Genomic DNA, 72,089 nt, shown 5'->3' with positions numbered 1-72,089 from the left:
TACCTAGTTGCCCTTGGTTTTGTGTGGTTAAAAAGTCACCACATCTCCTTCCTTCCCATGTCATGCTTGTGTCATCCTCATGATGTCATCCTCCCTTCCTTGTCCTCTTTCTATTGGTTGGATGACATTATTCCCACTAATCCCTTTGATTAACTTCCTAATCGTTTGCCTAGTGACCGCTGATCTGTTATACGGTTCGCTTAACTTTCATTTTCGTTTATCGTTTGAGGGATCATACCCGGGATCTTATTACTTGGGTTCCCTTAACCTTTCTCAATATATTATATTCCTTTTATGATCCTCTCCTATAATCCTTTAATTTAAATCCCTTTTTATCCTGTTACCTTTTTCTCAAATCTTTCCGTATCTAGTGTATTTCCGGGAAAAATCAAAGTGTTCGGATTTGGATTCTGACGATCTTTACATACACTTATATCCTATATAAAGTACTAATAAAATCTCAGAATATCCATATCAGAACCCCTACATAGTGTGGCATGAAAAGTTTTCTCATTCAGCAAAAACACTATTTATAAGGGTTTCAAAAATTTCCCAAAAATTGGGGTTATTACAGTCTCCCCTCCTTAAAAGGATTCCGTCCCGGAATCAGATAGAAAAAAAATGGGGATACTTTCTTAGCATTACACTTTCTAACTCTCGAGTCAATTTTCCCACATTGTGGTTCTACCACCAAACTCTGCCTAGTTTGATAATCCTTCTCCTAAGCACTTGTTCCTTTTCACTCTATAACCCTTCCTGGTTGCTCCATATAGGTTACGTCGGGTTGCATATCTATGCGCTCATATGCCTCTATTTATCTGGCATCTGAATTATACTTCCTTAACATTGATACGTGAAACACGTTACGACCTGCTACATGTTCGGGGTTAGGGCTAGCTCATATGCTAACTTCCCAAACGTCTTAATATATCCAAGGGTCCAACAAATTGTAGACTTAGCTTTCCTTTCTTTCCGAACCTCATCAATCCTTTCCAAGGGATACCTATAACATTACTAGGTCCCCTATTTCATACTCTTTATCCTTTCGTGTCAAATCAACATACTTATCATGTCCATCTTGGGCTACTACCAGCCGTCCTCTGATTCGATCTATCATATCCTTGGTCCTTTGGACTACTGCGGGTCCGAGCATCTTGCGCTCTACAACTTCATCCTAACATAAGGGAGATCGACATTGTCTTCCCTCAAGGATCTCATAAGGCGACATCTCGATAATGACATATGATCTATTGTCGTAAGATAACTCAATCTGAATTAAGTGATCATTCCAATTTCTTTCAAGTCTATTGCACAGACTCTCGTTATTGCTTTTAGCATTAGAGCTTCTGCTTCTCAATACCCATTCTTTTCCAGTTCGTAATCGCTACTACCTTCCGTTCCTAATATTATACTGGTTATACTTTTGCTCGTTAGCGTTCTATAACCTTTTAATAACCACGTCAACCTTAGTATCACGAATGTGTTCCCATTCCGCATACTACCACCACTTTATTACTCCTTTTTCAGTTGTTTCTATTTTCCAAAATTTGATCAATCAAATAGAAGTAAAGGAATTTGTTGAGAGATCACTATGATCATGAACACTTGTTATATTGCATAGTTAGTACAGAAGGTGGCCAGCCTTTAGTACTTGACAAGCAATTAAACAATAGCTGGTATCCTACTAGGCTTCTATCACACAGATAGATAGTCATTCGGCAATACCTCCCCTTTCTGGAAGGGTTGTTCTTCTCAGCTTACATGAAATGAAAAGAAGAGAAAAGAACGAATTGAAGAGAATTGTATATTCATAAAAAAAATATACTGCCACAAAATATCTGGCTTGGAACCTACCTCTGAACTATAGAGGTTTGTCATAGGAGAACAAAACATATATGTATTTATATCAACATCAAGTATTATAGCATCGCATTTCACGTGCCTAAATATTTTCGCTATCCCGTCCATCATTCTATGGACCCATGCTCTCCCTCGAGCTTATACACAATCAACTTTGAAACTCCCTCGACATCGAAAATCGAATCTGGGATCTCATTCTATACATCATCGTTACTAGAATTCTATGCTCGCACCGCAACCTTCCTCGTATAATAATACGACTCTCTTATTGATAAGAAAGAATAATAATTCACTAGGTAGATACTCTACTTAATTAGTCTATCAATGATAACTTATACACTACCACGACCCGATTAGTGGTACTCAATCTCAACACCCATTCCAATACAACTCTCACGGTTGTAATCAGCTCATTACTCGCAGAATCATTGCTGCCTTACTATGGTCCACCACTGACCTACTGTAGTCATTCACTTTCCATGAAGTCTTAATAGCTAACCATACGGAGTCCATACATCTCGTATCTAATTCTCCTAAGGAGTTAACATAACCACCAATCACAATTCATGAAGAACACTCCAAACTCTGACGTACTTTCATGACATGAAGTAGATAAAATTGCAGAAGAGTTTCAATCAAAGCAACGATAGTAGGTTAATACCATTCTTAATCATATGCCTTAAATAGAAGACTTAACTCAAAGGTTCGTCTAGTCCTTTTTGAAACATGGTCCTGGCTTATCTCAAGATAGGACCTTCTAAGATAAATAGCCCGTTCATGGCGATTACACGAATTAAACCTTTACCAACTACTATTACGGTTGGGTATTGCACAGTCATCAGAAGGAATGTCAATCTTCCAAACCATAATTCAACCTTCACATTTTTAACCATCATCACTGTATTCTTTTGGCACACGCGCCTATAATTATCCACTTACCTTTAAAGTGTCGGCCACCTCTTTGGCCTTTCCTGATAGTAAAATTTCCTTACAGTCAATGTCATTTTAACCACCTCCAAATAAATTTTCTACCTTATTTCAATCACAGCTTATGTGAAGATGTTTTCCTTAAAATCTGATGAGTAAAAAAAAATCACCATTTTTCCATAAGTTATTGCCTTAGTCTTTAGAGGTTAATCACTGTCATGACTGACTCTCAATTATACTTAGAGCATCTTCTACCTTAAGTCCTAATTGCCCTGAACAATTTCGACCATTACTGGTTCGATCCATACCTTCTCGTGGTTTAACACGTGCCTCACTTGGCATCAATATAATTACGTCATATTTCCTTTATCAACATTTCTATTCTTGAAAATTTTGAATATTACCTTTCTCCTTGTAAAACCTCTAGGGTTATTCTTCAATCGTTCCTCCTGTATTCCCTATATACAGGGCATATCAAAATACCATTTACTAATACTAGAACCATTGTCTATATACTTCTGAAAAATTTCTCCACTGATCCTTAAAGGTTGTTATTACCTTAATCCTTTCCGATTCATCCTGTCAAAACTCATACTGTCCCTATTAAGGGTGAAATGCCAACCTTTATGCATTCCCCTAGGATTCATTTTAAGTTACCGATGTTCTATTCTTAATTCCACCTTTAAAAAGGTACATGCATCCTTCCATGGATAAATCAAGTCATATATCCTTGATAGATTATCTTATTCATCATTCCCACCTCGATAGTCTATACCTAACTTCATAATAGCATCCTTATTCAAATTGAGGTCAATCCATATGGCCTCCAAAAGATAACAACGGTTATCCGCTTGTCTTGCCTAATTTGGTAATGATAACATGGATGTTCTGGAAGATATTGGTCATGTTCAACGTGAACTTCTTCTTAATAATTCCTTATTTACTTTTGTTGTTTATCTCAACAGTCATCTCAATGTTGGGATACCTCTCATACCCGGCGTCTCCCTTTCTGAGTATCGAGCCACCGGTCTTACATTTCACATTATTGAAGGTCACTTCCTCCATCCAATTTTCCTACTTTCTTACTTTCTTGTCTCCTTAGTCTATCCGCGTCTTATTATTTATCCTTCGAACTATCTAAAGGTTTCCTTGAATCCTCCCAACTTAAAGGGGGTACAATATATGTATCTCTTATGCCTTCAACCATAAATTTTAACTCATGGTGGATCATCATCATCTTGACGATTACATACTTTCCTATTTCTATTTCTACGAGTCTTTAGGGTTTCCTCATACCCAACTCCCTTATCATTCCTCAAACTCTATTGCCGTTATATTCCTTTCCTCTTCAATTTCTTTTTTTTTTCTTCTTTTTTTTTCCTTTCTCTTATCATTATTTCATGAACCAACACCACATAAGCATTGATTTCAAACATCCCGTCATTCTGGATTCGTGTCCTCAGAACGAATCTTGACAACTTTTACAACTTAGATTCATAATTTATCATACTCGTCTGCCTTTGTTCTGACTCTAAAGCTTTTACACTATCTCCATAATCTTGGGAATTACTTTCCCGAAAACAATTGACTGAACTTAAATCAGTTTATTCTAACCTCTGGCTCCGTGCCTTTCTTGGTCTTTCACCAGCAGGTGGCCTCACTTTTAGGAGGGTAAGTGATAAAAACAGTCTTTTGTGATTCGTCAATCATTTAGAATCTCAAATGATTCCTATATTTCCTTTAGCCAGGCTCTTGCCTCGACTGGGTCAGCTTGTTCCTTGTAACTCTGAGAGCTTAGCGACTTAGAGGTCCTGAAAGAATTTCACACCACATTGTTTCCTCAAGGTGGTGGTTGGGGATAATAGTCTAAGTTCTCATCCTTAAGCTCTTGAACTTTTGGAACCCAAATTCTATAGGAATACCTCATTATTCCCTTATCATCTTTCTCGGTATTAATCTTTTATCTAATTGTTGGCTTTCTGCCTTCATTCATAACTTTTTCTGGCACAATATGTTCTTTTCCGATAATTCGGTCTGTATTGCAATCTCAAACAGCTTTTCGGTACCGGCACCGGTTACCTTCACTACTATTTCCATTTTCTTAAAATCTCTTATAAACTCTCTCAAAGGCATTCTCATCTTGAGTCTCTCCTTTTTACTACGGGCATAAGCCACCACATTAGCTTTCCCCGAATGATAAAGAATCTCTCAATCATAATTCTTGATTAGCTCTAACCGCCTCCTCTGGCGTATGTTGAGCTCTTTCTGCGTGAAAATGTACTAGAGCACTTATGGCTTAGGTAAATCTCGCACTTCTCTCCATACAAGTAGTGCCTCCAATATTTAGAGCAAAACTATTGCCACGAGCCCAAGCTCATGGGTGGGGATATCGAATTTCATATTACCTTAATTGTCTTGACGTGTACGCGATTACCTTACCGTGCTGCATAAGCACGCACCCTAAGCCCTTGTGCGAAGCGTTACTACACTTCACAAAATCTCTTTTTCCATCCGGCAATGCCAACATAGGGGCCATCACCAACCTTTGCTTCAGTTCTTGAAAGTTGTTCTCGCATTTCTCTGTCCATTCAAACTTCTTAGTCTTACGAGTAAACCGCTTCAAAGGGGCTACTATCTTTACAAACTTGAACGAACCTCCGGTAGTGACCGGCCAATCCTACCTCTGGTAGTCGACCTAACCATGGTCATCAATTCATCAGTGGTCCTTTTATTCATTCTTGTCAGGATCCTCCATGGGATCCTCCTCAGCAACTATCCCTTCTAGGACAACATCCTCAACCGCTACATCCTCAATATCAACATCATCCGGTCCTGCATTAGGACACTCTATCGGATCCACAATCCGATCTCTAATTAGTAATAAAATATCATCGCGATGTTGCTCCTCAACCTCAGGGTTCGGAGTCCCGCTACCATATACGATAATGAACTACGCTCCTATCACGATATTTATAAGGGTTCCCATAAGGGTTTTAACTGTCAGTGCTACGTTAGGTAGCCCGACTATGAACTTGGCAAGAGTTCTTACTATCTTAGTTAACTTATTATCTTAACGTCCCATCATCTCTGAGGTTTATAACGCTTGGCTCTGATACCATTTCTGTAACACCCCCAGATCCGGGGTCGGGGATCCGGGTTGTCACGGTCTTTCTTTCCACAATATCACTTCACTTAATTAATAATAAATAACCTCATGCTGTGACCCCATACTAACACACACCACAACCCGTTATAGTCTCAGAGATGAAATTGAAATAAGTACAAGTCTTTGAATCCACCATTTAAAAGTTATTACAACCCAAAATGATTACTTGATAAATTTACAGTTAATTGCCATTATCTGCCACAAGTTATAATTATACATAATTTGATTCTCAAAAGTAGATGGTCTGAACTACAATGGATCTACCTCTGCAGCTATAGCAGCTACAACATCATCGGGAAGACGCGGGACGCTTCCCACGCGCTTGCGCTGGGTCTGCTGGAGTCTGGCCATCTTTCCTAACTGTTGTTGTGTGATGAAGAAATAAAGCAAGGGTGAGCAGCAAGCCCACCAAAATAATATGTATAATGATTTACAATATATGAGCCTACTCATAATACTCATGAAAGTCTTGGTCAAAAGAAATGAACCAAGTTTGATATCTTAATGCGATAAAGTCGCAAAATATTCAGTATATATACATATATACTTTTCAAAATATTGGAAGTCCTCTTCCATGCATAATATACACAAAGTCCCAGTGTATAACTGTATAAAAAAATATCGTTGCAAGGTGATCTCATATATCTAACCTTGTCTCAACGTTTTTCTGAAAATCTTTGTCATGCATAAGATAATCATTTACTAGATATAAGTTTAAAAGATGAAGTTATAAGGTACTCCAATATACTTATATATTTCCCAAATACTACTTGAACTACCCCCGTTCAAGTTATAATCAGTTTCAAAGGTTCATCACATAGATGAGACTACAAGACAAGATTTGAATAGATTCAATCTTTGAATATCATTATAAATAATGAAGTTACGAGATACTTCATTAAGTCCCGATATATAAATATATTCATATATATCTCCCATACATTTCCTGAAAACCTCTGTCATGTAAAATATGAACAGAGTTGCAATATCCAATGAATTTGGAAGGAAAAGAATTTTGGCATAAACCAGATATCTTGCTGATCAGGCAAAGATACCCATTAGTAACCTTTTCTACTAGTAGACGGACGAATTCCCCACTGGTCATCACCCTGGCCGCATTAGGACCTATGCTGGACTGCCACTCAGCCACTTATGCATTTGATGGACTCCCACTGAGCCACTTACACTATCATGGACGCCCACTGAGCCCATGTTGCTTATGCCGACTCAATAGATGGACTTACTTCCCGAACGTTGGGTAAGTAATCAATTCATTTACCAAAACTGCAACCTTGTTGCGAATATAAAATACACCATAGAGCCGGATCCCTTAGATTTTTGAGCGAGTATTCAAGTCCCCTTAAAATGGAAGATCTTGAATTTGAAAACAAGTTTTGGGATCCGCTCTACCCTTTTTAAATTCATTTTGAAGACTCGAAAACATTTTTAAGAATGTTTGGAGTAATGCTGATTTATAAAATAAATCAGTCCCAATATGAAAGGAATATCTGAATATTATTATTTAAATAATATTCCCATGAAGAATAATCTTTATAAAAATAATTGAAGTAGAAGTATTAAAATTTATACTTGAAACGAGTATTAAATAACCAAAGATATACTTATATGAAAGTATTATCTTTATTTGAATAATCGAAAATAAGTTTGATTATTAACACCTTATTCTTTAATAAAATAAAGAATATATTTCAGCAAATAATCGGAGTCATAGATCCTCAAATGAATATTCAAATCATATTGAAATAATAAAATAAACTGAGTCATAACCCTCGAATGAATATTCAAATAATATTCAATAAATAATATAAAAGAGTCATAAGCCCTCGAATGAATATTCAAATAATATTCAGATAAATAAATAAAAGGAGTCATACGCCTTCGAATAATATTCAAAATAATATTCATTAATAAAGTAAAAGGAGTCATAAGTCCTCGAATGAATGTTCAAAATAATATTCAATAATAAAAATAAAAATAAAGTTAAAGTTATCGAATAAACCTTATTCGATTAATAGTTTTAAAAACTATATCCATATATATATATATATATATATATAAATAAATATATATATATATATAATATACTCGGGAACATCGACTCCCGGTTTAGAAATATGTTCACCTTTTATCCCCTATACTAAGGGTATACGCAACTACTTGCTTATTTCTAGCATAGGTATTATGCAACTATAAGCATTGAAATCAACAGATAGATAACCAGATTACGAAACAGACATGCATATATACCATATCAGCATGCTCCAATATATCGCAAAATTTGCTAATAACAATCATGCAATATCACAAGATAATGCATATACATATATTTACATCACAACAACAGTATAACGGGTAGAAAACTTGCCTGAGCGACTGGTGTTACGAATGGCTCGGGACGAGTCTGGTAACCTATAAACAACAAGTAAGTTGGAATTAAACCAAAGTCACTTGTAAATCTATACTTTAACTAACTTAGACTCTAACGCTTGTTTTGCGCTCACTGATTCGCTTAAGTCACTCGGGTACCCTCGGCTCCACCATTTTTAATAATTTAACCTTTACGAGTTTTAAAGCGATTCCTTCGCGAGTGTCTTACCAACTGCCTAACACACTTACCATAAATGTTTCATACATTAATTAACCCTTTTCGGTCTTTAACCTATGTTTCAAAGTAAGGCGAGGGGAAAAGTTTCGTTCGCGAAACGCCGTTACTTGGAACGGTCGTTTCTCCTAAACCGTGCATCGGAATCGAACGAACTACATATCAAAACGAAGCTCGTAACATGAGCTATCTAAACATGGCAGTGGTCATATTCTAGCAGGGGGTTCTCGGGTCCTAATGCTATGCACAAAAACAGTCCAAAGAAAATCGGACGTTACGACGGCTATGTTTACGCGATTTCCCAATTTTATACCATTCAATTCCATCACCAAACAACCCCAATCCCTTCATACAATCAAAGTCCATCCATATCACATCCTAACAGCCCCAAAACTCAATATTATGAACTTTATACTACCCTCAAACATGAACTAAAAGCTATACTTAAGTTCATTAACCAATAATCAAGATTTCCAACTTCAAACTCATTACAAATCCAACCACACTCTAAGTATACAAGGATCATGCTCCTCATGAATTATAACAATCAAAACCATTCCTAATACTCAAAAGTAAAGCTAGGGTTTGAAGTTTTATACCTTCTTGAAGCTTTTAATCAATGAAAGATCCTTGGAAAGCCCATGGAATCCTTGATCTATGCTTAAGCTACCTTGTCCTTACAAATAAAATCAAGAATCAAAAATTTGTTCTTGAAAGTTACTATTCACCCTAAACTTTTAGGAATTGATTAACTAGGTAAACCTTGGATTCTTGGATCCAAACTTATAGCATAACTAAGTTATGAATTATGGAAGCTAAAGAAACAAACCTTATAATTTTTGAAGGTGTGTAGCTTGAGTTTTTGAAAAACTCCTCCTTGTTTTTCTTCAAAAGGCCGAGAGCAAGATGAAGAAGAAAGAGAGATTTTTTGTGGTTTTGCTTTGATTTGATTTTTGGTTGGTTGTTTTTGTTGTTTGCTTTAGTGAATTACCTAGTTGCCCTTGGTTTTGTGTGGTTAAAAAGTCACCACATCTCCTTCCTTCCCATGTCATGCTTGTGTCATCCTCATGATGTCATCCTCCCTTCCTTGTCCTCTTTCTATTGGTTGGATGACATCATTCCCACTAATCCCTTTGATTAACTTCCTAATCGTTTGCCTAGTGACCGCTGATCTGTTATACGGTTCGCTTAACTTTCATTTTCGTTTATCGTTTGAGGGATCATACCCGGGATCTTATTACTTGGGTTCCCTTAACCTTTCTCAATATATTATATTCCTTTTATGATCCTCTCCTATAATCCTTTAATTTAAATCCCTTTTTATCCTGTTACCTTTTTCTCAAATCTTTCCGTATCTAGTGTATTTCCGGGAAAAATCAAAGTGTTCGGATTTGGATTCCGACGATCTTTACATACACTTATATCCCATATAAAGTACTAATAAAATCTCAGAATATCCATATCAGAACCCCTACATAGTGTGGCATGAAAAGTTTTCTCATTCAGCAAAAACACTATTCATAAGGGTTTCAAAAATTTCCCAAAAATTGGGGTTATTACAAAAGACACTCCTACCAGGATTCACTAAAGCAAAATAGACTCAACGTTTGAAGACTGCTACAAGTGGTTTTGAAGCAAGAGTAGTTACTGGAAAGGAAGCAAGAGATAAAACTGGATTGGGAAGTGCTGATGAAAGAAGAATACAGAACACTACCAATGATCCAACTTCCTTGAGTGAACCAGGTATTGGAGCAACTCCTGAGAGATTGAATCAACTAGAATCTGTACAAATGGTTTACCATACCTACTTGAAAGAACACATCTTGTTGTACTTCATGACAGATGGTAGGGTTTATCATATAAGGCAAAATGCCATTCCATTAAAGTATTTTGAAGAACTGGAGCATGTACTATTCTTACTTCAAGTGGATGACAGATTGACAGGAACTGCTGCAAACTATTTGAAGGATCAGATTCAGAGATAGAAAAGGCTTTATTCTGTTAAGTCTGACAGCACATATGTTCCAAAGTACAGAGATCACAAGGATGATATAGTTGAAATGAAGCCCAACACTGCTAAAATTATAACTACCTTTCTAGGTTACAGGGCTGTGGAATTCAATCTTGAGTCTGATAAAGCTTATTTGATCAGACTGGATCAGGATATAAGAAAAGCAAAGATTTATGATCTCAAGGTTGCAATCTTTCAAATTGGTGAAGATACTGCAGAGCTTAAAGATGCTTAAAGGAGGATGATTGATGAACTTAGATATGCTGAGAGATGTTTGTTGAAGAACTATCTCAGAACAACTCCTGACATCAGAGAGATCAGAAAATGAAGCCAAGTCGAAGATCTACAACTGCTTAAATTCTGAGATTTGTACAGACTGAAGTTGTTATCAGAAGTTAAATATTGGTAAAGCTTTAAGGACTGTAAGTTGTAGCTATCTAGTCTAATTCTCATGCATTTATACTTAATGTTTTTGACATCATCAAATATCTGTTAAACTTGTATATTATGCTAATTTACAAGTTGGGGGAGATTGTTAGATATATTTGATAATGTCATGGCTAATATGATTTATGTTTAGTTTTCATATCTTACTTAACAGGACAAATCAGTACTTAACTGGGAATCAGTACTTATACTGGAAGTCAGGACTTAAGGATATCACTACTTATATTATCAGGAGATAATCATCAGAAGTTGGATATCAGAACTTAAGTGCTGAAGGACAATCAGATAAGGATAGTAGCTTATTAAAGGAAAGAAGATCGAGATAAACATAAGAAGAGATATGCATGAAGAAGGAGTTCCGTGAAGAATGGAATACTTGGAAGAAAAGATATTTGATTGATATATTTTAGGAAGCAGAATTATATTCCATATCAACTAGCGATTATCTTGTAACTGTGTAATATATAAACACAGACATAGGGTTTACACTATAAGTGTTATCATATTCGAGAAGATTATTCATTGTAACCCTAGCAGCTCTCGTGATATTTGTTCATCACTGAGAGGTAACAGTTCCGTACTGTAACAGAGTTTATTGTTTCAATAAAGTTTGTTTTCTGTTACTTAAGATATTAAAGTTCGATTTGATTATATTTTACACTGTATTCACCCCCTCTACAGTGTGTGTGACCTAACAATGTGTATTATATATCAATACTCGAAAACACATATGATATGATGTTAATCTAATATGTGTTTATATAATGTATAGTTACATAATCAATCTAGAAGAAATATTAAAAGTGAATAAGGAATCCTAATAAATATCCAACTATTGATTGCTACAATAAGTAAAGTCCTACACCGACATATCTCTGCAAATATATCCTCCTGTGATATCTCCTGATTTTCATCTTGACAAATATCGACATGAACAAATACTGATGACAAGTACTAATCAGCAAATACTGACGATAAATGCTAATGATGTTATCCTTGTCAAACTCTGATATCAAGTGCTGATGAAAAACTCTGATAGTTAAATATTGATATCATCAATTTCTTATAAAAATCTCCCCCAACTTGTGCATTAATTAATTTATGTACAAGTTCATAATTGATAATGTCAAAACTCTCTAAATGCAGAAATATAAACATATGTACAATCTTAATATCAGTATATCAAATTTTATCTTCAGTCTTCAACTTTGGCAAACCCAGTAGCATTATCAAAAAAATTTCTTGAGTAGATTACATTTCCATCCTATTTTTTATATCCTTCAGCTCTTCTGTAGATTCATCATTTTGATAAATAGTTGCTCTAAAGTCATGAATGTAGGATCTGCCAAGTGACAAGTCATCCAGCTCTAAAACTCTAACTTTCTTATCATTTGGATTAAAAGTAAGAACTTTTATCCCAATGGATATTCACTTTTGCTCCTCCTTTAGGCATATCAACAGTGTGTCCATTTTCATCAATGTATTTAGATTTGATGAGCATTCCTTTCTGTTTCCTGGATATCAAGTCTTTCAAATAAGCAGACCACCTAGCAGTTGTAGAGTTGATTACCTTTAGTAAAATTATGATATATTCCAACTCCTGTCATGGTTTGTCTCTCATTCTTGTGAAATCTTCAACCTTTTCCCAGACTCAACAAAATACAGCATATTTTCTTTTGGCTTATTTGTGTCAAACAAATCAAGCACAATTTGGACTGAAAAAATATTCTATAGATCTTCAAGTTTCACATTCTCTCCTATCCCTGTCAAATTCCCTGGCTCCCTTAAAACTAAAGCATTTACTGTGAAATTATTAACATTTGGAAGACCCCAGCCACCTTTTCTACCATCCATTCTAGCTTGTGAATTACCATTGTAGATTTTGTTAATAGTCTTAGAAAAATCTCTCTTTGGTGATGGTGTCTTACTTCCCCATATTAGCTTTTTCTTCTCTTCAAAGGTCAATTCTGGTTTATCAGTTTTTGATCCTTCTTCATCATAGTTTGAGTCTCCTTCAGGAATAGTATAATCAGTTTTTATGCCTTGAGAAGTATTTCCAACAACATGAGTAGTCACAGAGGTTATGACTGGTTGAATTTTTTATTTCCTTAACTTGAGCAATGTCAGAGGTTAATCTTTACAACTTCATCATCTTTTACTGGAATGTTTCAACATGAGCTTTTATTTGGGTTGAGATGTCAGAATCAGAGTTTGAGTCTTCCAGTGCAAGTTTTGATGTTTCACCAACTTTCTCATTTCCCTTATACCTCCAGTCAGCATTTAAAGTAGCTTGGGACCTAGAACAGGTCTTTCAGCATTTGTAGTTTGGCTGACTTCTTTGATCACAAATCCTTTAGTTGGTATTTGTCTTCTAGGAATATTATCATATGGTAAGACAGTATAAGTATTTAATGGTCTCAATGATTTAAATTCTTCCTCCATCAACCTCAGTTGCTCAAGATCAACTCTAGGATTATTTTTTCAAAAATCCTTTTACTCACCTCAGAATCAAGAGCTATATTTTTAGGATCCTTGTAGAATAAATTTTTCTTTCTTCCTTTAACCTTCAGTGTTTGCATGAATTGACTTACTTCAATACCAGCTTCCACAATCCTTTCAGCCTGGTCATCATCAGCATTTGTGACTGTCAAAGTTTGTCTTTCAGTAGTTATCACAATAGTCAATTCCTTTTTTAAATTTGTAGTTTTCTTCCTTCCAGCTCCACCACTTCTTCCACTTTCACCTTTTCTTTGGATAGTGGACTTAGAAGTGCCACTAGAGCCAGCAATTTCTCCACCCTTTTACCTCCCAAGAGCTTTGCCCCCTTACTTCCACTATCTGGGGCATCATCCCTATCATCAGTTTTTGTCTTGAGCTATTTACATTTAGATTTAGAAATTATCTCCCCCTTTTTGGCATCATCACCAAGCAGGAGAGAGACAATAAGCTCCATAGATTGATGTACCTCATTCAATTGCCTAGACATTTTGGCTTGAGTAGTAATCATTATTATAATGAGATTGGGTAATAATTGTAGTTATTATTATAATCAAATTAGGTATGTCTTATTGGTTAAGTTTGTGATGGCTATATATACATAGTTATGTTATTGTTTTGATGTATGCTTAAGAGATGTAGTTGTCTTAGGTATCGTTTGGGAGATGCTTGAACATTAGTTGGCTCAAGTATCAATTTGGGACATCATTGAGGTGTTATGTATTGATGTATTATTGATAATTATTTTGATTAATAATACAAGTTGGGATGTGGGTTTTCCATGTCAAATATATTGTTACGTCCGTATTGGTAGAATTCTCGAATATGTGCGTGTATTTCCTCCTTACAAGTGGTATCAAGAGTCGAGGTTCGTGATGAATTGGGTTGGAGGAATATTCGAGATTCAATTGGTATGGTGGAGTACGATGATGGATTTGAAGCCTACTAACATGGGAAGAGGCAAAGTTACGTGCAGTATGGCGGTTGACTTGTACCGTGGATCAATTCGTTCGGACTAGAGGTGGAAGATGGACGGGATCATTGTAATAGTTTCAATGGTTTGCTGGTTGATTGACCAGGCAAAGAATTTGGATAATGCTCGTAATGTTCTTCAAAAGAGGCCGAAGGATTGTGAAAGCAAGGATCGGGTGACTCAATGGTAAAAGAAGGCACTTGTGGTTGATGCACGTGATTTTTGTGGATGGATATGTCATTCTAATGAAGAACGGTAGTTTGGAGGTCACTATATGGGTTTTAGTGATTATCAAAAGTTGGAAGAACGAGATGAATGACTTCTTGTTCGAGGGGAGGCATCGGCCCGTTGGGTGTTGATGTTTTAATGGTTACCATTCAATCTGATCTGGAGTATTGGGTTGTAGTGGTTGTGGCATGGATTATGAATTTTGAATTATTTATAGGGTTGGTGATACAAGATATAATTGGATTGGGTAACAATTGTATGTGTTGACAATTATAATCTAATGGGATTGGGTAATAATTGTATGGGTAGACAATTATTATTATAATCAAATTAGGTATGTCTTGTTTGTCAAGTTTGTGATGGCTATATATACATAGCTATGTTATTGTTCTGATGTATGCGTAAGAGATGTAGTCACCTTAGGTTTCGTTCGGGGGATGCTTGAGCATTGTTGGCTCAAGTATCAGTTTGAGACACTATTGAGGTGTTATTGACGTATTATTGATAATTTTTTTGATTAATAATATAAATTGGGACATGTGTTTTTCACGTCAAATATATAGTTGTGTGTGTACTCCGTATTGGGAGAATTGAATCTCGAATATTTGTGTTGTGTTTCCTTCTAACATTATTATTGTTTATGTGGTATGTGTATTGTGTTTTGAATAACAATAAGAATATGTATCGAAGGTATTTGTTTTGTATGTCATATTATATATATTATAGTATTTTGTTATATGTGTATGTGTAACTTGGCCTACTAGTTGGATCGATTGGTTTCTTGTTAGGATGTGCAGCTGATTACTTATAATTCCAGGTTTTGTTGAAGATTGGAGTTCGATAGCATTGGAGTTCGAGAGCATTGGAGTTCGAAGACTTAGAATTGGAGTAGAATGACTTTTGGAATTTCGTTAGCTGTGATTTTGTAATAGTAACCATTGTAATAGGATTTTTGAACAATAATTTGAATTTTTTCCTAGTTTCGATTTAGATTTAAAATTCCGAAAAGTCAGACTGTTACACTCCATCCCACTCATTTCTTTACGTTTTTGTCATGCTTGACACGTATTTTAAGACAATTATAAAATATAGTTATGTAATTTATTTTAAAATTTTTATATAAAAATTTGAACATTATATTTTAATTTAGAAGATTTTTTTCCAAAACAAATGTAGGAAACGATGTAATATCCGGGATATAACGTGTAATTATTTTGTCACTAAATGAATATTATGTGAATATTATAAGCATTTTGATGAATTATATGTTAAGTGGTATCTGTGTTTGGTGTTTATATGTGATAGAATTTGTGAATTTTAAATTTTATATATATATAAAATAAAGTATAGATAATTTTGATATTTTTCTATCAATTTATATATCATTATATGATTTTATAAATAATTTATAAATTTAATTAATTATTTTTCAAATCAATTATTAATTATTTTGAATAATCGGGAGCCGTCCAACTTCAACGATTTTTAGATTTTTACTACCAATAAGTTTCGGAAAAACTTATTACTAGCCTAATTTGATAATTTCAAGCATTTTCCGTGTTTTGACTTTTTCAATCCGGAGTACGGTTTTACCTGTACGATTTCCGGTACAAATTTTACTATACTATTTTCGTTTCGGTAAACCGATAAAACCCGTATTTTCAAGATACAGGATATTTTGATTAAACTATTATATTATCTTCTCGTAATTCGTGTAACCAAAGCGCTGAGCCCAAGATTGTATTTTAAAAAGCCCAGTTTTGATATTTATCCTAAAACCGATACCGAATTGGATTAGTTTTTCTAATACTTAGCGATTAAGTATTCTATTTTTATATCTGATATGATCCAATGGGTACCTATATTCCGTAAATATAAATAGCCAATACAGTATCTTATTATGTACAGATAAACACAAATAATCAGTAAAATCTTATAATTATCGAGAGAAATCAGTAAAATTCATAGTGTTCTTCATAATCAAACCAAGAATCGAATGTGTTAGCAAACTCGGATTTTGGCGTTTGATTATCCAAAACGAATATCTTGAAGTGTAGAATCAAGTTTCATAATCCATATCACTGCATAATCATCCTGTATTTTTCTATTATTTTTTTATTTTCGAATTAAATTGGATTAAATTATGACATTTGATTTTGATGTTGTTTGTGTGATTTGATACTTGCATGTTGTAGATAATTGAATCCTGATCATTTTGATATGTCATAATAGTGATTTGGAGTTCAATAACATGTTCAAAATTGAGTTTGATTATCTAAAATCGAAATTAGGGTTTGTATTCGGTTTGAATGTTTACAATTGAAATTGGGCGCTTTTGATCTAGGGGTTATTAGTGAAGTTAATTGATACCATTAGAAAGATCTTGTGAAAAGGAATCGATTGGTGTTGGTTTTATGAACAAACGATATCGGAATCGATCTGACCGGAGCAACGAAGAACTCGTCGTCCGATGAGTTTTTCCGGCCAACTCAGGGGTTATCTGTGAATTCTAATTGCATGGTTAGATTCCTGGTGATTAGTAGAGTGTTTCTGGAGTTTGTGGGCACCAAACAGTACCGGAATCGCCTTCTCCGGCGAGACATGGTGTTTTCTGGCGATGGGACTGTAAAATTACAGTTTGGCCCCTAAACTTTTGAAGAAAAAACAGTCAGGTCACTGAAGTTTCCAGAATTTGCAAAAATAGGATTCCTATTTTGAAAATTTTCAAAAAATCATATTATCTATTTATTTTAATTTCAGAAAATTATTTTTATTATTTAAAAATTCCAAAAAAAATCATTTTAATTCCAAAATTCATTTTTAATTCAAAAATAAATCTGAATTATTTTGTTAATTATTTTAGTTAATATTTAATTATTTAATTGGTCAATTAATTTAAATGTTAATTATTTGATTGATTTAATTAGTTATTAATTAATTTTAATTTATTATTTAATTAGATTTAATTATCTATTTCGATTTAAAAATTCTGAAAAATAGTTTCGAGTTTTTAAAAAATTTTCCTAAATTATGTTAAAGGCTCGATAATTATTATTAAATGATTTTAAATCCAGATTCGGGTATTCGAACCTTGTTATTTAATATGTGTTATCTGTTTAATGTGTGTTATGCCTGTGTGTTCATTGTTTGACGGTTTTAGTCATAACTTTCGACCCGTACGTCGGATTTGGGTGAAACGAAGGGTAGATAAAAGCTTATAACGTTTATGTGACGATTAGAATTAGATGAGAATGAGTATTCATAAATACTTATGATGTCTAGTAAAGGAAGCGAGGCATAGAAAGGGAAAACAAGTAATCAGTGAATAAAATCGATAGACGAGTGCAAGTGAAGTGAAAGTCAATCGAGATAAGGCAAGTATTTCCGACCTTTCTTGTGATATGTTGTAAGTATTTTGAGTAGTTCTTGTTTCATATTGCAAGTGTTTTGAATTGCGTAGCCCTAAACCCTGATCACATCATTTGTTATTTGAATCGTAAGCCTTAATCTTTATAAACCATTGATTTTTGGATTCTTAGATACTAAACCATATGCATACGATACTACTTCACAAATACATATACACCATATACCAGTCACTGAAACAGATTTGCTTAACGTATAAACACTCATACTTTCTGGAATACCCTGTAACATCAGAAAACCAATCCTTGTATAACCATTAATCATTTTTCTTTCATTACTTGATTCTTTTATAAGCTTGAAACCATTCTTTATACATACTTTGATATACTTTTGCGATATTCATGAATTACCTTATACTTTGAGATGAATATCTTATCAATGTTGTTTATGATTTAATTTTATTGAATTACATTGCTTAACATATTGAATTGTTATAGAATTGGATGATTTTCTAAAATGTGGACCAAATTCGTGGTTAGACCAGATTGGTGGTCATATTAGGCCAATGTGTGTCTTGGATCCAGTATATAGAGCAGAGCTGTGTGCCTTGCTCAGGGTTAGTGCGTGACTGATCAGCAGCCTAATCTTGGTTTTTTAAAATTAAAAGTGAATATCCAATTCTAATCATTGCTTAATAAGAAAATTGATCCCTTTAGGTCATTTCATTTGATCACTGTTTAATCTCAGTACTGTCATTGTGACTTGCTGAGCTAGTTAGCCCACTCTTGCGAATTTGTTTATGTTCTTTTCCAGTTAAGAAAGAAACCGTTGGTAGCAAAGATCCCCAGACCAGTGTGCGAGTTAGGATTCCATGTTGAGTTGGATCAAGCTAATAGAAGCGTTATGTTTTAGTTTTGAGTTTTGCAAGTTTGTAACAATATTTTATTATCAGTTATAAGTTAAACTAGTTGGGATTTGGTACGTTGTAATGTAATTAAGGTTGTGCCTTGTGTTCTTACTTTAACCTGTTGCGATCCGTGGTTGTGTAAGGTAAAATCATTGCATATATTATTTTATAAACAGGAATATATATATATATATATATATATATATATATATATATATATATATATTGTGTGTGTGTTGTGAACCCCAAACTTCTGACCCGTGTTTGGAGGGCGTCACAAACTATGTTTTATAAGTGTGTTAAAATACGTGTCGAACCATGTACAGAATTGGGTGGGACGGATGGAGTATCATTTTATGAATAATTGTTTACTCAATGTCGTGCATGCAACATTTTCCTCAAAACAGTACCCCTGTCCCATTCAATTCTATACAGTTTTCTTTTAGGGACGACAATCTTAACTTTATACATTATAAAAATAGTAAAGTTAATATAAAATTTAACCACATTCACTTATATCCACTATTTTCCTCCACTATTCTTGCTTTATGTATATAGTATTAACTGATCCCATCACATTACCCAATTTTTTTTTATTTGTTCTCACTAAATTATATTTTTTTAACCTCCGTGTCTCAAACCATACTGTGTATAATTCGATTGGACGGAAAGAGTAGTACTCCCTCCGTCCCACTATAATGTATACATTTCACTTCGCCACGGAGATTGAGAAAAAATGGAACGTTACGAGAAAAAAGTAAAAAAAGTGGGTAAAGTGATGAGACCAATTAATATTTAATGTATAAAGTTAGTGTAATTGAAGAAAGTAGTGGATATAAGTGAGTGTAGTTAATTTTTATATTTTAAACTTTTACAATTTTTGTTAAGTGTTGGAATGTATCGAATTGAATGGGATATCCTAAAAAGAAAGGTGTATAGAAATGAATGGGACAGAGAGAGTAGTAATTTGTATATGAGTAGTGTTAGGTTCCCCAAAAATCTTTCTCAAATACTTTTTAAATGACGTGGTTAACATGTGACGGGTTTTGATTTGTGGGCATTTGAGATCCCATAATATATTTAGGAAGTTTGCAATGTATTACGTGACACATCAGCATTTAGAAAAAAAATTGGGGAAAAGATCACACGTGTCAAAAAAGTTTGTTTTGATAGAAATAAGTTAATGATGAAATAGAAGGGCAAAAAGGTAAATAAATACGGAGAGTAACGGCACAGAGATGAAAAACGCAGAAAAAGCAAAGGGTGACCTACAGGGGCCGGCTTTTAACTAAATTTAGCTGGACAGACAAAAACCAACTTACTATCACATTCGTCTCTATCTCCTCTCTCCCCTCCCTCCCCACCTTTATTATTAGTTTTTTACTTTTTTCACTTTTATTTTTTTTTTGCTTTTCTTTTTCCAGAAAAATTAAAGTAATTTTAAGTTGTTCTTTCTAACAAAACCTTGCATGTGGTCGCAACTTTGAACTTTTGCTACGCAATTATAACCGAATAATAATATAGATTATTATTATCCCTGTTATCCGCCGAGAATAAGCTTTTATTTATCTCATAATCTCTAATTTCTGATAAATTTACTGTATTAAAGTAATGCAAATGATTTCTCCAAATATAGAAAAATTGATGAAATTCAAATAAAAAAGTAGCAAAAAGAGAATATTGTTATATTTATCCTAGAATAAAAATAAAAAAGTTGTATTTAATAAAATCCAGAGGGGGGGGGGGTGAGATTGACAGGCAGATCCCACCGAAATAAATTAAATAATTTTCACCATCCAGCTCCATCTTCATATAACTCCCCACAGAATTCACCATCCCCTCCCTTGATAAAACTTGATATATACTACTGCTCCAACTCATTTATACATACATACTCATTTATACATTTTTATATATTTTTTTATCCTTTTTCATTTTTTTCTCAGGCTCTAATATAATTCTACCTCTAGTTTCTTCACTTAATGATGTTGCAGCAGCAGCAGCAACAACAGGCTGGTACTGTTGTAGGTAGCTCCGGTGAAGACACTGTAGCTGCCCAAGAAGCACATGAAGGGGGTGGTGGTGGTAGTGGTGGCAGCGGTGGCGGAATAAACGAGGAAGAGAAAGGAAGAAGTGAAGATAGTGAGAGAAATTCCGGTGGAAGCCGGTGGCCTAGACAAGAAACTATTGCTCTCTTGAAAATAAGGTCTGATATGGATGTTGCGTTCAGAGATTCAAGTCTTAAAGGCCCATTATGGGATGAAGTCTCAAGGTATTAATTCTCGTACTACAACAAAACACGCCTAAATTCTCCAGCTTTTAAGCGGAGTTAGCTGAGATCTGTAGATTGCAGTTCAACTTTTTTGGATTAATTTACAAATAGACATAATTAGTATTTTAGTATGTTTGTGACTTTAATTTTCCAGCTGTGTTTAAAATAATAAGTTACATCAGTTTCATTGAATTCAGATATTCCATCTTTTCATCATTTACATTCATTCAGTACCTTAGCATATAATTTTGGGATGCTAATTTTTACTTTTCTCAAATCATTTTGGCACTCCCATCAAATCAAATTTTGTTTATCTTCATCTACATATCTTAGTTTTTTTTTTTTTGAAAAACTACATATCATTTCTCAATAATTTTAAATATGTTTTAATCCAATTTAAGGCTTTGAGATGTGCTAGCTAAGTGAATTGCTTGTCTTTATAGTTTGGCATTAACAACCAACATCAAGTTTTCTGTCCTGCAGGTTGTTTTTTGCAAGATTTCTCCTCTTGTCCTCATTACTACAGTTAATCAACTCTAATGCTTATTTTATGTTTAATTAATCTACAATTTGTTTTACTGATGAATTGTAGATGGGATCGAAACCAGTTAACTGATCATTTGTGTTTTGTTGCTTTCAGGAAATTATTGGAGCTTGGATATCATCGAAGTGCCAAGAAATGCAAAGAAAAATTCGAGAATGTTTACAAGTACCACAAGAGAACCAAAGATGGCCGGAATTCAAAAGCTGATGGCAAAACCTACCGGTTTTTCGAGCAATTAGAAGCCCTTGATACTAACCCTTCAGCCACCTTATCATCTGTTATGAAGCCACAAGGTGCAGCTCATCAAACAATATTCACATCGGCAACACTGGTGGGAAATAATAGTACTATAAATATTAGTAATTCTCCTACTGTTGTTACAAATGTGACTGTTTCATCCACACCTAGCCCTATATCTACTGTTTTTCCAAGCAATGCTATACATCCCATCAATCTTTTGAATATTCCATCACACCAGAATGTTACAAATCCAACCAATCCTACTCATAAATCGACTGGGAATCATTCGAATTTGCCTCCATCTTATAGTACTCATAATCCTAATATGGATTTTTTGTCGAATTCAACTTCTTCTACTTCATCAGATGAACAACCGGAGAGATATGGGAAGAGAAAAAGGAAGTGGGAGGATTTCTTTGGGAGGTTGATGAGTGAGGTGATGCAAAAACAAGATGAGTTGCAGCAGAAGTTTTTAGATACATTGGAGAAACGAGAGAGGGATCGAGTGGCTCGAGAAGAAGCATGGAGAGTTCAAGAAATGGCTAAAATGAATCGAGAACATGAGCTTTTACTTCAAGAAAGATCCATGGCTGCTGCTAAAGATGCAGCTGTTATTTCATTTTTGCAGAAGATCACTGAGCAACAACAGAAGAATTCTCCGAACAACCCCATCACCGTGCCACCGATACTAAATCAAGTACATTCTCATTTACAAACTCCTCCTCCACAGCCTCCGGTACAAGTACCACAACAACCAGCACCAGTACCAACCCCGGTTATAGTCACAGCTCCGGTTCCAGCTCCAGCTCTTGCTCCGGTTCCAGCTCCAGCTCTTGCTCCGGCTCCAGCTCCAGCCACGATGACAATAAAAAGAATAGATGATATGAATGCACAATCATCAAACTATAACGAAGGCAGTGAAAATGCAAATTTAATGTCTCCAAGTCCTTCAAGATGGCCGAAAACCGAGGTTCAAGCATTGATCAAACTCCGGAGCACTCTAGACACAAAGTACCATGAAAACGGGCCAAAAGGGCCATTATGGGAGGAGATATCATCAGCAATGAGGAAAATGGGGTACAATCGGAACGCCAAGAGATGCAAAGAGAAGTGGGAGAACATCAACAAGTACTACAAGAAAGTAAAAGAAAGCAACAAGAAGAGACCCGAAGATGCCAAGACATGCCCTTACTTCCATCAACTGGAGGCCTTATACAAAGAGAAAGCGAGAACCGATAATATCATCGGTAGTACTATAAACCATTCATTCAACTCAAGTCCAATCAATGCAGCACCACTAACTATAATGGCTCAACCGGAGCAACAATGGCCACAAGAAAAGCAGCACCCTCAAAACAAAGATGAAGATTTAGAGGATGCCAACATGAACGAGGATGATTACGAGGACGAGGACGACGAAGACGACGGGGCTGGGTACGAGATAGTGACAAACAAGCAGCATCAACAGCAGCAGGATCAAACAACAGTTGAGTGAGACGAGACATGAATGTATGGAGAGGGGAGAGGGGCCATGACATTGAAATCATTAGTGTTTATTAAAGACTGAAAAATTTGGTGGGGGCCATGCATGATCGGACGGACGGATGAACGGAAACGGGAAAGAATAATGGTTGTGGGGGCAGGCAGCTGATAACTCCGGCAGGGGAAAAGATAGGTGGGGGACGGTGGTGAAATTTTGAAATACTCGACTATTTCACATGTGGGGCTGTAAGGTGATATTACTAGTGGTAATGTTTTTCATGTTGTTACAAAATTTTCTGTTTAAAATTTTATTTATTATTTTTCAAAAGGTAATAAAATTGGGGTTGGTTGGGGGCATAAAGGCCTAAAAGGTGAGGATTGCCAAAGAACAATAATTTATTTTTTGAAACCTATAATTAGTTTATTTTAATAAACCCGATATTGATAATTGTAATTTTTTATTTATTCTTCTCATTTTGTTGTTGTAAATTTCATTTGATTACTATGCTTTTACAGGGTTTTTCTTATGAAAGGGAACATATGAATATTCTTAATTTTTATATTATATACATGAACATATTTTTCAATTCTCATTTTCTTTTTGGATGCATAATCAAAGGACATATTTGATATATATATGTTATAAAATATAATTAAATCATTAGTAACAGTGATTAGTAATAGATTTTTAGTTGATGCTTATAACTAAGAATAATCAAAAAGTGACATATAAATAACGTGAAATTAAGGATATTATTATTATATAGTGCATTAGTCTATCGTTTCATTTTGTTCTTTGGGTTAAAATTAGGTAATTAAGCATGCCATAAGATATCTATATTTGTAATTTCCTGTGCGCAGCCATTGTTAATTAAAATATGTAAACCAAGGTTTCGTAGAGTAATTAAACATATAACTTCACATTACATCTAATACAACCTACAGAGATAAGAGTTTAGAAGATAGTATATAAATTATTGCACTTTACTTTTCTTATAAGAAATGTGCTGTCAAGAAAAGATTTTAAAACCACTCAATAATACAAACAATATTACTTTTTGCCTAATTATCACATATAAAAAAAATTAGGAATGCATGAATATCCTCTATCATTTTCTTACTTAATTGGAAATGGGACCCTATCCCAAACAATTTGGCAACCTCACATGAATAGCTTTGAGTGAATGCCCCACTAAAGGAGTTTCAAACTTGAAATATAATAATTGAGGTAATATAAATATACATACATAAAAATAATCAAGAAAATATAGAAATGATAAGATATTCTGACTTTCCACATAAACATACTTGAGGGATGATTATTGTAGAGGCATGAAATCATCATTGAGTTGTAAACCCAATCTTTTAATAGTAATCCCTAACTTTGATGAATGGTGACAGCTAGAAATAAATTAAAATAAATAAAAAAAGACTTTTGGGAAATGCCGATTTTATCACAATGGTCCATTACATATGACTAGTGAAACCCCATATGATTTTGTCTACTTTAATTGGAAGTCTGCCTATCCTATTCTCCAGGGGTCCATTGCTTTGAGTGGTGGAGATCTACGGGTAAGGAATAGATTTACAGTTCTCTTTGTATACACAAGTCTCTATATGTCTGTATTTATTTATCTGTGTTTATTACACAATTTTAAGCTCCACTTGCCCCACAAAGCCTCTTTTAATCGGTAAAATATCAAATTGATCACATATTTCATTAAAATTTATTAAAATTATTATTTTTTAGTTGGAGATAATTTAATTACTAATTTAAAATTTTGTATAAATTTAATTATAAAAAGTTAATATTTTATATTTATCTAGCCATTAAAAAAATATTATTTATTGAATACAATTTTTTAATTAATAATTAAATTGAGTCAAAATAAATATTAATGATATACTTGATATATGGATGAAACGAGTGACTAATTTTATTTTATTTTTTCATTTTTTAGCTTATCAATTTAGTGAACAAAAAAAAGATATTGGCATGGTTGAAAGTTAACTTTTTGATAAAAAAAATTTTTTGAATTAAATTAGAGTTTTGATCAAATGAAACATCTAATATTATTATTTGGTAATTAATTTTTTGAAATAGGTCTCAAAAACCTAATTTAAAAAGATACTTGTAGGATTTTTTTTCAAGTAGATATATATAATACAAAAAATTAATTAAATATTTATTTACTAAACAGTTTTATTCGAAATAGTACTCAAAATAATTTACTCAGTGTGCACCCAAAAGATAGCAGTTACGGTTTTTCTACGATAAAAAAAATAGTTTACTCAAACAGCTACTAATGCCAAACAGTGCCTTTATATTATCTCACTAATATCGTTTTAATTATCTTTCATAAAGAAATTATAATAGTTAGAGCAAGTCTAAGATTGTTCTAAAATATTATGGTAAACTAAAATTTAAGGGATCATAGATAAATAAGAGCAATCCTTAAAATACCTTAATTCATTCCCTAAATTTAACATAAAATAATAAATCATAATAATTTAAGAAATTAGCTAATGTCATCTCTAACAACTTCCTTATATTCGATCCTTATGTGATATTTTATTTTTAAAAAATAACATTATCATTAAAAGTGAAGAGAGAAATGTTAACTAAAAATAAGAACAAAGAAGATGATATTATGGATTTAAGGAATCACACCGTGACTTTTTACCTACATTCTTTATATTTTTCATTACACCGTAGATTGCTTTAAATAACACCCAAACTGTGTTGCTATATACCCGAAAAAATGTTGCTAAAGGCCCAAAAAGAGCTAAGGCAACATCAGAGTTATGTTGACTCGTAACTAGTTAGTATAAGTATCTATAGCAACACAACAGATACTCTATTACAACACAACAAATCCTGTTACAATATATAGCAATAGCAACATACTTTGGTCTCTATAGTAACACATATACAGTGTTGCAAAAGATCATAGAATTTATCAAACATACTATCAAATTAGTGGCGGCCACCTGTGGGGCTCCCGGACATTTTTGACACATTTGAACTGAAAGTTCAGTTTTTTAGCACAGCTATTCAAAATGTTCCAAAAGTGGCACAGAACGCCACTTCCTCCGGGGTTCAACCCCCCAGGCCCAGAAGAAGTGGCGTTCTGGGGTAATTTTATTTTATTTTTGCTTTTTTCTCTTTCCTCCCATATTGAATTACACTTGTTGAATTGTTTGTAAGTGTTTGTAAGAGGAAAATATTTAATGGAGACCTATTTTTGAGTCATCATATTAAATTGGAAAAATTTATTTTGGTGTAATTTTTTTTGTTGGATAGTCATGCAAGCCTATTTGTAGTACGTAATTTTTGTTTTTTTAAAAAGAAGTGTATGTATAACTTTTTGTGCCCTCAAAAAAGGTACCTTGGTAGTCGGCAACGAAAATATTTAATGAATACCTATTTTTGGGCCTTAATATAAAATTATTAAAAAATTGTTTTGGTGTTTTTTTTCTTGGATAGTCATGCAAGCCAACCTATTTTTTGTACGTATTTTTTGTTCTTAAATAAATATAGTTTATATATGAATTTTTTGGGTTTGAAAAGGGTGCCAAGGTACTCGAGTGTGCAATTGTTACGTGCGGGTATGTTTAGCAAATTCCATAATTAATTCGTAGAAAATTATTTTGGTTTAATTTTTTTTCTGTTGACTAGTGATGTAAACCTATTTGTAGTACGCAAATTGTACTTTAATTTTAAATTTTGTTTTGTAATGTTTTAGTTTCATGGAATAGTGTATCATGGGGGATATTTGTTGTTGACGAGTCCTTATATTTGATGTGAACTAATTTGCTGATAATGAATACTTGACTTGAAACTAAAATTCTATTACATAACATCAGTTACAAAATAAAACACAGTTGAAAAACTGTGCGTAGTTCGATACAGAATAATAAGACGATATATGAATAAAAATGAGTACGATGCAATAATACAAATATTAAGAGCCAACAATATATGAATCGGATCAGTTATCTGCATCATCAGAGTCATTATCATCGGAGTCATAATCATCTTCATTGATGTTTCACGTATGGGAGTCGATGAACGCCTTTATTCTCTGCAATTCCCTTATTGACTCCTCAAGTTCACACTGCAACTCACGGATTTCTGCAGAGTGGGCTACATTCTGTGTGGTAATTTCTTCCCTAAGAATTTCAATGAGAAATGTTGCACGGGGTTCAAGCGGCTCTTCGATCCAACATTCGTAAATGCAAGCACCGTCGGGACATTTGATAAATCGCCTTCCTGCGTCACTACCCTTCCAGTAGTGCGCTACAATAGCTAATTTTTCACAAAAACAATAAGCCAAATTTGGGAGTGAAGACATAATTACTTTTGACGAGTGTGACTTCATGAGGTTGTAACTCTCTATTTATAAGTGATTTGGTAAAGAAGACATGAGGTACTTTGAAAGACAGTTCATGTGCTAAACATACTATACAATTATAATTCATATTTAAAACTTGATAGTGACTTATCATTGTTGCTCTCACCTACATTATTTTGAAAATTATGGAATCATTATCTGCTGTAAAGTGACAGGGAAACTCTGTGCATGCAATGGCTCTACATACAAAGCCTTATTTTTTCCTCTTTATGTCATGTATAGGATTTGACGTGTCATGTACTGTTTGAAAGTGTCATTCCACTTTAACTTTTTTACTGTCTATCTCAAATTATTGAAAATGCTTGCATGTGATTTCAACTGTTTACTAACACGAAACAGTAATTCCAAAATAAACTGAAATGAGCACCCACCTATTAATGATAATAATATTACAACAAAAAAAGATATGACTAATATAGAGCTAGAAAGCATAAATCCAAAAATGAAAATAAGGCCACTCAAATCAGAAGACAATAATTCTTATCAAGTTTGTTCATCAGACATGTAATCATCAGAAATGTAATCCTCATTCTGTAATAGTCTGTGTTGTTCAGCTTCCGTAAGCTCTCTACCAGAAGCACGAACTGAATCTTGTGCTAGTTCGAACATATAATAACGACTCCTACGCAACAACATTCTGTTATTTTCCCGTCGAATAAGGGTCACGGCTTTAACCACTTTTCGCCTAAATTCAGACCAAGGAAGATTTTCATGAGGTCGAGGATATATGGATAGAGAACAACGAAGCGGGACCCTTACACTCATCGCAATGAGATCATGTGTAAGGCTTTCAGATTCTTCACATCGAAATGCCCATTCTCGGCGTACACCAGCAAAGTACTCCACTGGATCGCTTACCCTAAGACTACGGTAATCGTCATCTCTTTCAAATAGCAACCACTTCTTATTTTTGGACGATGACATCGTAGTACTGCTTGGATGTAATATGTGTGAGGGTGTATAATTTATATAGTGTAAGTAGTTGGGTGATAAAGAAAAGTTAATAAGACTAACAGTTGTGGAACATAAAAGTAATGAAGATGTACAGGCTGTTAGTGTTGTTGATGTACGTGTCATTACTGCCACCCATGTGAAATATGACAATAATTTATAGACCCTTTCCCGTGAGTACATAGTAGAAAGCACATGCAAACAAATTAAATAATTGTGCAAGAGGAATACTGAAAAGGGCCATGTGGATGTCAAATCATATTAATGAAATATAGAGAAAAGTATAACTATTTGATATGAGTTATCATTTTTTGCAGATGAAATTAATTAAAGTAATTGCATTGATGGTGGTCATGTTGTGATTGTGTTTCCATTTCACTTATTATATTTTCGTTCATGTATTAGTTTATTTATTTTGTTTCATCCGTTTAACGTTAATCGCAGAATGTGACGGTTTTAATTTATTTAAGTAAGTATGTACGTTTTGAATATTACTTACGAAACACCTTGAAATGTAATACCGTGAATTGAAGTGACTAGATTGTGGGGTAAGAAAAATAACAAGTTTGAAAATGACGAGAACTAATAAAAATAACTCTGAACTGAATATGTAATAAAAACATGAGAAACTAAAAATAACAAGTCTGCAAATATGTGAAATAGTACTGATCAACCACAGAACCTCCCGCCGGTGTGGCATAGCTTCCCCTTTCCTTTCACTGCTCTACGAGGCTGCTGTCTGAGCTGTATAGGAGGATCATCTTCCTCATCATCGTCATCCTGCTCCTCACTTTCACCCTCCACATCTGCATCCTGCATGATAGGGGGTGTATGCATCTCACCCACCTGCTCATGACTCTGTGCGGAGGAATCACGTACTAACCAGGGGTCGAAGCCCCTAGGCGGGGTCTGGAAAAAAAAAGCCCGAACCACCTGTCTCGGGCGGGAAACTGTATGTAGGCTGTGGAAAAGCCTGGGGCAGATGACCGTAATGAGTCTGAGTAGAATGGCCCCAACTGGATCCAGTAGCCCAGGCACTAGGAACAGCATAAGAAGCCTGAGTAGTGTGGCCCATAGTAGATGCACCGACATAAGGGATGTGGCCTTGAGAAGGGTGGCCAAAAGTAGATGTACCTGCATCATGACTCTGAGTGCTCTGCCCCCAAGAAGACCCACCAACATCATGCACCTATGAACTGTGACCCCAAGTAGACGTATGAGGATCTCCCTCTCCCTGAATAAAGTGGTCCCAGGTACGGTCAGTATGTCCATGTCCCTGAAAGCTATGCTCCCAACCTGAGCCGGAGGAGGTGTAGAACGAAGAACCCTCTCCACCTGATGGACGAGGCCAAGGCTCTCAACCATCCCGAGGAGCTGGTGTAACATTAATAAATATAATACCTGACATACGGGCATGAGCACCGCTAGTACGTGGGGTGGCAGGAGGTGGATGAGGGGGCCTCTGTAGAAAATATGGGAAACCCATGACATCTAATGTGCCATATATACCCTGAAGCGCCTCATCCATATTATCATCATCCTCAGCCACGCTGGACTCCTGAATCTGGTGGTAGGCAGCGGACAACCCCTCAACCTGTATTGACAACATGTAAATGTGAATGACATGTAAATGTGTATACATAAACGAAAACTGTGACAAATGAAGAGGTACTAATCTAAGAAGAGAAATCTTACACCCACTGGTAGGTATCTCTGCGACCCCGGGAATCCTTGCTAGTCCCTCCAAATCCTGGGGTTGATCATGAAACGTCTAGTGACTCTGTCGTACCACTCAGGATAGTCAACAGCGCACATAGGTTTGCGAGTGCGTCTGTAAGATGGTGGACCAAGCACGGCAGTGTGACGTGACTCCCAAAGCTCACGCACCCTAGTCAACTTAAAAGGCCAGCCTCTTTCACCCCTATGGAAAGAATCATGGTCATTAAGTGGAGAGTCAGTAGGGACCTGCTGCAAGTATCCAAACTGTGTTGTGACCCTATCAGTGTAGCACCACTTCACCCATGTCAAGTAAATGAGGGGGCAAGGTGCACTCATGAGTGATAGCTCAAGCTCAGGGATGTGTCGTGCCTCAACCGCAGAATCACCGTAGGGCCTCCACCTGAAGGAATCCTCAGACATGGTATCTAGGTCATAACGAATTCCGCGTAACGAATGTGTCTGCACAGTCGTACCATCCAATGGGACCATCCACCTTAAGCAAGAAATGTATTATGTTAGAGACTTTGTTGGAATACTTTTGAACATGAACAAAGAGTCATAAATGTGTAAGCACAGTCGTACCTGAGAGCACGGGGATGCTGCATCAAATAAGGGTCTCGCTGTCTGGGAGCTAAGGCAGTACAATGCTCATATATCCAAACCTGAACCACCTTAAGGAACGTAGTTACTCTAAGACATAAATTGCTATCAACTTGAAAACGTTATTTTTAATTTGATGTATTTTTATAACTCATAATAAGTCTAAAATTAATTTTTTTTGTTATTAATAAAGATAATCTTAGAAGTACTATTTTTTCATATTATATTTAAAATGACTAAATCTAGTAAAATTTATCTCTATTAATAATATATGAATAGTTTTTTTTTGTCAAGAATATATGCATAGCTTTAAATGTACTTTTGATGAGTTTTCAATTATTCTTATAAATAATTGGTAATTTATAGTTTTTAAATTAAACAAACGCTTATTACATATTTAAGTGCCCAAAAAAAATATTAACCAACCGATTCTAAAATATCTTCTAAAATAATTGAATATAAATAACTACTTAACTATAACTAACTATTTATATAAATATCTTCTATTCATATAATTGAATATAAATAACTACTTAACTACAACTAACTATTTAATGACACATTATGAATTAAATAAATTTAATCGATGAATTAATTAACTATATTTAGACATAACTAAATATAAATCAAAGCAATTATTACCTAATTAATCAACAAAATAAATCAAAACAATTATTACCTAATTAATCAACTAAATAAATCAAAACAATTATTAAATCAAAGCAACTAATTAAATAAAAGCAATTATTTCAGAAGAAATAAAATTTATTTAACCATATGCAAATAATTCAATGCGAACATGATGCAAATAATTAAGCATATGCAAATAATTAAATTTGAACAAAAATTAAGATAAGGCAGAGAGAGACCTGAGAACCTGAGAACGCCTGTTTTATAGGGGAACACCGGGGCCAACATGTCCTTCCCACCGGAGAACGCCGGTTCTTCCGGGGATCTCTTGCAATCAGGTTTTCTCCGCCTTTCTTCCTTCCGACAGCTCCCTCTTTCTTTCTTATCCACTCTCTCTTTCTTTCTTATCCTTTCTTTCTTCTTTATATCTCTCCTTATTAATAATACTTGACTAATAATTATTATTACATATTATTATTTTATACTCATTATTTATATGTCTATTATTGCTGATTTTATCAATTTATATAATATTATTATGTAATTATATTATTCCTATGTTCAAAAGTATATATAATATTATTTTATACTAATAGAATATTATTTTATATTCATATTATTACAATATTAAAAATGTTATATAATATTAGTTACTGGAATATTTTACTTAGTAACAAATTTCATTTTATTTTTATTATTAATAAATTATTTAAACTACGTATTTTATTTAAATCTTTTTACGGAGTTCATAAATTTATTTTACAAACTTGTATTTATATCGTTTCATAAAATTATATAATATTACTTTATATATAAATTTAATTCATAAATTTATATTATATTATTTTGTATTCATAAATTTATATAATATTACTTTATATATAAATTTAATTCATAACATAAATTTATATAATATTATTTTATATTCATAAATTTATGTAATATTACTTTATTATATATAAATTTATATAATTTATATAATATTAGTTACTAAAATATTATTTAAATTTTTTTACGAAGTTCATAAATTTATTTCCTAAGCTTGTATTTATATCGTTATCTTCTGCTTCATATCCTAAAAGTCTTCTGCTTTCTATCCTAAAAACCTGACTAAAAGTAGATTTTTCTTACATAGCAATCTTATCTAAAATCTGAATAAAATTAGATTTTTCTTACATTGCAATCTTATCTAAAATCTGAAACGGATAGGATCAGATATCTTTATGCAGAAATTATTTACACAATCAATGAATCACAATAATACGTGTTCCACTATTTATACATGACCTGAGGCACCACATATGTTCATCACATACTTCTCTTCAACTCATACAAAAAGGTATGTCATTCTTTTACTTATGTGTGTGTCTATATATATATATATAATTCTGTTACTCATTTGTTATATATTTTCTGTAAATCAGGAAAATGGAAGGCCGCGTGAATATCAAGTTTTTTTGGGGTGGAGTGGTAATTCGAGAAGGTACTAATATCAACTACTCTATCGATTCCAAGAAGATGATGTTTATTAGGTTTTGTACCTCTTTTGAAGAGCTTAAATGTCTTGTATACAATTTAATGAATATTAGTTCTTATCATTGGAATTTGAAATTGAGTTTAAAGTATCATTACCTTGGTCAATATAACTTAGTTGAAGGTTTTTATCAAATGGAAATATTATGTGATGATGATGTTACCCGTATGTTAAATGTCCCTGCCATGTTGCTGAACATCCAAGGAGATGTTTCTTTGTTCATCGAAACAGATGAAGTTGCTGTTGATGACCCGTACTCTTTCCAACCGAATTTAGGGTCACAACCAACGCAATTAACATAGGGGAGTAACGTCAACCAAGGATGGTCAGATCTACATTTTGGAGGTGGAGAGTACAGAGGTGAAACCACGGAAAAAGGTGGAGGGTACGTAGGAGGCAGTAGTCAATATGGTGGAGGGTATGGAAGGGAAAGTAGTCAATATGGTGGAGGGTATGGAGGGGAGGGTAGTGGACATGGCGGAGGGTATGGAAGGGAAAGTAGTCAATAAGGTGGAGGGTATGTAGGAGGAGGTATTCAATATGATGGAGGGTATGGAGGGGGGGTAGTGAATATGGTGGAGGGTACGGAGGGGGGAATAGTTATGAAAATGAGGAAGAGGGTGGAGGTAATATAGATATTGTGGGAAGAGGTTCGGGTAAGCGGTTAGCCCTCGTCGCAGATGAAACTGTAGATAATTCATCCAGTGAGGATGATTTTCACCTTCATGATGATGATGGGGAAGAAGATTCATCAGGCAGCGATGAAGGGGGAGGGCATGTAGAGAGGAATACAAAAATTTCTACCGTGTTTCCAACACCTAGGGAAGAACATCATGTTCCAAGGGCTCCATGGTTCCGCACGGAGAAATATATCCCCCCAATAATAGATAGCCCTAATGATATGTATGTTGATGAAGACCTCGATCAGGGGGAGCTGAGTGAAGGAAAGTGTTACCGTGATAAAGCAACCCTGTTGTTGGCAGTCAAGCGTGCTCATATTGCCACTGATCGTACATATAAAACGACAAAGAGTAACAAAGAACATCTCATTGTTCAGTGCCGGGCTGAGGGCTGTAACTGGAGGATGCGAGCTGCTTTTATGCATAATTCTGGTTACTGGAGGATAAATGTGAATAGAGAGGAACACAGATGCTTGGTTGATCAGCCGTTGCAAGATCACAAGAAGCTATCTGCAAGGATGGTTTCGCAGCTTGTCAAACCACTTGTAAGCAATTTAACATACATAACTATTTAACTCCCCTACATATTTGGTGAAAATATTTTGACACTGCTCAATGACATGTGAAACAGGTGATAGATACACCAGAAATCCCCATTAAAACCATTATCCCGCTTATCAACAACGAGCACAACCATATAGTAGGGTACAAGAAAGCGTGGCGAGGCAAACAAATAGCCATTGAGGAAGTCTATGGAAGTTGGGCTACAACATATCAAGCTCTTCCCATGTTTCTTGCAGCCATCAAGAAGACAAATCCTGGAACCATTGTTGAGATCGATATCGTGCCTCATGCTCAGGAACGGGGCACGTCCGTTTGCAAGCGAATCTTTTGGTGTTTGAAGGGAATGATGGACGGGTGGCAACATGCACGTCCTGTGATTTTAATAGACGGGACTTTCTTGAAGGGAAGATATAGGGGAAAGCTGCGTGTTGCCATGTGTGTAGATTCAAACAACCACCATTTTCCTCTTTGTTATGGTTTGGTTGATGAGGAGACGTACGAGAACTGGTCTTGGTTTCTCCAACGTATTCGGAGACGTGTTTGTCGCCAAAAGACCGGGGTGTGCATCATCTCTGATTGAGCAGCCAGTATTATTTCCGCAGTTAGAGCCCTCAAAACAGATTTGTTGAGCCATTAGGCATCCATAGGTTCTGTCTACTACATGTCCGAAGCAACTTCTGCCATAATCACCCAAACGGTGAACTAAAGAAATTGATGTGGAAAGCTGACACAACCACACAAGTCTCCAAGCATGAGGCATACATGATAAGGATTGGTGAAATTTCCCCCCTGCCCTTGACTATCTTGCAAGAATATCCGTTGAGAGGTAGACACTTTCCCACGATAATGGTGTTCGCTATGGTCAAACGACCACCAACATGCTTGAGGGTTTCAACGGAAACATAAGAAGGGCTCGTTTCCTTCCGGTAACAGTGATGATGGAGTACCTCTTCTACAAGGCGGTCACGATTATTGACACACAAAGAAATAAAGTAGATGACGGTGTGCAAGGGTCAACAGTTATGTGCGCGTTAAGCCGCCATGTTAGCAAAAATTCAAATAAAGGCAACTGGACATACGGTTATTACTTTTCACCGTGCACGTGGTATCTTGAAAATAGTTACACGTCAATACACAACTGCTAAGAGAAGGGTAAAGGGAGGTAAGACCCATGTCGTCAACCTCAACGACCGTACGTGCACGTGTGGAAAATGGGCGACGCATCACATGATGTGCTCTCACGCAATCGCTGGTTGTATAAGACATGGACTGAGTTGGGATCATTTCATTGAAAATTTCCATAAAAACCAGACAATGGAGAACTTGTATCGGCCAATTATTTATCCCTTGCAACCATTCGAATGCTGGAGCTATGAATTACCCCCACTTTGGCAGGGGTATGGAAAGTTAGTAGCGGATGAATCATTGAAGAAACTTAAGCAAAAATGTGGAGATAAGGGGCAATCGGTGCGGATCCGAACGGAGATTGATGGTCCGCGGTCAGGAAAGAAATGTAGTGTATGCAACCAAGAAGGTCACACCAAGCGTAGCAAGAAATACCCAGGGCCTCCACACTTAACAACGTGAACCTCTACTTGCTCGTTTCTTAGCTTCATTGCATTTTCTTAGCTTCATTTCAAATGTTGTACCATCATTGTCATTTGTATAATCTAAGTTTTCTATCTTGCTATTTCGAACATTACATGCAAAAGTTGGTTATTGTATTGTCCATTCGAGCTTCAAAATGTGGAACTCCTATTAGGTTTATCCCATTCAAAACAAACATTCCAATTAGGCATTCAAATTGTTACTAAAATTATACAACAAACATCAGAAAGAACTTAAAAATATGCAAGGTTTACAACATATTGATCCTCATCAGTTCCTGCACTCTCCACAACTTTACCATCTTCTTCATCCGCATCTTCTCCAACGTCACGCCAGGCCTGATGACCTTCAACATACCATGCAATTTCACTATCTTCTCTTTCAATCAGGTTGATTTCCATTTTGTCATATTTTTTATACACTTCATCGATCTGACGGATGCGTTCGTCCTCCGACAGGGACCGATCATTGTAAGCCTTTCGGAGCTTTTCTTTATCAGCTTTTATCCCGCCCAAAATGTTTTGATTCACGCATTTCTTCTTCTTTCTGCCACTCTCATCTTCTTTCATTTTCTTTCTGCGATCGATACATTCCGCGATACTAAGCTGACGCCAAATGGACTTAGATGTGCTTGACGATGATCTTTTTTTCCCTTATCCATTTTATGCTTTTCAATTGTAATGCCCAAGACATTTATAGGGCATGCTAACAACTACGTCACATTACATTTGTACAGTACTTCATACTAAATTTATCATAAACACCCACACACTATCTGAGTAGTCAAATCATTCAGAAATATAAAATAATAATTTCAAAAGCTCAAAATAATAAAGTACACTATCAAAATACAATATTCAGAAATATTACTCATCATCGAACAAGTAGAAATCAGAAATATAGTCGGGACTCGTAGCGAAATGATGATACATTCTTGCGCTGTGATGGTCACCATCTTTAGCAAACTCCCTACATTTTCTTTCTAGATTCATCCGGTTTAAACGCATTCTCATTCGAATCTCTTCCTCTCTTGCACGGAATAAAGCTAGTTCCAGTTGTTGAGCGGTGTCTCGCTGCATGTGTATGGAGTGCTGTTTAGTTACTCGCACTCCATGTTCTTGACATTGGGCTACACATATTTGTAAACACCCTACACTCCATTCCCACTCCCTATGCATCGTGATTACTGAACCTCTTGAGTAACATAAATTTGGATCCATTGAATATCTAAAATCGTCATCACAAAACCATTTTTGACCAGTAGCTCAAATAATATCACCAGGAGTATAACTCATTGCTCTTCTATTAGTATTCAACATTAAATTCTGAACAACATCATATTTACATAATAAACAAGGACGCAAGGCCACACAAATTAACTAGACATGCCTGTAACATTCACGTGCTACTTACGTCTCATACTATTTCAAACAGTTAACATTCATTTGTCACATTATACAGCTTTGACAACTTCTACTGCATTTGACAAGACTACTCACTATCTTGCAGTCTGCATGTTTATTATGTAAATAAACATAATTGTGACAAACTGTTTGCAAGACTACCTATCTGTGGAGGACCCTTCCAACTTTGCAGTTGCAGACTAGCATTCGTAAAAGTAACTTCTTTAACTTTCATCTCTAACAAGTGAAAACTTCAGTCAAACTGTTGCATGTGCTTTCTACTTTGTATTCACGGGATACCTAACTCATTTCCTTGTCATTTTTCTTATCATCATTTTATACTTCCATTTCTGAGTAGTTAAAACTCATAAATTTACCAACAAGTAATAATACATGCCTGTAAGATTCACTTGCTACTTACTTTTCCAAAAATACTAATACGTGGAACAAACTTTTTCCAAAAAAAAATTTACAACCACTTCTACGAAAGTCATCAACTTTGGGAATATTATCACAATTAGTACAAATGTTTATGTAAAGTAGTAAACAAAAAATTGCAATAACGAGTGCATTTTCAGTTCATCTTGGGAACAAATTACATTACAAGGGAACATTGATTATGTAAACATATAATAAGAGAAATACATTAAAGCTGAAAATTGGAAAATGAATGAATCTCTCAATGTTTTTAGTCATCCGCCAGATTTACTACGTACTCATCAAACTCATCATCAACGTCATCATCCTCTTGTATGTGAGGGGATGTATGCATATGACCTCCCTCCCCATATCCGTGGGTCGAGGCGTATGTACTCGACCGAGTATCACGCGATGGCAATACGTGGGGCCCCTGATTTTGATGACATATAGTTGTAGCCATACCAGCATCATCGTGTCCTTGAGAAAATTCCCCAAGTTTGACGATATATTTCGCATATTTTTCATCCCACTCCTTCTGCTCTTCACGTATCCTTTCAGCCCTCCGCTTTGCGTATGCATCCTCGTACTCCTTTTTCCTCATCTCAAGCTCGTCCTCCATGAAGTGGTAATGTCGAGACATTTCATTTAACTCGTACTCATGTTCCTCCTTTGAAATGTGACCAGAGTTAAAATTCTTATTAATGTTTTCTTCATACTCGATCGATGATTTCATAAACTTCAAGTGCATTTCCCCATAGCCAATGAACTGTTCATTATCACGTACGGCATGTCCTTGTGCGGCCCGTATACCTCGCATTCTTCTCACAAATTATTTGACCTGCCTAATTTCTGCTTGTTGAGCTTCATCCCGTGCTTGAGATTCGGTCCATTTATACCAATTAACTTCCCCGTAATCATGAATATCAGAATTAGCGTGTCCCTTGCCCTTGGCCTTGTCCATGACCAGACTGTAGCAGCCTCAAAATTTAGAAACTAATATACTACAAAGGGGGGAATTTAGTTGATGGCTTATAGTTTTGCAGCTATTTATAGGCATATTACATGGTCAAAATGTAATATTAGGTTGTGTAGTTCCGAATATGGAAATAATTGATATTATTCACCCTATAAATTTAAAAATGAAATTATTCACATGTATCATTTAGTTCAAAACAAAAGTTAACTTGTCAAATCATTTCATAAATTTGCATGTGCCTACTCCCGTGAATTTAGGAAATCTGCATTTCCTTTACGTAAACACAGTACTTCTTTTAACTTTTCATATTTGTCTGAAGATTCGGACTTCTAAAAGTTGACAAGTCAATTTCATCTTGTTACTTTTACTAAAAGATGTTATTGTCTTCTATTACAGCAAAAAAATACAAACAACCATTTCATAAAAACATTTATTTGTCAACTCCCAAGGTACCTTTTTTGAAGTCACAAAAGGTCATATATACACTTTTTTTAAAATATAAATATTACATACTATAAATAGGCTTGCATGACTCCCCAATAAAAAAAATTACACCAAAATAAATTTTTTCCAATTTAATATTAGGACTCAAAACTAGGTCTTCATTGAATATTTTCGTTGCCGACTACCATTTTTGAGGGCACAAAAAGTCATACATACACTTTTTTAAAAAAAAATAAAAATTACTTACTATAAATAGGCTTGCATGACTACCCAACAAAAATAAAATTACACCAAAATATTTTTTTTTCAATTTAATATGAAAACTCAAAACTAGGTCTCCATTACATATTTCCCACTTGCAAACACTTAACCACAATTCAACACAACTGCCATTTAATCCGGAAGGTAAGAGAAAAAAGCAAAAAAAAAAATAAAATTACCTCAGAACGCCACTTCTTCTGGGCCTCCGGGGTTGAACCCCGGAGGAAGTGGCGTTCTGTGCCACTTTTGGAACATTTTGAATAGCTGTGCTAAAAAACTGAACTTTCAGTTCAAATGGGTCAAAAATGTCCGGGAACCCACCTGTGGGGCCTACATAAATAATTTTAAAAAAAATCATATTCGAAAGTTTATTTTTGCTTCTTTTCTTTTTTGTTCACAAATATATTAATAAATAGAATAATATTTAAATTCCAAAATATAAATAAAAATATTCCAAGAATAATTAAACTAACTCAACCTAAATTTATAAAGTCTTGAATTAGTGATGAATCAAGTTCTGTAAAATCTATATTTTATTACAAAGAGAGGCAAAGTTGTATGCAGTGATAAAATTTATTGAATATCTCTAAATCGGAGTCTGCAATCATCATATATCTGTGCCTTTGACTCTACCTTTTCCTTGGCCTGCATAATATTTAAATTTGCAACCGAGCCTTAATAGTATCCAGTGGAGTTGTAATGGAGGATGTTGTAACCCCAGAAATAATTCCTCCATCCCCCTGGACTAATATTTATATGATTGGAAACTATAAAGCTCGAATGAATAAAATGGATGCATATACAAATTTTAAAGTACTGACCTGGGCCAATGCAAATGGTAATGCATAATACATTCCTGCTCTTTCTCTATATGAAACAGACCTTTCAACATAGACTATAGGTTGAACAGAAGAAGCATTAGTAATTCCGATAAATAGCACTGCAGCATACATTGACCCCATTGCATTGAATATATCATGTTGTGATTCGTTGATAATGTAAAAAAGGACATAACATTCAGCCACAATATGTTAATATATATATAAGAGTAACTATATATGTTATTCAGAAGAGCTTGCAACTACTCTTCTCTAAAAAGTAGGGGTGTACGCGGTTCAGATCGGATCGGTTTTGGGATAAAAGTCGAACCAAACCGCGAAGAGCGGTTTTAAAAAATTGTCATCCGCAACCGCATTTGCGGTTGCGGTTAACCGCGTCATTTGCGGTTGCGAATTTGCGGTTATTGCGGATCGGTTTGCGGTTCAACCACTTATTTTAAAATAATTAATAATTTGCAAAAAAAAAAATTCGGCATATTAATAAATTAAAGTTTAAGTTACGTGATAAATTATATTCAAAAATAAAATATAAACTAATGTTCCGTGTGGAGTAAGAATATTAAAAACATACAAAAATGTGGAGGCGAGAGAAAAGAAAAAAAGAAAAGGATAAAAAAAATTATAGGTTGATTATATTTTTCATTTGTTTGGTTATATATCTTATAATAATTGTGAATTTTATGTATGAAGTCTTAACATTAACCTAAGATTAGTTGATAAATGTGTATACTTATTAATTTATATGATATCAACTACATTTTTGAAAATATATTTTATTATAAATATATTTTGCGAGTTGCGGTTGCGATTTTCAAGAATTTAAAACCGTATCCAAACCACGAATGAGCGGTTTTTAAAATTTAAATCCACAACCAACCTGCGTTTCGCGATTATCCGCAAATACGGATCGGTTGCGAGCGGTTGAATGCGGTTGAGCGGTTTGTTTGTACACTCCAACTAAAAAGTAATGGCGCAAGAATTTGCTACAAAAAGGCACCAACAATAAACAAAAACTATCTTAGCTTAGAAACTGCCATAGTGCCATGCCTATGCATGAGAATTGACAGAATTGACCTTCTGTCTATACTACTACTTCATGTTGTTTCAAATCTGCCCCCATATGAGGAATGACATGATGCTTTACGGCTTTACCCCTCTGGCTCTGAAATCTGAAAATGTTTTTCAGGAATTGTATTTTGAACAAAATGGCTTTCAGAAGTAAAACTTACAAAGATATATTATGCTTCTTCTCCGTACATATATAATGTACAAAATTCATGCAAGAGTTACAAATATAAGACATTATCAAAAGAAACATCAACACCTTCACCATAAACCCAGACCTAAATATTTCTAAAAACACCTGGAGTCTTTGCAGGCCAACTTATTCGATAAACCTCATTAGTTATAGCACCACTCAGATGGATCACTTTAATCATATCAACATCGATTAAATCTCCCCACTTTGAAGCCAATGCGAATAACAACTTCAACAATTCATCTGGGAGACTACTTTCGATTGTTTTAACTGCCATTGGATTCCAAATTTCGCTACACCTTAACACAAAAGAATAAAATCAGCTCAATACATACCCGAAACACACGCACCAAATAACTCACCAAGAACAGAAGAGTAACTGCAAATCTCGGAAACAATACAGTTACCAAGTTCAAGAATTTTTAACAAAAAGTATTCAATCTTATCGATCTCATAAGTATCATACAAAATCCAATCAGGGGAATCACTTTTTCGAGAAATACGATATGGATCAAATTTAAACAGTAAGAATTAGAAGTACTTACCATGAAAATAGAAGAAATGTTCCAAGAGAACTACAAAGCTAATAAAAACAAGAAAGTTAATCAACCCGGGCTTATGAAGTATGGACTATGGTGAAGTTTCATAATGAAACAAACTTAAAAGAGGTCCACAGTACCTTAAAGCTTGTAGGATTTTCTGTAATAGCTGCAATCATAGATTCCTCTCCTTCAAATATAAGAGCAGGACCTGGTTGCCAATGTCAACAATGCTCATTTAACTTTCTAATCAGGAAAAAACTATATCCTTTTATTATGAATTTGCAAAGTTAAAATTAACATGGATAAAGTGAAATGTTAGCATACATGGACTTCAGCTAAAGAAGGAAATAACGTTGCATTTCCAGCCATTTGATTTCCCACTCACTAAGAAGCAAATAAAAAATATATAATCAGTTTAGTGGAAAGATAATAGAACTGAAAAAAACTGCAATTAAAACACGGGAGCGTTGAGCAGATTGCCTGCAAAGACAAGCTCACACTGGAATGAGTTTCCCTGACCTTTTCCTCCCCAAACACCAATAATAAGAAGAACCTCTAACATACAACAGTAAGAATTAGGACAGAAATAGAGCTTAAACCCGGAAATCCACTACTCATTTAAGTTAGGCAGGGTCAAACTTATAGTTAGTTCTATGACATTTGAAACTGAGCAAATACCATGATGTTAGGCAGGGTCATGTAATTCTTTGTAAGGTGAACAACAATCATGTCCATGAAAGCTGGAGCTATGTAGAATTCATCCATATTATATATGAAACAAAATTATTAGAACACTAAATAGATGTAACCACGAAAAGCAATATATTAAGAAGAAATTTGTTTATACTTTCCCATTAATTTACTTCTTACGTCTTTTGTGCAGTTTTGAGGTATTCATAAGAACTTGTAATAGCATCAATATGAGCCTTCCGACTCAACAACAATTCCAAATCCTCTTGTACAATTCCACTTCTCTTAATCGGATCCAACGAGCAGGGAGATCTCGATTATTCAACCCAAAACAAATAAACACAAACTAAGTCAAACAAATTAACTAAACATACATACACCTTTCTACACAGTCATTTTAATTATAAGATGGAAGAGAATTTATACAAACCCAATATAGCTTTAAATTGGTGGAGAGTTTCAACTCAAATCTTTTTGGAACCTGTTATACCCAAAATTTGGCATTGAATTGACTCGGGTCAAATGCGGATTACGTGCGGTCAAACTCGGTATTGCGTTGTAGGAGGTTAGGACGCGTCCAGGCACAGAGGACGCGCCTACTTGTGAGAAGATATGTTATAGTCTGGTAATGACGAAGCATAAGAGTGCATGATCAGGGAAGGACGCGCCCTTACTAGGTGGACACGTCAACCATGGTGAAAGTACTTGGCAAATGTGATCTTGTGACAATGGAAGTTGGAGGACGCGCATGTCCCTATCAGGACGCGTCTTGTTGTTGTGGCATGCTGTAAGGAACGGTTGATGAAGAAACAAGGTTGGTTTTATAAAGGTGAGGACGCGCCCAGAGTCTTAGGACGCGTCCTGTGTTTGGTCAATACACTTTTGATGGTGACTTCAGGACAAAGCTTGCATGGAGAGGAGCAATGGAGATTATTTTTACTAATATATTTGTTGCAGATATTCTTTGAAGAATTCCTTCCTTGAGACGGTCAAGGACTATCCTTGCGCAGGGAGATGCACTATCCGTGAAGTCCTGCGATTACGGACGAGCCTTGGGCCTTCGCGGTTGGGCCTCATAGTTGGACATTCCTAAAGCTAGCGGAAGACGGACTTTGGATGGGCTTCTACCGGGCCTAGGAATAAGAAGTCTAAGCCCATTAGATTTCTTGTTCCACAAGAACTACGTCGGGCTTGATCCCTATATAAAGGGTACGTAGGCACCTTGAGAGGGTAAGAAGTTGAGAGCTGATAAGAGAGCCACCACTTACTCTTATCAATCTCAGCCTAAAACAACCACAAACCACCACACACCGCTTGATTTTTCGGTGAAGAACCATCGTCATAGATCTTAGTTCCGGCGAGAAACCTCAATCTTTGTTGTTACCAGATTCCTCCGTCAACAAATTGGCGCTAGAAGAAGGGGTGTTAATTAAGGTCGTAATCTTAGGAGGAAAAGATGTCTTATAATCGTGATGGAAGTTCTTATGATGGAAGTGACAGCAGATCTGAAGGAGAAGGGGGGGAGGCTATACTCGCCATGAACCCTACCTTCCCAGAAACATGGCGGATCCACCAAGAGCTCCGGATGTGGGGGGAACACCTCCGGTTCTCATCAGCAACGCTGATATCTTGGAGCAGTTGTATCGCATGGGGGATACTCTTAATAGTTTTCACTCAAGACTGAATACGGTGGAGCGTCGGAGAACGAGGAGAGGTCGTCGTTTTCCCCGTCACGGCCATGCCGTGGGGAAAACACCAGTAGTTGAAGGAGATACCCAAGACAGCGGGGAAAACCCGCGAATCACTCTGCGGCGCTTGGAATATTCTGATGATGTAGAGCCTATTGTGGAGCTTTTCGATGAGGACACTGATGGTAGGGAAAAGCCTCGCCTTGGTAACCAGGTGGTGCCATACCCACATAGGTCTGGACGTACGATGGACGAGCGTCGTCGTGCGGAGAACACTCAAAATCAAGATGAGGAAGGAAAGGATCTTTCAACCTTGAAAAGAAGGCTTGGCATAAGGTTGGAAGATGACGATTTGAGGATGTTGGTGGTAGAATGGCAAAAGGATGGAAACGCTGGAAAAGCGGGGCCCCGTGACACAACGCGTATGCCCCCAGCATTCCAAAGGGATGACAGGACGCGGCACCGCGAGCACGAGCGTGCCCCTCCGCGAGGACGGCCCGAGAATTACTACCGGGGATATCAGAGGAATGGACGAGGAAAGATGGGATACCAATATGGAAGAACACCCTAAAATGGTAGGAGAGATGGAGCACCCTCCGCTGAAGAAGCCCCTGTCGTTATCCCTGTAGTTTCTCACAGTGCTACGGGTAATGGCTCCAAGGCGCGTCCTCATAACCAGGACAGTGGTCGAATTCAAGTAAGAGTGCAGAATAATGATGAAATTCCACGACACGGTCAAGAGGAACCTCACGTGCGGGAAAATACCAAGATGGTAACATGCTACAGCCGCAGCCTCAGGGCGAGGGGCGGCGAGATCCACCGTTACACCCGGGGGATAATCAAGGAGAACTACAACAGGTCGCAGAGCAACCCCAACAGCCTAATGTTCAAACCATTCCTGGAGTAGGGACGTTTAATGTGAACGATCTCAAGAGGTTGCTCAACCATCTTGAGGGAGGAAGAGTAACGGCGACTGCGCAAGCTCCTTCTCCTTTTGCTGCTTTTGTGAGGGAGGCGCAATTGCCTGCAGGATACAGGAACACAACCAATGACTTGTATTTTCATGGGAACTCTGATCCTATGGAATTCTTGGGGCGCTTTAACATTGAAATGGATGTATATCAAGTACCTGATTTGGCTCGATGCCGTCTCCTGGCGGCCACTTTTAGAGAAAGCGCTCAGCAGTGGTTCCAAAAACTTGGTCCAGGTGTGACCACATCCTGGGAACAGATGAAAACTTTGTTTTTGACTCAATTTCAAGCTGCAGTTAAGTACACACCACCAGTTACCACACTGGCTAATGTGAAACAGAAGGAAGGAGAAATTTTAACTTCATACTTCAAAAGGTTCAATGCAGAATCCACTTTGGTAAGGGGTGCAACTGATGAAACGCTAAAAATACTTCTTATAGCTGGATTGCGTGTGGGAACGGATTTCTGGAAGCACCTGCAAGGGAAGGACCATGTGTCATTAGCTGATGTGCTTGCGCAGGCGGAATCATTCAAAGCAATTGAACAGTCGCTTGCAGAAACAAAAAAGAATGACAACACCCATAACTTCAAGGGGCGATCCAAGAGAAAGGATAGATCCTTGAGCCCAGATTATCGGCGGAATGCCAGAAGCCCTAATAGAGTGAACACCGTGAACACGCGGAGAGAATGGAGCCCGTCATCGAACTATGAGAGAAGGGTCAGCAATTATACACCACTGGCGGCATCCATTGATCATATCTTTGAGGTAAATAAGGATAGAAGAATCTTCAAGAAACCCAACCGTCTAACTTCATAGCAGAGCAGAGACAAAAAGAAGTATTGTGATTACCATGAGTCTACCGGCCATGACACCCATGAGTGTCGTCACCTAAAAGATGAAATTGAGGAATTGATCAAGGCTGGGTACTTGGGAGAATGGATTGACAAGATGAAATGACGCAGGGGAAGCGATGACAAGGGTAAGGATGAAAGCCAGCTCCCGCGAGTGGAAGATGTTGAGAAAACAGCTGAAGTTAAGTTTCAGAGGGCTGGCAGTATCAGGGCAATTTTTGGAGGACACCCTTTTGTTGGTGATAGTAATCGAGCATTGGAAAGAAACGCGAGAGAGGCACGACATCCGCCGCTCACCAAGATTCACAGCTTGGAAGATAGACCTCCAAAGATGCTTATCCCCACAACGATGTGCTGATGGTTACCATGCTTATTGGGGAGATGAATGTACATCGAGTCTTCTTGGACAATGGGAGTTCTGCGAACATCTTGTATTACAACACATACAAAAAATTGGGTTTCCCGGATAGCGACATGTACTTTAAGGATGCACACGTCTATGGCTTTACTGGAGAAGCAATGAGAGTTATGGGTTCGGTTAGGCTTCCCGTCACACTCAGGAAAGGAGCTTTGTCGGTCACTCAAATGATAAACTTCAAAGTGCTGGATCAGGATTCCGCGCACAATGTGTTGGTCGGCAGGCCTTGGTTACGAGCGTTCAGGGTGATAACCTCGATACATCACTTGATGATAAAGTTCCCAACACCAAACAGAGTAGGCAGTCTGAGAGGGTTGCAGTACGAGTCACGCGACTGCTATCACAATGCTGTTAAAGAATTTCTCAGGAGAAGGTACGAGGGAAAGGGTCTTCCATTTGAGGGTGCGGAGGACATTCATACAAAACCAAGCAGAGAGGTTCATGCCCACTATTTCTTAGAAGGCCCCGAAGAGGAAGAAACCTATGTCACTGGGAACTCTGTTTGGACGCTGGGGAATGTTTCGAGGATCCGTAGCGTAGAAGAAGTGGTGGTGAACCATGCAGAGGAGATCATGCAGAAGGAGGTTAACGGGGGAAAATTGGAAGGAGGAAGTGAGATTTTGCAAGGTCTCGGAAATAACTTCAAGGTGGATGCTCCTCAAAGGGAGGACGCGCCCTTGAAGAATAAAAATGGAATTGAAGTTGATGCTCCTCCAAATGAGGACGCGCCTTCTTCACCTGCATTGCACAAAACTATGCCTTGTCCTGAGGTAGATGCTCCCACTCATGGGGACGCGCCCTCAGATGTAAAAGTGGAAGTCGAGGACCCCCGAGACTTTGATTTCGATTTGGATCCCAGGATCCCTATGCCCGCCGAAAAGACGGGACCGGTCGAAGACACAATATCTATTTCGGTTGACAAAGATGACCCGAACAAGGTTTTGAAAGTGGGATCCCAGTTAGATGATGAAACGAGGGGAAGTCTTACCCGCTTCTTAATTGCAAATCTTGATGTCTTCGCGTGGAGTCATTCAGACATGGTGGGAATCGACCCAGATGTAATGTATCACCGGTTGAACATCTTCCCGAATTGTACGGGTATACTTCAAAAACGCCGCCCGATGAGCGGGGAAAGGGCGATAGCATTAAAAGAAGAAGTAGACCGGTTGTTGGAGGTGGGACTAATCAAAGAATCATTCTACCCCAAATGGCTTGCAAATCCAGTGCTTGTGAAAAAGCCGAACGGGAAGTGGAGGACATGTGTGGATTTCACAGATCTCAATAAGGTATGTCCAAATGATAGCTTCCCGCTCCCAAGAATTGATCAGTTGGTTGACGCGACAGCAGGGCATGCATTGCTGAGTTTTATGGATGCATACTCCGGTTACAATCAAATTCCGATGTATGGCCCTGATCAAGAACATACATCCTTCATCACTGACAGGGGGTTATACTGTTACATAGGAATGCCATTTGGTTTGATCAATGCTGGCGCAACCTACCAGCGGTTGGTAAACATGATGTTCAAAAACCAAATTGGGAGAACCATGGAGGTGTACGTGGATGATATGCTGGTAAAGTCCAAGGTGGCGAATGATCATATCAGACACTTGATGGAAATATTTAACATTCTAAGGAAGTTTCGCATGAAGCTGAACCCACAAAAGTGTGTGTTCGGCGGGGAGTCGGGCAAGTTTATCGGGTTCATCGTCAACCATAGGGGAATTGAGACCAACCCTGCAAAGATCAAGGCACTGTTAGATATGAAATCGCCCACCAAATCGAGGCAAGTGCAAAGTTTAATCGGGAGGATTGTCGCGCTAAATCGGTTTGTTTCCAAATCTTCTGACATATGCAAAGAGTTTTTCAAGGCGATTAAGTTAGCAGGGAAAGACTTTGTATGGACACCAGAATGTGAAGAGGCTTTCAAAAGGATCAAGGAGCACCTGGGAAACCCTCCCATGCTGTCAAAACCGTTAGATGGAGAATCTCTAGTACTGTACCTCACAGTGTCTGAGTATTCAATCAGCGCAGTTCTGGTAAGAGAGGAAGATGGGCAGCAGTCACCAGTGTACTATGTGAGCAAGCGGATGCACGACGCTGAAACTCACTTCACAAGCATGGAGAAGTTGGTTTATGCCCTGATTCTTGCATCAAGAAAATTGTGGCCATATTTCCAAGCCCATAGAATTGAAGTTCGTACGGCATACCCGCTACGACAAGTCCTTCATAAACCTGAGTCATCAGGGAGAATGATGAAGTTGGCTGTGGATTTGGGACAGTTTGATTTGGAATATGTGCCCCGGTCAGCGATTAAAGGGCAAGCCTTAGCTAATTTCTTGTTGGAATTTGATTCTGAAGTTGATGACAAAGCTTTGGTGATGCTACATCCACCTCAGGCTGAGGAGTCTTTGGAGGAGTTTCCACATCCCTGGTGGATCTTGCATGTGGATGGGGCAGTTAACAATGAAGGAGCAGGTGCGGGTATAGTACTCGTGTCTCTAGAAGGCCATGATCTGATGAGCGCAATTTATTTCAAGTTTAATGCAACAAATAATGATGCGGAGTGTATGAAGTGTTGATTAATGGCCTAAAGATCGCTCTGGAAATGGGAGTGCGAAACCTAATTGCAAGGAGTGACTCAGAGCTGGTGGTGAATCAGGTGAACGGGGGATTTCAAGCACGAGGCCCACGAACAGAGTTATACTTAAGATGCACACAACGCCTTATTGGAATGTTCAAAGAAGTTAGGTTGGAATGTGTTCCGCGGGAGAAGAATAGTAACGCGGATGCTCTCGCAAAAATGGGGTCGCAACAAGAGGTTGTGTTGTTAGGATCCATACCTCTTGAGATCCAGGAGATTCCTAGTATCCCAGAGATAGAAATTATGCAAGTGGATGAGGCTCCCAAGGAAACATGGATGACGCCTATTTTAGCTTACATTCATAGGGGAACACTCCCCGAGGATAGGTTCAAAGCTCGTCGACTCTGCTATCAGGCTGCAAGGTATGTGGTATACGACGATGTTCTGTACAAGAGAGGCTTCAATCAACCACTGCTTAGATGTGTTGACAAAGAAGAGGGAAATTATATCTTAAGGGAAGTGCATGAAGGAATCTGTGGCAATCACTCGGGGGGTAGCTCGTTGGCGATGAAAGTTTTACGCCAAGGATATTATTGGCCTACAATGAAAGAGGATGCTACAAATTTTTTTAGGGCATGTGATCGCTGTCAGCGCTTTGCAAACTACTCGTCTTTGCCGGTGACGCTCTTGACGCCTATGGTAAGCCCATGGCCGTTCGCCATGTGGGGAATTGATCTTATCGGAGAATTACCTAAAGGTAAAGGGAACATCAAGTATGCAGTGGTTGCGGTCGATTACTTTACTAAATGGGCGGAAGTTATGCCACTGGCTACTATCACCGTAAAGAAAATCAGAGATTTTGTTTTCAACTCCATCGTGTGCAGGTTTGGAATCCCTTACAAGCTTGTCTCTGACAACGGAAAGCAATTTGATAGCAAGGATTTGCGACAACTATGTGAGGAGTTGAAAATTAAGAAGGAGTTTGCAGCGGTCTATCATCCTCAAAGCAATGGGCAGACAGAAGCTGTTAATAAAATAATAAAGCATACCCTCAAAGCCAAACTGGAAGAACGCAAAGGAAATTGGCCTGAAGAACTCCCGAAGGTGATGTGGTCATACAACACTACACCACGATCTACTACGGGATAAACTCCGTTCATGCTGACTTACGGTTATGAAGTTATGGTCCCCGTGGAAGTTGGGTCGGGATCGCTTCGCAGAAACCGTTACACAGAGGAAGATGCCGAGATTAATCAAAGGCTTCATTTGGATCTCTTGGAGGAGACAAGGGAAAATTCTCAGCTAAGGCTCGCAGCATATCAGCAACGTGCCGCAAGGTATTATAACAAGAAGGTAAAGGGACAATTGCTGAAGGTGGGAGATTTGGTACTTAGGAAAGTGATGCCCAACACGAAGAACCCCCAACATGGAGTATTTGGAGTTAATTGGGAAGGACCATACAAAATAAAGGCCATCTTGTGGAAAGGGACTAATCACCTTGAAGATATGGAAGGGAAGCTGGTTCCGCGAGCGTGGAACGCGGAACATCTCCGAAAGTATTATCAGTAAGGCGCGGCTTTGGCCCCTTATGTACCTCTTTTATTATATATTTAGGGCTATGCCCGGATTATAGGCTAGAATTAAATAAATTCCTCCTAGCCTTGGGGGGGAGTGCATGTACTACTTACCTTAGAACTAGTTGAAGGGTCATTCTTTCGAATAATTTCCCCACAGAGCATAGTAGCCGTGGGACTAGTGCAGTTTTGACACCAGAGCGCATTATTATGAAAACTTTGAAATTTTCCAAAAAATATATATTTGCTTGTTAATTTTCTTGGTTTCATGATGCGTCCAAGCTACAGGGCGCGCCCTAGTTAATAGTTTTATGCAGATTTTAAAGGAACAATAGAGTTCAAGTAAAATTGGAATTAAGACGCGTACTACTTCCAAGGACGCGCCCAAGTTATTTTGGTTGATGCTCCGACAGTTTTATGTTCCTTCAAATTTTATAAAAATAATTAAAGGGAAGACGCGTCTTTACCATGGACGCGCCCCACATGCTCTGTCTTATCTAAATGCACAAGCGCAACATGATATTATGCTGCTTAAAAATGCACTTTCCAGACAACTCTACCCAGACGCATCCAAGTAGAAAGGACGCGCCCATTCATAACACCTGTTTAATATGTGTGTAAAAAGTATAACAATGTTTCAATCAATGTTTTAATGGGGACGCGCCCTTCGTACAGGACGCGCCCATACTTGTGTCTGAGTAAAGTTTATAAAGAAAAAGATATGCAGAGGCAAATTAAGGAGAAATGTCATGAAAGCATGTAAGCAAAAGTAGTTCAAAAGTGATCATTACAAATTGCAAGGCTTCAAGGGGCCCGCACCCTTAAATAGTTCAAGTAAAAAAATCCATAAAAAAACATAGGACGCGTCCTAGTCAGGAGGCGCGTCCTGAGGTTTGTCTTGGTTGTTTGTAGGAGGAGGTTGAGCCTGAAGCAGATTAGGAGCAGGGGACACATCCTCTTCCTCCAAACCAAGAAAAATCCTTTTACTTTTTATGGAATCCGCGGCCCTGACTCTGAAATCATTGACCCATATCTGGGTGTCTGCATTGAACTTTGAAAAGGTATACTCTAGGTCATTTGTAATAAACCCAGAGCACCACTCTTCAAACCCAGCTGCGAAGCCATTTTGGTAAACCAGCTTTTTCTCCTCTGTCCATCCATGCAGCCTGTCATCGTTCAGAGTGTCAAGCTCCAGCTGCATGGTGGAATTCAGTGTGATAACACTTTCCATCATTTTCTCCAAAGAGGAGACATTACCTTCTAACACAGCCTTTTCTGCCTCAAGCGCGTCTTCTCCTCCTCCAGGCATTTGATCTCAGCATCCTTTTCTTGGTCAAGCAAATTAATATACTTTTCCAGAGATTTTACCTTATCTTCAGCTTGGCTCTTTGCAGTGTCGGTGGCGGCAAGACGCGCCCTGAGCCTTGCAGACATATTAGCATTTTGCCTGGCGTGCAAGTGAAGCTCAGCTCCAGCCCTAACCATAGCCTCCTCTGTCTGTTGCTCAGTCCTAAAAGTCCAACCCCTGACTTCATCCTCGGTAAAGTCGCCAACCGAGGACGCGCCCAGATATCTGAGAACGAAAGATTGGTCGTCAGGAACAGTCTTTTGACGCTCTAAGGGCGCGTCCTCCTTCTCAGGGATGTCCATCACTGTGGTGTCGATGATTTTTGGCGAAGGGGAAGGTGTCACAGCAGGAGTAGGATCCTTAGCTTTGGGATCAGGTTTCACACGAGTCTGCTTTTTGGCTCTCAACTTTCTGGAAGCTCCAATTGTGAATCCCTATGAAAGGGAAGTCATTTATGTGACATGAATACAGAAAAAGCGTTAGCAAGATAAGGTAGACGCGTCCCTATAGAAGGACGCGCCATAAGCATAATTTAAATACAAAGGTATGGATATCAATTAAAATGCATATGAACATATATAAATGCATGAAGCTGTGCAGAGACATAAAAGGTACATTTATGGGGTCACGACGCGTCCTAAACATATGACGCGTCCAATATAGGGGACACAACGCCCATATCACGGACTATGAGAATGGTATAAGTGACAAGCTAATAATAGAAGAGGACGCGCCCAAGGGAAAAGACGCGTCTAAAGCCATAAAATAGGATGTGGGAAACGTTTACAAGTTAGATTAAAGTTATGCATGTAAGAGAAGGGGTGAAAGTGCGCATGATGCGTCGTCCGCGAAGCGTCCAAATTATTCTTACCTTGCTCTAGATCTACTTGTCTACTTATGTCCAGTTGGACAAGTTCTGTTGCATTTAACCCTCTAGCTTTCTCAGATGCAGTTAGGACGGGTTTTCCATTTAAAAATCACGATATTTACAAATGGAGCCAACCCTTGCAGATAAAGCCCCAATCTTTTTAAGATTGGCCTCCGTGATCATGTCCTTAAGATTAAAGTGCTTCTCGGCATACTTCGATACCTTCGCATCTCTCTTTTTCTTTCTTCCTGTAAGATCTTTCTGAGTTCTTTTATCTAAGGAAGAGAGATGAGAGTTATAAAAAGGAGAAGGGAAAGAATAACAAAAGAAAAAGACGCGTCTTGCAAGAGAGGATGCGTCCTAGATGTTGCACTTACTTGGCTCTAAGTGAAAACGAACACGAGCCCTTTTAACATCATAGATGTAGAAGAATGGCTCCTTTCAATCTCGTTCGTGGCTGATTTTTCCCTCATTAAACCCTTTGTTGTTCAACCACTTGTTGACAACCAAGAAGTGGTATCCTGGGATGGATTTCCTGATATTGTAGAAGAAGCTAAACTCTTTCATAGAGGGCGCGCCCAACCCAAGGTTGTGGTACATAATGTATAGAGCCCATGCTAACTTGTATGAATTTGGAGACAGTTGAATGGGGGCAACATCATACCATTTCAGGATCTTTTTTATGTAGGGGTGCAAGGGCGCGCCCACACCTAAAGAAATGAGCTTTGGGGTTAGAACCATTCTTGGAATTCTCAGATTTTCCACGTCAAAGATATGAGGTCTCATCATCCTGAGAGGACGCGCCCAGATTCCCTCCTTATCGTAGTACTTCATGGTCCACCCGATCTCTAGATCAGTTGCAGTGGATTTCATCCCAACACAAGCTAATTTGTTTTCCCTCTTCCTCCAAGTATTCTTCTCATTCTCAGGGAGGTCTTCCAGTTCTTTCCAATCAAAATCAAGCTCTACATCACTGGGTTCCCAATGTTCCATTGGGGAAACAAACTGTTGAGGAGAAATGGGGTATTTTTCAGGTTCTGGGGCTCTTCCCTCGAATTCACCTTCGCTGTGAGGAGAGGGCGCGTCATGAGAAGGGGCCGCGCCCTGTGAGGCTGACGCGTCCTGAAAATGGGATGCGTCCTCGTCTGAAACAGTCATGCATTGGGGCTGTTGGATTGTGATGGGAATGATCTCATCATCCGTTCAGTCTTCGATGGCGGCCCTATCATGTAGAATTGGAGTTCTTTTGCGTTTGAATCCTTTATTTTTCATCCTCGAGCTTATGGGGACGTGATCCATAGAATCAGAACTGGAGTCAGACATTATAGAAGTCTTGGAGTTGAGAGATTCAAAGACGCGTCTTTCTTCCTTAAGGAAGGAACTTGTCCTATGAGAATCAGGGAAGTCAGGTTTGAAGGAGATCAAGTGTGGGGAATAGATTCCAAGGCATTTGTTGAGTACTTTGAATGGATGTAAAGGTGAGGAAGAAGATGCGTCCTCCAACTGCAAAGAAGGAAAAAAAAATTTGAGGACGCGTCCGCAAAAAAAATGAATGAAAATGATGATGATAAAAAAGAAAGAAGAAGAAACCGGAAACGTCCTAGGACGCGTCCTAAGAATCTGTCCCAAGAGGTGCACTACCACGACGCGTCCTAGTAGAATATTGTCCCTATGTGACATCTGGTTAAAATGACTTAAACATATGTCCTAAACAAGGGAAGATAGGACGCGACCTGACGGGCAAACGCGTCCTATGTGGCTGCGATGCAATGGAATTTTAACCAGCTGTTAGTAGTTTGGGGGAATCCAATTAAAGCCCTAAAACATGTAATTACGGAATCAAAGAAGCAAAGTATGATGCATTTATAGATATATACACATATACATACAAAAGAACATGAAGAATAATTGACATGAACATGAAGCATATGAACGGTTTCTTGCTCATTAAAACCAATGTACTCGGCCAAATAAAGAAATAAGAAGATATTTGTTTACCTTTTGAGTTGGGGAGTTGATTGAGCAAAAGAAATCAAGTAATGGGCGGTTAAATTGTCGGGATTTTGAACCAAAAGCTTGAGAGCGGCGGCAATGGTGGTTCCCAGAGAGAAAAAGAGTAAGGAACAATTGTGAGTTGGGGGAAGATATTTATAGAGGAGAGTCAGCTTACGTGGATGACAGCTGTACACCACGGGTATAAAGTGAAGGCAAGACGCGTCCTCCTGTATGATTGAAGGCCTCCTCATGTATTCACCGGGTGTCTGATGATTGAAGGCCTCCTCCTGTATTCAACGGGTGTCCTCATTGGGGATGCGGGGTTAACTTTGGTGTGTGCTTTGGGAACTCTGTTCTTGTATTCAACGGGTGTCCTCGTTGGAGAACTTTGGAGTCATCCTGCACTTTGCACCCAAGAGCTTGGGATCACTTGTCCTGTTATCTGGTGGGTTATCCTCATTCGGGGGACAGGGATGCGTCCGGCATTTGGGGTGAACCGTGGTTATACCTGCATCCGTATATCAAGGGAGATAGCTGCAGCAGAGTGTTATCCTTGCGCAGGGATATGCACTATCCGTGAAGTCCTGCGATTACGGACGAGCCTTGGGCCTTCGCGGTTGGGCCTCATAGTTGGACATTCCTAAAGCTAGCGGAAGACGGACTTTGGATGGGCTTCTACCGGGCCTAGGAATAAGAAGTCTAAGCCCATTAGATTTCTTGTTCCACAAGAACTACGTCAGGCTTGATCCCTATATAAAGGGTACGTATGCACGTTGAGAGGGTAAGAAGTTGAGAGCTGATAAGAGAGCCACCACTTACTCTGATCAATCTCAGCCTAAAACAACCACAAACCACCACACACCGCTTGATTTTCCGGCGAAGAACCACCGTCATAGATCTTAGTTCCGGCGAAAAATCTCAATCTTTGTTGTTACCAGATTCCTCCATCAACAGAACCCAGATGCTATGCTCTAAACCATAATCGAACCTGTCGTTTGAGACACAAACTCGTTGTTTCAAACCCGCTTTCCACCTTTGATTCTTGTCTGAAATTATAAAATTTCATTTACCCGCTTTGTTAAAAAATTGGCCGCCCAAACTCAGATAAAATTTTAGCAGCCCGGCCCATTTATTTACAACATTTAATTGTCTTTCAATTTTTCAAATATTTACTTTTTTAATTCTCCACATTATAATTAATATAATTATTACAATAAAATAACTAATTAATTTGTAAAAATATAAAACTATTGTAGGATTTAATTAGTGGAGAATAAATAATTAAAGAAGTAATTTATAATCAAAATTATTTAAATTTATCAAAATAATTAATAAATAATTTATATTTAAATAAACTATTTTACTTTTTACAAAATGTTCATAAGTCAATTATTTGATATAATATTACTTTCCAAGACAAATCCATGAATTATGTATCCAAATCAATTATTTATAAAAACAAACTTTATTTTTGGTTTAAATTTAATTTTACTTTTATTCTTAGTCTATAGCAACACACTATATTATGTTAACTCTACTCAACACCTCAATGGCCTATGGCAACACAGTAATATATCTTTAGTAACCCGCATAGTGTATGTGTTGCGATAGGGTGAAAATTTCACATCTAAAGTAACATAATCTAAGGTAACACCCCCCCACCAAATGTTCATTTACGTCATCTATGGCGTAGTGTTTGTTTAAGACTCCAAATATCTAAATAATTGAAGTTGCTCTAAGTACTCCAACAATATTTTAGTGGTGCCTTCAAATACATGTCCCGTATCATTTCTTTCAATAAAAAAATTACTTCTCACTCTTTTAACACATCTCTTTTTTATCATTTTTTCCCTCCAAGTATAATTCAAATATATTATTATTTTAATAATAAACCACAGATATAAAACATAATATTGGGGTTGATATACAAAAATATTATCTTAAATCAATAAAACACTATATTTTATTATATTTATAAAATATTTAATTGACCAGGTTCAAGATGCATACTCTTAAGTCTTAATTATCAAGGATCGGATCCAATGTGTGACGCCCTCCAAATCAGCTGTCTAGATTTGGGAGTCAATAACTGATAAACAATAACAAGATATGCACAACGGAATATAATAATAAATGTGACCCCTTCATGCAACTGAATCGATCACAGGTTATAGTAAACAAGCACTACTACAAACCATAAGTTATTACAAACAAAAAGTCTATTTAGTTTTACAAATTATTTCAAATTTTATTACAACACGCTATTATACTAGTTCAAACATCTTAAAAACCTCTACGTGTACAAGCATAATAAAACTAAATATCTTCAGACGATCTGGGTTCGCAACTTTCCTTAGATTGGTGGATAATCCTGTTCTGGTCTAGCTGAATAATCAGAATAATGAAACAAGTATGAGCCAATGAAACGCTCAGCATGTATATAATCTCGTAAACAAACAACAATAACATAAAAGTAAATCAATAGAAATAGGAAAAAGAATCTGTATCATAAAGCCTGGGATAAATGAAATAATATTTATCACAAATCTGTAACCAAATTCAGTTGAAGAATTAAGAATTAAACTTTCATTTAGTCTATTATGATTATCAATAAATTAGATTGGAATACTCAAGACGTTGTGCTGCCTCCGATGATCAGTCGCAAGGCAACACCGGTATGCCGAAGCATATCCAAAAACGGGGTACCCAAAAAGGCAACACATTGGCCTATAATAATAATCATATATATTACAGATTTACAGTATGTCGCAATATATTCATGCGCTGGAACGGCGCCACGACTGTTGGGTTTCGAGCACATAAACGCAACGGAAACAGTAATTAAAAAACGTGAAAAATCATAATTTTTGAAACCCGCCGCAGGATCCATGCAAAAAAAAGATATTTAATTCATAGATCAGATTGTTTACCTTAAGAAACTTTACAAATTGGTTGACTAATGGAGATCCAAAGTTTGTTCAATCACCACGCATCCCGCTCTCGCGATCTACGCTCTATCGGTATCCACACGAATGCTTGAACGCAAGGATTGAATGTGTACTAGCACAAACTCGTTCCTTCTTGCTCTCTCCATCTTCTCCCTTGGTGGCTAGGGTTTTAGTAAAAGTCTTTTTTAAAAAAAATCAGCCACACAAGAGATATTATATAGAGTATAATAAGAATTATAACTCTTAACTAATTAGGAGTTATTATTAATTCAAAATTCCTATTTGTATAATAATAAAGTCACACTTAATTATTTAACAAATGAATTTCATATTTAATATTAGTAAATTCGAATATCAATATTTATTTAATTAACTATGTCATACTTAATTAATATTACAAATAATTTGAATTACTTTAATATAATTTAAATCCAATTTAAATTAAATAATCCTTCAAGCATTTTTAGTGTGTGACCCTATAGGTTATTATTACATTGGCAACGAATTTTAAATCTAATTTAAAATCGTAAACAATGAGCGGCATCTAGTAATACATCATTGCTATCCAAGTAATAATAATTGAATCGGTGGTCGATTCAACCTTTCGTGAATAATGTACAATGTAATATAATCCCTTTAACCAAATATTATAGATTAAACTAGAGGCATGTAATGTGTCATCTTCATCAATGTTTAATCCAGGTTTCCTTGATCAATGAGTAAACTATCATATCAAATCGACATTTGAGCGTGGCCACACATTTCATAGTCTAGCTAACATAAGAGGCCAATAATATCACTCCTAAAATCAGAGGGTTAAATCTCATCTAGATCATTCATATTTCTCATACGATTCATAATATACCCAATGTCCACTTTTATCATTATCCGGTCAAGGATAACTTTTAATGGAATCAATGTGTATTAATTCTCGTATAGAAATATAATGAATCCAGGTCTAAGGACCATTACATCATTATCACTGTGAGAATTATTTATGACACAATAGACATGTAGAATCTCACATTGGTCTGTCCAACACCATGTACATATACATCTGCCTGTGTTTTTTGACTTTAGTATCACTATACCTATGATCAATGAGATGTGATAATCAGTCAACAAATACACTAGTCTTAATGCATTATTATTGTCCCTTAATAATAATACTCGACTAGGGACCTTTAGGAATATTGATATTATTCTCATAATCTCATTTCTAAGTCATGTACTTAGAGATATAGAATTGCATATCATATTCCATGGACATTTATTAATCTAACATTTATATCGCAGTAAATTTAGAATTTATAAATTATAAAGGGAATAATCAATAGAACATAAAAATTAATAATCCCAATGTCTTAAACTAAAACATCATATTGTTGTCTCTAGGGCACAAACACTAACAACGACCTCCTACGCAACCATCCAATCTATAATATAAAAATTCAGAGTAAGTAGAATTCTTATACAACAATAACTACTATTCCTATTTATCAGGAATAGCCATAAATCAACTTTAATATTAAACAGTGTACCTCATTGTTCAACAAACAACAAAGGAAATATTGTTTGAAAACAGTATATGAATCGGGATTCTAGCAGAATAATTACTAGAATTCTATCTCAATCTGTATCACAATGAAAGTTGTACCGAAAATAATATTGAAATGCAATTGCTAAAATATCGAGTCAATGTAGAAATACTTGCCTGGTATGTACAACCTGCGTTCTAGCTTTTTTCTAACCCTAATTGAAACTCCTGGCCACTCGATTCTATAAATAAAAGTACTATTTTTAATAAATCAGAAAAAATTCAGTCGACGTAATTATACGGCTCAATGCCTATCATCTACCCGATCGTTTATATCTAATCTATGCATTTAAAATAGTTAGATGGATAACACATACTCCACATAGCATATAAGCATGTAAATCATGTAACACATAAATCAAATCGTTAAAAGATAGGGTTCGGTGTTTGTAAAACTGAAATCGGGTCAAAATATAATATTTCGGTAAATATCCGACTCAAAAAGATTTATAAAGTGAGCGATATTTCGATACAAAAGAATTTATGTCTCGAAAGTATTTTTATTGAAATCAGAATATTTTTCTGAGTCGACGCGTTCGTTTCGTATTGAACGGATGAACGGTCTATTTATTATGAATAAAATATAAATAATTTAACTAGTAATAATATTAATTGATTATTCAAGACATTTATATATTTTTAAAATCTCAAAATAATTTAGACTATTATTTGTCTTACTTATAAAAATTAAATTTTATATAACTAATTATAAATAAAATTAATTGATTAAATGAATTAATCAATTATTCAAATTAATAATTAATTAATTTAAATAATTTATAAGTAATTAAATTAGAATTAGAATTTCAAAAATAATAAAAGAAAATAATTTTCTAGAATTAAAATAATTTAGTTAATTATTTAAAATTAATAACTAAATTAGTTTTTGAATTAAAAATAATTTTTGGAATTAAAAATTAAACTTTTAAATTTATTTCTAAAAACAAATTTTAATAAATAAATTTTAAATTGGGATTTTAGGGTTTGAAAGATTTGAACCGGGTCAAAACGGGTCTAAGAACGGGTTAATAAAATGCTGCCGGATCTTGATGAGCACAACCGGAATTTCCTCATGTTTCTGGGTATTACCAGATTTCGGTCGACGAAAAAATAATCCGGCGACAACAATTAACCAGAAATAATCTCGGTTTTGCAGCGCTTTCGGTCCCAACTGATACCAACAACTCAACAACAACAACCACGATCACAATCAAACATTTGTCGACTGATTTCAGTAAAAAATCGGCGACAAGCTCGGTATCTCCGGCGAAAACACGAACAGGGTAAAAACGTAACCAAACACAAAGATTTATATCTCAAAATAATCATTACAATCATACAAACATAATACTGTGATCATATTTATCAAACAATCGATGATTTAACCGAAAAATCGAAAAGAATACACTTCAAAATTATCGAACCTGTCTTATATAAAATTGTGTACAAACATACACAAAATTCATATACATAGACTCGATTTAACTGGATAAACATGATTATAACAATCAATTTAATCAATAATCACCAAAAATTCAAACCCAAAATTCAATCAATTATAAATAAAATCGAAAAGTTTTGATTCGATTAACCTTGATGAAACTGATGATAGAAGGAGATCAAACAGGTTCCAAGCTTCGTTTTGTTTATTCAAGCTTCAAACACGAAGTTCAAAATTCCCGGGAATCGATGAATTAATCTCAGGAACACAAACCCTAATCCCTTTTTCTAATTTCTAATTTTTGTGATATTTAAAATAATAAAAAATTTGCTATTTAAATTAATCAGAAAATTATACCCCTAAAATCAATTAAGGGTATTTTTAATCCCTTAATTAAAATAATTATCCCTACAATTAATTTTATGGGGAATAATTTTAAAAATAATATTTTTAAATAAATACAATATATATGTCAAAATTTCCCAAATATAAATGTTTCAAAAGTGCAAAAATAACGAATTTTTGAAATACCCAAGATTTTATAAAAAAAAATTAAAATTTGAGGGCTCTAACGTCCCGGTAGGGGCCCGGTTCAATAAATTTTTCTCTAAACGAAATATTTTCTAAAATAATAACAAACCCCAAAAACAATATATAACGTGGTAAAACACGTAACATGCTCCAGAAGTTCAGATAACATGTAACATGTAGTGATAATGATGCTTTAAATTGGGTTTTTTAAATTCAGAAAAATGAAAATGCACTAAACTGTAATAAGAAACAAATGTTTATTTATTAAACCCGTAATTACAGTCACAAAATTTCCTGGATATTACACAATATCATTATTCAAATATATTTTCTGGACCTTTAGATCAGTTGTAACACCCCGACTTAAAATAAATATTAGATGAAATGAATGGAATAAATATTCTAATTTTGTGTTACTTGACATTTGTGTTCGATGTTTACATGCGATAAAATTTATGAATTTTAATGTTTATATATCTAAAATAAAGTATATATAATTTTAATATTTTTCTAGCAATTTATATGTTTTTATATGATTTTATAAATGATTTATAGATTTAATTACTTATTTTTCAAATTAGATATTAATTATTTTGAATAATCGAGAATCGTCTAACTTCAAACGTTTTCATGTTTTTACCACCCAGAAGTTTCGGGAAAACTCATTTCTATCTTAATTTGATTATTTCGAGCATTTTCCGTGTTTTGACTTTTTCCATCCAGAGTACAGTTTTACTCATACGGTTCGAGGTACAAATTTTACGATATTATTTTCGTTTCGGTAAACCGATATACCAGATATTTTTGATATACGAGATATTTTGATTAAAATCCTATCTTATCTTTTCGTGGTACGTGTAATCCTATCTTTTCTTTTCATAGTACATGCAATCATATCTTATATTTTCGTAATATATGCAATCATATCTTATCTTTTCGTAGTACGTGCAATCCTATCTTATCTTTTCGTAGTACGTGCAATTCTATCTTATCTTTTCGTAGCTATAAATAGCCCTAACAGTACCTTGTTCAGATAATCATAAACAAACAGTAAAATCTTATAATTACCCAGAGAAAATACGTATATTCATGGTGTTCTTCATAATCAAACGAGGATTCGAAGGCATTATCGAACTCCGATTTTAGCGTGCAAGTAGTCAAATCAAAGCTCGTAACAAGTAGAATCAAGGTTTAGCAACCTATCACTGTAGATTCAAGTGGACGAAAGATCGATAGTAAAATCAATTCAAAGTTCGGGATTCATAGAGAATAAATTAAGCGGTGCACTGTAAGTATATATTGTATTATTTCACTTTTGATGTTTTGATCTTTAAATGATGATTGATTTGATTTGATTGATGATTCACTGATGAAAAAAGAGTATTCTTCCACTGATTGTTGATGAACTGATGATGATGCTTCATTTTTGGAAGCGAATTGATGAATTGATGAACCTATCGTGCTTGAATACTCCGTTTTAATCTTGTGAGAATTATTTTGATGAACTCTTGATGATTGTGATGAAACTCTGATTATCCTATTAATTTAATGATTTGAAGAACTCTGATTTTCTCGGATACACCTCAGTTGAATTAATACGATATACGTTTACTGAGCTTTATAAGCTCACTCTTTTATGTGACTAACATTTACAGGAAGAAATTTTGGAGTAGGAAGTTCGGGAAGGGAGAGCAGTGTGATAAACTAAGGTTTTAGTGAGCGTCAAGATGCGTCTAACATCGTGATGAAAAATGTTGCAGTAGACGTGTGATTGTACTATGTTAGGATCTCATAAGGTATCACATTCGAAAATATTGTACGAACTTTATTTTAATAAATAAGTTTTATATTTTGTAAGCATATATTGAGTTGTTTAGTTCTCTTGGAGTCCCCGGGCCGGGTTTCCGAGGATATCCCGGGGTCGGGGGCGTCACAACAATGGTGTTGCTGAATTACATGTTTGACCATTCAGGCACTTATCTCTAGTAAGAGCAAGGTAATATGCAAACTTTTTAGCTAAATACCATTATCTTTAAAATATTATTTTATTATTAATTTTGAATATACAATTGAAATAAAGTTAGATTGTGTTTGGATAGGTTGAATTCATTTTAATTTGGGAATTTAATTACAAGAATTGAAATTCCACAATTCAAATTCTAGAATGTTGTTTGGAAATCAATAAAATTTCAAATGTTGGATTTCAAATTCTAATATTGTTTGATATTGAATAAAATTTTATTTGAAAAAATTGACTTATATACTCAATTAAAATAGAGTTAATTGCAGTTTACAACCCTTATCTTTCATTTAAATTCAAAATAATATACCTACTTTGTAAAACACAGTTTGCAACCCCTAACTTTCAAAATCAAATACAACATGTATCCCCTTCATTATTTTCAGTTATAAAATTGGAATTGAGGTGTTTAATATTATTTTTATAATATAAAACATTATAATATTAATGTCATTTATTTTATATTTTACTTAATATAATATTAATATCAATTATTTTATATTTTACCCAATATAATATTAATGGCAATTATTTTATATTTTACTCAATATAATTTTTAAATAGTTAAAATATAAATATATTTAGAAATTTTATGATTATATCTATAAACATATATTTTGCTTGATAAATATATTTTAATTATTTTAGCATTATAGCATTATGATTAATTTAGAGTATTACTAATAGAAACTAACTATATTTTTTCATGTAAAAATGCATTAAAATAAATATTTTTATTGATTTGAAATTTTAATTATTAATATTAAACAGCTCAATTCCAATTTATTACTTAAAATTGTGAAGGGGATGCATGTTGTATTTGATTTTGAAAGTTGGGAGTTGCAAATTGTATTTTACAAAGTAGGTATACTGTTTTGAATTTAGATGAAAGACAGGGATTGCAAACTGCAATTAACTCATTAAAATATAATTTTATTAATTAACATCAATCTTTTAATTTTTTTTTTGATTCCCTCTTATTTTTATGATATCTAGCTATTATATTTTGAATTCTTTGTTTATCAACCAAAATAAAAAAAAAACAAAATTAAAAAAAACACAAAACAAAAAAAGCACAGTTCTTTGCAAGTCTCTCTCTCCTCTCTGTCTCTTCTCCCTGAAAATCTCTCTCTCCCCCTCTCATTTGCCTTCTTCCTCTCTCCCAACGCCACAATCAAACTTCCACGTATGTCTTTCCTACATAATACCCGAATCAAATATATACACAATATATGTACACACTCGCTGCAATTATATATACATAGTTGCCGGCCGGAGTTCGTCACTGGGTTCTCCACCTTATCATTATAAAGGAGTTCATCATCGTCATATCATCGTCATTTCATATACGATACTCATTGTGATGGGGAATTGAAATGGAAGAGCAGAGAGAGCTCAGAGAGGGATGGAATAGAGAAAGAATATATGAAGAGAGAGAGAGATGAGAGAGAGGAAGTGAAAGAGATGGGGGAGAAGGAAAAGTGTGGGTGGCTGTAGTGCAAGGTTGGTCGATTGTAATTTCAAATGACACATAAAAAATTGTTATTTCAAATTCTGACCTACGGGCTTTGTTTTAAATGGTTTGGATTTGGGCCAAATCCAAATCCAAATTTCTTAACTATCCAAACATCAGATTTGATTCAAATCCAGCATTTCAAATGAAATGTTGTTATCTAAACAGGCCATTAAGTTAATTTAAATCAATACAATTAGAAATAAACATATATTTAATAAAAAATAGTTACTGATAATATTTTTATATATTTATATTTATGTATATATTTTAAAATAAATATTATAAAATAAAATTATTACAATTATAAATATATAATATATTTAAAAATGGCAAAAATAAAATTAACAAACATTGCTTACATATATTCTAAAATATATAACTAACACATAATTTTTTGTTAACAATTACATAATATTTAAAAGATAATTTGAAATAGTATGTTATATATTATAAAAAAAATAAAATACTTAGGTATGTTTAGTTTAGTTTTACAAAGCAGGAAAATACGTGAATTAGTTTAAATGATGGGAGTAGAGTCAACAAATGCAGCATGCCCTTTTTACGTAATATTCTAAAATTATAAGGAGGAAATGACGTGATTTAGTTTAAATGATGGGGTAGAGTAATAAACGCAGTGTACAATTTTTACATAATCTAAAATTATACCTAACATGAATATTAGTTTGACTAATTAATATATTACATATTAGATTGCCACACTTAGATATTATATACTTAGATATTATACCTAACAAGTAACTCATGTTGCAATAGTCTAATTCGCTAAGCACTTAGTCGAAATTAGTAGTGGATCTGTTAAAAATAAATAATCTAGCGAACTTTTTACTTATGGTGAATAATAGACTTTATACTTAAAAAAAATCAATTAATGAGGCAATGGACATGATGATGAATAATAGAATATATTTCAAAAAAGATCCAATTAATTTTCATCTTAATATTTTCACCCCACAATATTTTTCTAACTTGAATACTGTAAAATTTTATCTAGCTGGAGCTAGCCCGCTTCCCATACTATCCGCCTATGTCTGAAAGTGTTGACACCCAATTTATAAGTTCAATTTATAAGGACATCACTATAAACAGTTTCGTTCCCGCTACACGCTCACAATTCCTTCAGAAAAGATCTTTCTGATGGAACGAAGAAATCATACCTAGTTGAAAAATCCATAATAAAATACTTAATGATTGAACCTGGCAATTAAATTTTTGAGATCAACATATGCTATGCACACAAGTAAGTTGGAGAAAGAATAATGCTTCATCTCTTTCACCAACACAATCACTGAGCATAACTAACTTCATCTCTATACAGTTTTGCCACATCAGATGAGTAATGTGCTGTATATTCACCACCATGGTTCTGTTGGCAATATAACTTAATTTATCATTTCTGATTTTCCAGCTGTAAATACTAGTTGTACATTTCCCGCCCAAAGTTGTTAGATCTTAGAGTTTTAGACTTCTGTATATAGATGCTTACTCATTCATTCTTTGTACTAACTTTACTTTTACACACTCTTGTAAATTTGTCAAGATTAAAGATGAGTCTCTCTCTTTTGCTCTCCCTCTCAAACTATTGATTGATTGATCTCTGTTTCGTCATAAGCTTCCGCACAAATACTGATCGATAGATTTACAAATTCAACATGGTATCAGAGCAAGATGTATTGCGATTCACAACGATTTCGTCACAAGTTATGATGATCCGATTCTCTATCAAATCGATCTTCTTTACCTAGGTTTTATGTCGATTTTCTTTTCGTTTTTCAATTAGCTTCTCTCGATTTGTGATTGTTTCATGTGTATGATGTTGAGTATTAAGATTGTGTATCTAAATCGATATATGTTATGCTGATCAAATCTACATTCATTGAATCTTCTTCAATCACTTCAAACGCATCTGATTGTTCGCTCTTTTGACTTGCATTTTGTACTTGATTCTACAAATATTCAAGTGTATTCAATATTTGAGCAGTTTTTGTTAAAACTAGTGATGGCTGCTACCTCTAGTTCTACAGTTCCATCTGATACTAGTTCTAGATCTATGTTAGATCAAGATAATCCGTTATACCTTCAATCCTCGGATAGTCCTGGAATGAAATTGGTTAGTGATCCATTTGACGGTACTGGTTTTGGTAATTGGAAAAGATCTGTCACTATTGCTTTATCGGCTAGAAACAAATTAGGCTTTGTTGATGGAACAATTCTTAGGCCTGCTACTACTGATCCTAGTTTTAAGAGTTGGTCAAGATGTAACGACATGGTCATATCCTGGTTGCTTGGTTCATTGTCAAAATCAATTGGTCGAAGCGTTATTTACTCTAATTCTGCACATCAGATGTGGAAAGAGCTGGAAGAGAGATATGGATCTCCTAATGGTACTCAATTGTTTGCATTGCACAGAGAAATATCTGAATTGTCACAGGGAAATAATAGTGTTCCTGATTACTTCACTAGACTCAAAATGCTTTGGGATGATGTTGATTCACTCTCCCTAATTCCTGTCTGCTCATGTGGTTGCACATGTGGTGCATCTTTGAAACTTTCTGCTTTTCAGCAAGATCAAAGAGTAATACAATTTCTCATGGGACTTAATGAATCATTCACTGCAATTCGTGGCTCAATTCTGATGAAATCTCCATTTCCAAATCTGAGTCAAGTTTATAGCATTCTTCTTCAGGAAGAATCTCAATGGGAAATTCATTCTGGCACTCATTTTGTATCAGATTCTGAATCACTACATGTGAGTTCATCAAGATATTCAAGCTCTCAATCAGTCAAGAGGCCAAATTTCGATTCAAAGAGGACAAATCTTACATGTAATTACTGCAAGAAACCCGGACATTTGATTGACAAATGTTACAAATTACACGGTTTTCCAACTGATTTCAAATTTACAAAGCCCAAGAAGTTTGCTCAAGCTGCTCAAGTGGATACTTTTTCTTCACAGACTGGAACTCTCAATGAAACAGTCCCTGCAAATCCCAGTAATACAGCAACATCTTGCACTACTTCTGGAAACTCTTCTGTCACTATTACTGCAGAGATGTACTCTCAACTTTTAAGCCTGCTGAAAAATTCTCAGACATTTGATTCTGCTTCTGCACCATCCACTGCCAATTTTGTTGGTAACACTTTCTCCACTGCTTGCTTTTCTAATTCCAATAATATCAACTTTATTCTTGACAGTGGGGCTAGTGATCATATGTGTTTCCATAGGGATTTATTTTCAGATTTTAGACCTTGATCAACATTTATAACTGTGTCTTTACCAACTGGACACATTCTCGAAATTACACATTCTGGAACTGTCCCTATTTCACCTGACATTACTCTCCATAATGTGTTATAAGTGCCACATTTTAAACTGAATCTCCTTTCTATCAACAAATTAACACAACAAATGAAATGTATCATCAGTTTTACTCATGATCTTTGTATCTTGCAGGGCTCTTCTCTGAGGAAGCCATTGGTTCTTGGTAAGACTCGGAGAGGCCTTTATCTCCTTGATCATGTCTCATCTTGCTTACCTGTCCATGTTGCTTCATCCTCTGTTGTTTCTGTGTCTGCAGATTGTAATAATAGTACTGCTATAGTTTGGCATCACAGACTTGGTCATTTACCAATGTCAAAACTTACAACCTTGCCTCTTTGTAATGTCAATTTTAGTGATTCACATCTTATAAACACCTGTGATATTTGTGCCAAATCAAGGCAACAAAGATTGCCCTTTTCCCAACAGTATTATTCATTCTAAAGCTTGTTTTGAGTTGATTCATGTTGATATATGGGGTCCTTACCCAATAAAACATATAACAAATATCGATATTTTCTTACCATTGTCGATGATTTTTCAAGAGCAACATGAACTCACCTTCTTAGTGTCAAAAGTAATGCATTTGATTTCATAAAATATTTTATAGCCATGGTTAATACTCAGTTTGGTGTCACTGTTAAGGCAGTTAGGACAGATAATGTTATGGAACTAGGTTCAAGTCATGATACTGCTAAATTCTTCCTTGAAAAAGGTATATCACATCAAACTTCATGTGCTCATACCCCATAACAAAATGGTGTTGTGGAACGTAAGCACAAACACTTGCTGGAAATATAAAGAGCACTTCTTTTTCGATCTAATCTTCCTAAACAATATTGGGGAGATTGTATCTTGACCTCTACTTACTTGATCAATCGTTTTCCAACTAAAATACTTCACGGTGCTTCTCCTTTTGAAGTGTTATTTGGTGTCAAACCCTCCTATAACCATTTAAAACCCTTTGGATGCTTAGTTCACGTTTGCATACCCAAAATCCATAGAGACAAACTATCACCTCGAGCAAGTCTTTGTATTTACCTGGGATTTCCTTTTGGAAAGAAGGCTTATAAGTTCCTTAACTTGGAAGATAATTCGATTATTATTTCCAGGGATGCAAAATTCCATGAGAATATTTTTCCTTTTGTCAAAATCAACAATCTTTCATCTACATTTGTACCATTATCAGTTCCTGATCAATCATTAGTACCTGCTTCATCAATATCAGTTCCTGACCAACTGTCAGTTCCTGCTTCATATGAAGTAATGTCACCCTTATCAAATAATCACTCTTCAGCTCCCACGTCTACAATATCATCACCTGTTCCACTTAGAAAATCCACCAGAAATGTGAAGGTCCCATCATATTTACAAGAATATATACATCCGCTTCATGATCACTGTTCTACTTCTTGTTGCACTTATACACTGACCTCTTTCTGTCACACTCCTTCAACTATACTTTCATCAGATCACATTTCCTCAAGTTCAACAGGTGAAAGGAATATGTCCTAAGTCCAATCATGTATTAGGATTTAGGAATAACTTTTTATGTAATCTGTTTTGATTTCATTGATATTAATAAAAGACTTGTTTTATTTTTATTACGGGCTCTATCTATTTAAGTGTTTAAATAAGATATACCATAGTTTAGAGTAAAGCTTTTTAGGGATTATGATGAGATCATAATAGTGAGACCTAAAAGATGATAACTCTAAACTTAAATAGTTCCTGATCATAGGATTACTAACTGGTAATTAATAATCCGCAAAGATCGGTACATACTATGCTTGCTTCATTATGAAGGATGTCTGTTCTCATAGACATTTGTGTGGTGAAACTATAGCTAGTATGTAGGTGCTTATTATAGAATAAGTTCACTGAACATGACTCGCACAGCTGAACAACTGATGGAGTTCACTCACGTGTCAGCAGTTGTTCACATAGTGATAGTTGTACAAGTATCCTTAGACTTGAGGTCATCATAGTCATCTTGTGTACACTGAACTATGCTTTGGTTTAGTTCTTAGTCTCCAGGGACAATTATTAGGGCTCTACTAGGTATAGGAATTTGTACACGAAGATAGTGTATGATCAATAAAGGATCTACCCCTTCCAGTGAAGGAAGCGAATGTTCAAGGCTGATCCACTTATGCTAGTTCAGGAATCTCTGGCCAGAGTGAATGAAATTAGAAAGGAGTTTCTAATTTGCATAGAACTAAGCATAGTAAATGGTAAGCAAGTGATTAAATTAGATAGGCTTGACACAAGATCCATGCCTTGTATTTAATCAGGACATTGTAGGGTAGAAGGAGTTTATTGTACGGTAACTATTCACTGAATAGGTTCTTGGTATTCTAAGCAGTGAATTCGTATTATTCGGATAGTCGCGATATGCTGAGAAGTATCCCTCACGATGTAGAATAAATATGATTAATTAATTAATCATATTTAATAAATTAGAGAATTTATATAAATAATGATAAAATAGTTTTATTATTATTTATTTCTACTACCGGCTTAATATTGAACCTACAGGGTCACACCATAAAAAGAGAATGATTTAATGGTGGAGAAATTAATTAATAATGGTTGATAATTATTTATTTATAAAATAAATAATTAATTGGAAAATTTAATAATTGATTAAATGAGATTTAGGGTGTGTTTGGTATTGTTGTTGCAGACAGCAACATCAGCTTTTCGCTGAAAAGCAGTTAAAAAATTGTTTGGTAAAATTTAAAAGCTGCTTTTCTGAAAAGTGCTTTTGGCTTAAAAGCTGCTGTTAGAGAAAGCAAGTCCCCCCATGCTTTTAGAAAAAGCTGCTTTTCAGCTGTTGCGGAAAGCAGATATTGATTTCACCATCAAACCTTACCAAAAGGATCATTATTTTTAATTTTTTGCATCAAAACATATACGTATCAAAAAAATTACCAAACAGTCATCTGATTTTTACAACAGCACTTTTTCCAGCAGCACTTTATTTAAATGCACTACAATTTTTAACAGCAATCCCAAACAGAGCCTTAATTGATTATAAATTAATTAAGAAAAGTTCTTAATATTGTTAATTAAGAATTTAATTTTGGAAATTAAATCAAGAGAGAGAATTATTTCTAAAGTGTTTAGAAAAAGGATTAATAATTAAAAGGTGTTTTAATTATTAATGTGAATAATAAAGGGTTAATAATAATAATATTTTATGGAAAATTTCAGCTGAAAATTTTGCCTATAAATATACTATTATAAACCCTATTTTTATTCCAACCCAAAAAGTTTTTAGAAAACCTAATTCTCTCCACCTCCTCCTCCTCCTTAACGTCGT

At 35.7% G+C, this 72,089-nt stretch overlaps 2 protein-coding genes and 1 long non-coding RNA gene across 11 annotated transcripts; 2 read left to right on the top strand and 1 right to left on the bottom strand.

The window, feature by feature from the left end:
- Window positions 1-20,809: 20,809 nt before the first annotated feature.
- Window positions 20,810-24,129, top strand: LOC141712299 (trihelix transcription factor DF1-like). Its single transcript, XM_074515179.1, has 2 exons — window positions 20,810-21,276; window positions 21,917-24,129. Exons 1-2 carry the CDS (start codon window positions 20,987-20,989, stop codon window positions 23,553-23,555), a joined length of 1,929 nt encoding a protein of 642 aa, XP_074371280.1. The 5' UTR covers window positions 20,810-20,986; the 3' UTR covers window positions 23,556-24,129.
- Window positions 24,130-35,676: 11,547 nt separating this feature from the next.
- On the top strand, window positions 35,677-36,222 carry LOC141714231 (uncharacterized). Its single transcript, XM_074517763.1, has one exon. The coding sequence runs from the start codon at window positions 35,677-35,679 to the stop codon at window positions 36,220-36,222; it is 546 nt and encodes a 181-aa protein (XP_074373864.1).
- A 5,527-nt stretch (window positions 36,223-41,749) lies between these two features.
- On the bottom strand, window positions 41,750-43,517 carry LOC141710723 (uncharacterized). 9 transcript variants are annotated; one of them, XR_012571034.1, is made up of 7 exons: window positions 43,257-43,515; window positions 43,065-43,132; window positions 42,906-42,941; window positions 42,711-42,770; window positions 42,524-42,594; window positions 42,390-42,427; window positions 41,750-42,143 (listed from the first exon to the last, which is right to left on the bottom strand). It is a non-coding gene; the product is annotated as an uncharacterized LOC141710723 (long non-coding RNA). The 9 variants fall into 9 exon arrangements; XR_012571031.1 differs by having other exon boundaries at window positions 42,867-42,941; window positions 43,257-43,514; XR_012571030.1 differs by having other exon boundaries at window positions 42,711-42,941; window positions 43,257-43,517.
- Between the last annotated feature and the right edge of the window lie 28,572 nt (window positions 43,518-72,089).

Source organism: Apium graveolens, chromosome 3, assembly GCF_009905375.1.
Source record: "Apium graveolens cultivar Ventura chromosome 3, ASM990537v1, whole genome shotgun sequence".
Taxonomy (NCBI): domain Eukaryota; kingdom Viridiplantae; phylum Streptophyta; class Magnoliopsida; order Apiales; family Apiaceae; genus Apium; species Apium graveolens.
The sequence above is the reverse complement of the archived record's forward strand: the minus strand, read 5'-3'. Positions and strand labels throughout refer to the sequence as shown.

Bases quoted from the DNA above. Each gene is read 5' to 3' on its own strand.
- LOC141712299 (XM_074515179.1), top strand. From the start codon at position 20,987: ATGATGTTGCAGCAGCAGCAGCAACAACAGGCTGGTACTGTTGTAGGT. The intron at 21,277-21,916 runs GTATTAATTCTC...TGTTGCTTTCAG, and splicing joins TTATGGGATGAAGTCTCAAG to GAAATTATTGGAGCTTGGAT.
- LOC141714231 (XM_074517763.1), top strand. From the start codon at position 35,677: ATGTTAGCAAAAATTCAAATAAAGGCAACTGGACATACGGTTATTACT.